This window comes from Lycium ferocissimum, chromosome 11 (genome assembly GCF_029784015.1).
Source record: "Lycium ferocissimum isolate CSIRO_LF1 chromosome 11, AGI_CSIRO_Lferr_CH_V1, whole genome shotgun sequence".
In the NCBI taxonomy this organism is placed as follows: Eukaryota; Viridiplantae; Streptophyta; class Magnoliopsida; order Solanales; family Solanaceae; genus Lycium; species Lycium ferocissimum.
In genome coordinates, this window is record NC_081352.1 from 56,078,097 (window position 1) to 56,150,185 (window position 72,089).

Consider the following 72,089-nt stretch of genomic DNA (forward strand, 5'->3'; position numbering starts at 1 on the left):
TTTTATGTTACAATAACGATAAAAAGTCTCATTTTCCGCTTACAAATAAAATTAAAGTTTTCACATAAATGAAAATAGTTGAGTGGAGTTTGAGAAATCAACTCTATATTTTTCTTTTATTATCTGATTTATATAGTGAATTGCTCACCTGTACACGTGGATGCTAATCATGATTCAGCCATTTCATCAGATAACTTAACATACCAAAAGAAAAAGAGAAGATGGTATTGTAATATTGGAGTTATAAGAACTATTACAGAAAATAACCCAGAAAAAATAACTAACTTTTCCTATTAAAATATTTTTCCTGATTTTAAGAACCCCCACATATACTACCGAACCTAAACAATTTGGGGTAACCAAATTCTTCATTTTTTTCTTGTTTCTTTAATATCTTTGATTCAAGGAGGGTGGGGTAATAAGAGAGGGAAGGCAAGGATTAGCATAATGGTGAAAGTGACTCCATATTATATGTGCACTTGATAGTTAATTATTTGTGAGTTAGACATAAACATCTGTCATTTCACTCCCCACTTTATATCTTCAGTAACATAATTATAATGATTGTACATATCTTGGCCCCTATAGTTACCAGAATCATTCATGTTTAACCTTGTTTTGCAATATTCCCCATTTCAATACCGTTTGAAATTTTTACCTGCTGCAAATCAGCAACATGCACAAAGTCAAGATTGTATGTCAAAGATTGTACAATCACAAGGAGTGGCCTGTATTTCCTAGAACTAGAATATACACTTATAAAATTCTAATAATTCAACTCAATCCTCTTAGTTCTGAAAAATGATATCCCTTTCCGCCTTTTGATTTAGAAGATGTCTCCAAAATGTGTGTTCATCTAAACCTTTTGATTGACATAAAGAGAGAAAAGGCCATAAATAGTCCCTTATCTATGAGAGTAGGTCTAAAATGGTCCCTTAATTATATACTTACCGGTTTTAGTCCTTTAACTATTCAAAAACTTATCAAATTTGATATCTATTTATTTTTTTATACAAACAGTGTACAAATTCATAAATCTTCGTGAGATTAATCGTTAAACCATTCAAAAATCGACCTAAATTTTTCTCTCCTACTTCTTTTTCCCTCAAGTTCATTCTTTAACCTCACCTTTTTCCTCAAGTTCTCTCTCTTTCGAAACCGACGGAATGGGTCGGTTTAAACCCAAATGGAAAAAAAAAAAAATTAAAAAAAACTGACAGTCTCACGTCGATTTTTTTTTTTTTTTTTTAAAATTAAAGAATGAAATGTAGGTACTTAGAGTCAAACCCAGGTATGTTCCTTGGCATTAAAGGGCTTTACCACTAGACCACTGATATTTTTTGTTCATATACTTACATTGATTTAATTTATACTGTTTTTTCGCTCTAAAAACCGATGGACTCCGTCTCCGTCGGTTTTTTTATAAAAAAATAAAAATAAAAAAACCGACAGACTCCATTGGTTTATTTTAGAAAATAATATAACAAATAATTATATTTTTTGTGCAAAAAATAATCGACGCAGTCCGTCGATTTTCTTAAAAAAAAAGATATAATTTTTTTTTGAATTCTGTCGGTCTTTCCGTCGATTTTTTCCATTGATTTTTACCAGTTTTTTAGTAGTGTTTGAGAAGAATGGTTACAGAAATTTTGTGCCTGAGTTTCTCTTTTCGAATTTTAGAGACTCGAGAGCGACACGAAAGTCTTAAAATGCTCTTTTTTTTTTTTTTTTAACAAGAGAGAACTTGAGGAAAAAGAAGCGAGGAGAGAGAAATATAGGTCCGAGGAATGGTTTAATGATTAATCTCACGAAGGTTTATGAGTTTGTGCTGTTTTTGTATAAAAAATAGACGGAGATCAAATTTGATAAGTTTTTGGATAGTTAAAGGACTAAAAGCCTAGAAGATATAGTTACGGTCATTTTAGACCTACTCCCATGATGAGGACTATTTATGGCCTTTTCTCGACATAAAGAACCCCCCCCCCTGCCCCCCAACTCCCCCACAAACACCACCACAAACTCAAGGTCAACAGCCAAAATGAGACAGTCAACGATGCAATATGTTTTTTAAGAAAAATGATATGCAATTAGTATGGGTTTGGACAATTCTTTTTTATTAAACAATTAAAAGTGCCGCAATAATATTATATGGAAATTGAAATTTCCTACTTCTCTTTTTTGTTCTCTCGTTTTGTTTTGTATAAACTTCATTTTATGCAGGGGTTCAATTTTTTTATCCTTTCCTTTGGTCACATGTATAAATTGCTCGGATGGGAACTTCACTTTAAATAGTTTAATTAGTCAATTTGTGTAAATCATTTCAAGTGATTCTTACATAACTCGTGGCCTGAGTAATAGAAAAAACATTTGCAAATTCTAATTTTAAAAAAAATTATCAGTATTAAATTTTAAATAATTTATAGGTCATATTTCTTATATTATACATATATAATAATATATAAGTCTTATTTAATAGAATTATATCAATAATAATTATTTAAAAAGAGAAAAGATGAAAAGTGGAGACCATTCAAATTAAGTGTCCTCTTATTGGTTATGCTTCTTGGGTAAGTAACGACTTTTTTCTTTCCAAATTTCAAAGGTAGCCATTTGGTGGCTTTAGAAATAAAAAGCCTCAAATTAAATCAATCTCTGGTAGCATATATATATATAGAGAGAGAGAAACTATTTTTCAGGAATATATTGATAGAATATTTAGTTAAGCTGCTTAAATCAGTCTATTTCAAGAAGTATTTTTCAAAAGTGCTTTTTGAAAAAGTGATTTGCAAGAATAGTAACTTGTGTTTGGTAAAAATTATCCAAAGAATATTTTTTTAGTAGCTTGTGTTTGGTTGATATTTTCAAATAAAAAATGCTTTTAAGTATTAAATAATGAAAAAGAAAGTTATCATTCGCTCCGTTCCAATTTATATGACACTCTTTTCTTTTTAGTCAATCCAAAAAAAAAAAACTTTTCTATATTTAGTCACAATTTAACTTTAAAATACCCATTTTACTCTTAATGAAATAATTTACAACTACACAAAAATTTATGACTCATTTAGACCACAAATTTCAAAGTCTTCCTTTTTTCTTAAACTCCGTTCCAAATTAAACACCTTTATATAAGTTGGAACGGAGGGAGTACTAATAAATTTAGTAATGTGAATCATTTTGTCCTAAAAAATCAAAAGTACTTAATTTAGGTAAAAACTACTTTCTCAGCTTATGTTTTAAAGCTAAAAAAACAACTTATAATGCTACTTAAAATATTTATTTCTTCACCAACACCTCCAATCTTTAAAATAAGAGAGGGTTTAGCTAAGCTTGTAAGCCGGTCAAACTAACTTATAATAGCTTTTTGGCGTATTTAGGCATTTGATAAATACTCAAAATGCTTATAAGTTTTTAGAAGTCAAAATCAGCCAAAAGCCGAACATCGGTCACCCCCAACTTATGACTTTTAACCTTTTAAACAATTTTAGACCAAAATGTTTATTGTTCTATCCGTAATATTTTTCTAATTCTCAAAATATCTTTTCCAAAATAAATTGTCTAACTGTCTCTTCACTTTGTATCTATTGTTCCTTCTTTTCTTTATAAAGATACTTTTAGATTTATAATTTCTTGGTAAAAGGTTTAAGGGTGTTTTAGACGTTTTAATAAAGAACAATTTATCAATACTTTTTATCAAACATATCATCGGTTTATTGTCAATTTAGACACTTTTATCCAAACATGTAATTGGTTATTAATAAAATCAATTTTAGCACTTCATATATTTTTCAACACTTGGATTTTATCAGCTAATTACAATCAGTTAAGCTCTTATTTTGATGATAAGCACTTTTACTATTACAGAAACTTGGTCAAACAAGCTATGAGATCAGTGCTTCCTTTGTAACTGTTTACCGACCTTAGTCTTACTCCGTCAATCTTTTACTTCAATTTCAACAAATTCCTTATTACTAATGGGTTGAGTTTTTATGGTGAAAGAAATTAAAGAGTACAAACTCTTTTTTTTTGAAAAATTATATTTTGGGGATATAATTTTCATTAAATCATTTGCATTGTGTGAAAAAAAAATTATTATCCTAAAAGATAATTTTCTAGAAACACCTAACATTTCCTCCATATTTTTGGTTTAAATTCTCTTGCACAATCCCTTGAATTATTTTTAATATTCTACAACACTATGAACATCATCCTAAAATATCCCCAACTTCTGAAGATATGGTTTACCAAAAGGGATTCTCTGTTTCGAAAGGATTTGCCCCAAGAAGTCAATTAACTAAAACTTACTCATACCATTTTAATTTTGTTTTTTCATTTAAAAAGAAGGTTCGATCAAAATAGTGAAGTAATTGAGAATGATTCATTACTTCCGAAAATTCCAGCGACGACAATGGGGTTTGCCATTTACCTTAAGGTTAAGGGGGTTTCTACCTTCATAATGTGAAGATCATTGCTAAAATCAAAAGGACTCTCTACCTTTTTATTCACAATATGATCTCCTTATATATAAGTAAGTCACTGTCTAAAATTATCTTATTCTAAGAGGTCATTTGATAGGCTGTACTAATCAAAATAGTCCTTGTATTAAAATTTAGTCCATCCAATACAATGTTTGGTTAGTCAATTCAATTTAATCATACCTAATACATGGATTACTTATATACCATGGGGGGCTTATCTAATACCGAGGAAATCAAGGGATTACTTATACCGGGTTTAACTATACCTAGATAAGACCTCTAAAATGACTAAATTACCCCTCAAAACCTTTTTCCAATTACATGAAATAGAAAATCCCACAAATATTCAAGGGTATAATTGTAAAGAAGATTTTGTACAGTTTTAAACCAACTACAAGCTTAGATTATACATTGTATATCTAATTTTTAATACAATGAACCAAACACTTGATAAAAAATAATCACAGCATTACAATCCTTGCATTACTTGTTTTCGTACCAAACGACCCCTAATAGTACTATAATTCCTATAACCCTAGTCTAATAAGACTACAATTTCTATATTACCATAATTACAATTTGAATACAATTACCATATATATATATATATATATATATATATCCGAACTATTAGGTCGGTTCCAGATCGGTTACATCTGGTCACAATACCTCCCCCCGTCCCCTCCCCCCCTAAAGTTAGAGCCTGAGGGTTCCGAATATCTAACTTGCCAAGTAAATGTTCATACTGCGATTTGCACAACGCCTTCATAAATACATCAACGAATTGCTTACCGTTTGGCACATAGCTTTTGGGGGGGGGGGGGGGGGGGGGGTATAAGCTCATCTCGGACATAATGAGAGTCGACCTCAATATGTTTGGTTCATTTATGAAATGTCGGATTTCAGGCAATATACAATGCCGCTTGATTGTCACAGCACACATTAACCGGATACTTCGTTCAACTCCCAAACTATGCAAGATTCCTTTTAACCATTTCAATTAACATACCATCATAGCCATTGACCAAAGTGTTCGCCTACGGAAGATCAAGAGACAATATGCTACTTCTTTGTTTTCTAAGACACGGGTGAATTCCCGAGAGTGATAAATCAGCCGGTAAGCGATCTTCTGGTGAGTGGGCATCCTATTGACACCTAAGTTTTGACCTCCCATAATTCATTTTAATTACCCGGAGTCCTTGAATATCAAACGGAGTGAAGTATGTATTTTTTACAAGTCAAAATGATTCTATAAAATTATTTAGCTAATATTTTACCATTTCATTTGGCAAAATAACTTCTATAAAATTATGAATCATTTAGAAATTAATTTACGTTTTTGAGACATTTATTTAATTGTTTAAAATTAGCAAAAAAATCAATTAGAAAGCATTTTACTCCGTTTAATTCAAGAAATCTGATTAATTAAATGAATTAATCATTTTTACCCGTCGATTCTAAATCTTGCATTGGTACAATTTATTAGAATTAGTCATAATCAATTAAGTGTTTAATTGTGGTTAAATTCCATAAATTATTTGCTACATGGCTAATAGTGGTTACAATTGAACTAATCAATTGTTAAGTGATTCTGGCCTCAATTGAAATAGCCAAATTCATTGGTCCAATTCAATTAAGGTCATTTTTTACAAAAAAAAATAACCTCTAATGGCTTAAATTAGTTTAATTTTGACCTTATTAGAAATAACCAAATTCATTGGTTCAAATTAATTAAGGTCATTATTGCAAATTAGCTTTAATTGGTTAATTGGGCCAAATGTGACCATAATTGAAATGATCAATTCATGATTAGTTTCAATGAAGGCCATAATTGCAATTTGAACATTTGACATATCCAGCCATGTCTTTTAAATTAATTAATTGGCTGATTTAGTTTATTTTGGCTACAATTTAAATGGTCAATTAATGGACCTTTCTTCAGTTTATGGCTATAAGTTCAATTTTTTATTTTTTATGTATACATATATACATGTATACAAATGTATATACGCAGGCCCATCTCATTTCCTTTTTAAAAGTCGATCGGGCCGGTCAATAAGGACCTGACCCCTTAGGGCTCCTCCTCTCAAAGAGAGGAAACCCTAGCCGCCACCATACGCTTTTTATCTCTCCTCGTCACCCACGGCAAAAAATGGCAACGTACAGTTGCACTTCGCCTTTAGCAGGCTTCGCTCAACCAATTCGGGCAAAGCATTAATTGTTTCGTAGCTGTTTCCACCAAATTCTACCAAACAAGGTATTATCTTCTCCTTTTTTATGCTTTTTCTATGAATTACAATGTTAGAAACCGAAATCTTAATTGTTTTTGTTTGCTTTCGATTTGACTGTGGGATTTCTATTGGTTCATGAGTAATCAAGTAGATCAACCCATTGTGGGTCAAATCTAACCGTTTATATTGTTCTATGGTTGAATCTCAACCCTTGAATGATGTGCGAGGCAAACAATTCTGAGAAATTGGCCTTTGTCCCACCAATTAGGGTTTGAGGATTTTTAGGGTTCCATAAATAGAACCCCCAATTCACCATTTTGAGGGACCGAATATCTGATATTCACAAAAAAAGACTCGAAATACCTAGGGTTTCAATAATCTTTGAGACCTTTAATTTTTTGAGTCAAGTTTAAGTTTTAAAAGTTTATTTCTTGTTTTTGGGTTTCATGGCTGAGTGTGGATGAGCAAGGAAACTATTCCAAGTCCATTCTCGATTAGGCTGCGCCTAAAAAAGGTAAACCATCCTCCTCTTAGTTATTATTTTTAGTTTGTTTAAATGTTTCTTGTTATTTATGTGATTTAGAATAGTTTAGTTCATGTTTATGTTGTTGTGTATGATTAGTCTTTATTTAATAATGTCTTAGTTTAATTTAGTAGTTTGTTAGCTTTGTATAAAATAAGTTTTGTGTTTTACATTGCTTTTTTTATGTAGTTTACTCTCTGAACTTTAGTAGTTAGTTAATCACAACCTAGGTGTAGTTCTGTGACCTTATTGAATTGCTAATCATGTTGTTTTAGCTAGACAAGATTATTAGTCTAGGCTTTTTAGTTTATTAATCTGTGTGTATATGCTTAACTAAGATTAGGCATCTATATCTTCCCTTGATCCTGTTGATGTGTTGAAATAGGATTAAAGTTTATGACCTCTATTGATTATGGTTAGGTGTTCATTTGTTTGAGTTTAGTTGACTCAGTTGCTTAATCCTGTCTAGCGCTTGCCTATTTGAGATTAATTGTTAATCCTGTTTGAGTTTCTTATTCACTTGTTCAAGACTAGCTAATGTGTGGTTTGTTAATTATAGAATGTTTACATGTGCTCTGGGGTCTGTTGGTCTGTACTTTTGAGTATATCTAAAAATTGTTGAAGTTTTTTCTCGTTTAGGATATGTGTTCACCATGCTTAGGCGTTTAGTTGACTATCTAGGACTATTTGGCCTATATTTACCTTATGTTAATCTGTCAAATCATAATTGGTAGTTGAGTAAGTTGATATGTGCACTTAGTTTAAACATGCTACTGGTTGAGTTTGCAACTTTGCTTTTTAAGAATGTCCTACATGTTTCATTTGATCAAATCTGCAGCTCATTAGCTATGCTTTTTATGTACTGTTCAGCTATGTCTTCCACTCTGAACATCAGTAAACATCTTGATTATATAATGTGTTGGTTCTTTTGAAACTAATCTGTCCAAAAGTAAAAAATTGATATCCTGTTGATGTTGAAGTTTTGCTGCTCTTATGTGTGGTCTGAGTCTGTTTCCTCTTACTGAAGTGAGTTTAATAAATTTGTTGTGTCAAGACTAATACATTTAATTTGTATACAAAGATCAACAATATGTTGTTGCTTGAGTAAATGGAGTAGGATTAGGCAGTCATTAATAAGAGGATTAATATACTTAGGCCATTCAAATTTGTAGTAGTCGTCTTGCAAAATCTTAAGGTTTTCATTTCAAGAGTGTATAAATCTGTGGTTAGAGACTGTGCGTTGAAATTTGTTAAGTGTTGACCTTATTGATTTCCATGAAAATCCTATTCCTTCTCTCTTATATGTTGATGATATTTGTGCTGCATGTCGGGTGTATACAAAATATACATGACTTGTATACACTATGGGCCTGTGCTAGATTTGGACTTGTTTAGTCTAAATGGTAGTTGGGCTTGGCCTCGTTTGTCTTTACCTTGGGCTTTTTAAGTGTCGAGTCTATTTGTTTGAAGTTGATTAAGGGTAATCGTGGACCATATATGTATTCATATTTGCCTTAAGTTTTTTACTTTCTTTTAATTTCAGTTTAGTCTCATAAGATAATTAGATACTCTCTAATCTTTGATTCCTTTTCCCCTTTGTGTGTTCGCATGTGAAATCTCGTGGCCATTTGGGCCCTATCTCCACATTTTAAATCTATTGGGCCTCATCATCTTTGATCGAGTCCAGAGTTAAAAGGGGAAGCAAACATGGAAAGGGAAGCTAATATTGCTTGAAATCCCAACTATGGGTAAAACAGTTAACTATTGGGCTTAGGTAGGCCCACCAACCTAGCCTTTTCCTCCTATATATATATATGTTGATTTGTATATGGTTTGTGTATATGTTGTATATGTAAACAACACATATATATATATTGGAACCCATATGGATGCTAGAACTTAGGGAAACACTTAGTACTATTAGGAAGTTGCCCAAACAATTTTCAAACTTGGTTAATCCTAACTTATGCATAAGTTTTCTCTAAGTTTAAAAACTGGTTCGGACATGTTTAAGTCCAAATGATTTCTGAAAATTAGAACTAAGTCACATTTTGGGCCTCCTGCCCTTAATAAAAATTTGGAAATGGAATAGCATGAATCAAGTTAACCTTTGGGCCTCAAGCCCACTTCAAATTCATTTTTGGATTGAAAATGATTGTCTCCTTTTTATTAGGCCGTAACAGTAAACTAGATCGAATCAATTGGGCTTAAGAACTGTTGGACTGAAAGAAATCGGTTTTCAAACTTGGGTTGATTTTTGAGATGATTAAAAACATCATAGTTTTCACCAAGTAAAAAAATGAACTCTTTTTGAAACTTGATTGGACTTAAACCAATTTTCGGAAAAAGAAGTATTTCTGGGCCAAAAGCCCAAACTTAAAAGGATAAAAACAAGATGAATTAGACTTGAACTAATTTTGGGATAAGTTGGCTTTGGCATGGAATATGTTTGACATATGAGCTTCAAAATGTGTAAAAATGGACACACACACACACACACATATATATATATATAATATTTTTCTATATATGTGTTAAAAAACTTTTAAGTACTAAACTCATTTTATTAGGACTAAAATAGTAGTGACACTACTTGGGAGAAATTCAGAGTGTGTCTTAGTCCCAAGAATCAAGTGAGTTGAACACTTATATGGATTTGTGGAACCAAAACCCCTCTTTTTGAGGGGACCTTTTGCCGAAGTTTTGAATTTTATGATTAGCATGATAAGTTTAGCAATAAGTAAACATCTTTAGCAAATAATCACAATCTATCACACATTGAAGCTCATAGGTCAACCGTATTCTACAAATCTTTAATACTAGGGTGCTTAAAACCTTCCCTAGGGGGTCACCAGAACCCTTACCTCGAACTTTAGTACTAAAAGAATTTTTCTCTTGTTTGAATAAACCCTTTTACCCGATTTTCCTAATTTTCCTTAATAAATTAGGTGACGACTCTAAAAATATTAACATCCAATTTAGAGCACTAACAACCTCTTAGTAGCTTTTATGCACCCGCGTAAACGAACCGTAACACGTCCTGCCCAATCTAAATACCATCTGTATAAACGGAGGTCACAATCTTTTCTCGTCACTATTCCTTATGCCGGATTCTTCTTCAAATATCGTATAGCCTGTAGAACCGAGTCCCAATGTGCCTCATTCAATTGTTGCATGAACTGAGATAGAACATGCACGCAATATGATAACTCCGATTGGGTGAAACACAAATATATGAGTCTCCCGACCAACCGAAGGTATGGTTCCGGATCTGTTAAATTGATTCCAACAGCCAATGTCAAATTGTGATTCTGTTCCATGAGAGTGTTGATGGGTTTAGCTCCTAATAATCCAGTTTCAGAGATTATGACCAAGACATACTTTCGTTGATATAAAAATATCCCAATAGGACCCCTGGCAACCTCAAATCCCGTAAAAATACTTCAAGAAGCCCATATCCTTCATGTGGAAACATTTGCAGAGGTAGTTTTGAACCATTTAATGACACTATGCTTGTTTTCGGAAATGTTCAAGTCATCCACATAAACTAAAACATTGAGCTGCACATCACCGTGGTGCATAGTTAAGAGAGTATAATCTAAGTACAACTGTCTGAATCCATACTTTAGCGAAGCACTTGACAGCTTTGCAAACCAACTACGTGGAGCTTGTTTGAATTTGTACAAAAATTTTCAGAGACGACAAACCTTTCCAGAATGGAAACACAGAATCCCGGTGACAATTTCATATAGACCTCCTTCTCGAGATCACCGTGCAAGAAGGCATTATGAACATCCATGTGATGCAATTCCCAATTTCGAGTAGCAGCTACTACTGAAAATGCCCGTACAGTCACCACCTTAGCAATCAGAGCAAAAGTCTCATTGTAGTTGATACCTTCCTCTTGTTTGTTTTAAAAAATGACCAAGTGAATCGTACATCGCTTGATGGTTCCATTGGATTTGTACTTGATTTTGTACACCCATTTGCAGCCGAGTGCCTTCTTATCCGGTGGCAACATCAAGTGTCCATGTCCTGTTAATGCTTGTGTCTCTTGCTGAATTTCTTTTTACTATTGTTCTTTCTTAATCGCTTCAGAGAAATTTTTCGGCTCTTTTCCTATAGTAATAGCTGCAAGAAGATTTCGGTGTCGCAAGGAAAAATTGTCATAAGTTGTATAATGAGCTAGAGGATAAGGAGTACCTGAAGGTTGCTAAGGAGAAGGTGGACAACCTGATGGACTTTGCTTCCGGACCGTTTCAGTAACATAGTCACGCAACCGAACTGATTTCTGTTTCTGACGTTTTCCCTGACACATCCGTTTCTTCGATTGGGTTTCTTTAATCTGGACATCTTCTGTATGTTCTCCATCCAACTCGGACTCTATCCGGTCTGAATCAGTCTGGACTTCAGGTCTGACATCTGAAGTCTGGACTGTGTCTATCTGGGTGTCATTCCCGGTGTCATCTATTGATTCTCCCCATTTTCTATCCTCTCTTCTTCGATGTCTTCCTAATTGATATTCAAGCCCCCCACTTCCATATAACCTCCATTGTCCGGGATAGAGCCCCCAGACTCTTTATTTTTTATCAAACCACCTAATCCTGAACCAAAAGAGAACTTAATAGAAATCTACGTCCCTTGAGATCAAATATTCCTTATTGTCTAAGTCAAACAACTTTCATCCTTTCTTTCCATAAGGGTATCCTACAAACACACACCTATGACTCCGACTTTTAAATTTATCCCGTGTTCTTCTTATTTTATGTGCGTAGCACAATGACCCTAATACTTTTAATTGTTCATACTATGGGGCCTTCCCATATAGTATCTTATAAAGGGTTTTTTCCTTCAATACTGAGGAGGGTATTCAATTAATCAGATACTCGGCAGTCTAAACACATTCTTCCTAGAACTTTATCAGCAGATGGCCTTGAAATCTCAATGCTCGTGCTACATTAAGAATATGATGGTGTTTTCTTTCGTCCCTTCCATTTTGTGGGGCGTCGCTGTACGAGATGATTGGAAAAGAATTAAATGTTCAAAGAAATAATTCTTTATACATGTGAACCCACTCCCATTGTCACTTCTAACTGTCTTCACCTGTTTACCAAACTGTCGATCCACTAAAGGGAAGAAAATTTTCAAGGTTTAGGACATATCTTTCTTATCAACCAATAGAAAGATCCACACTGCTCGAGAACAGTCATCCGCAATAGTCAAAAAATATGAGGCACCACAAGAATAGGGAGTCCTATAGAGCCCCATAAATCACAATGAATCAATTCAAAAATCTCAGTAGCTATATTATCACTTAAAGGGAATACCCTTCTTGTTTATTTTGCCCTTTAATAGACATCACATTCTTTATCTGACCTAACATAACGCTTCTTTAGACCTAATAAAAAAATTAATATAGTCACTTGCACCGAAGGGTGACCCAGTTGCTTGTGCTAAAGCTCGAACCAATTTACTGCTTCTACCTTCATAGCTCGTATCCGCGGTACGTTCCGAAAGTAGTAATGTCCACCTTGTCCTTCACCCGTTCCAATCAAATTTCTTGTGGTGGGGTTCTGTATAGCATACATAACCTTGTTAAATGTTACATCACAATCTAAAAGATCAATTAGATGTGACACAAATATTAATTTTCATGCTAAACCCGGAACATAAAGAACATCCTTCAACTATATCATATCATTCAACCTGATCATTCCTTCTTTAGTAGCCACCAAGTTACTTCCGTTCGGAAGCCCAACCGAACAGTCAAAAATGTCTCGTTGATTACATAGCTCCTTCGGGTTTCCTATCACATGGTTGATAGCCCCGGAGTCAATAATCCAGGATGAGTTTTCAGTCTTACCATTTGTCGCTTGTGTTAATCTTTTGTGAATTCAACATGTGAATTACAGTCTTCCAGTCTTCATTGCTCAATTCGAGGGGTCCTGTTCAGCCAATGGTCAGCCATCTTAGTTTCGCTGGATTTTCATTCCTGATCACCACAGCGTTTGCCGGTTGTTGCCTCTTCCTCAATCGGATCCCGAACCATCTCTTTGCTGTTGTGATTGTCCCCGTTCCCGACCACTTGTTTCCCTTAGCCTTTTTTATTACCTGGCCAACACTTCGGATAATCGATGAGTTGGAAGCATCCGTCAACATCATGATTAGATCTCTTGCAAAGCGTACAATATAATCCATCATTTCTTCCCTAACCTTGTTCTCGGTAAGAGTATTTTCCTTCACTGCAAAAGCCATAGTTTCACTCCGTTCCTCTATTTTCTGCAATACATCTTTCACATGCTCTTCAAAGATGGCAGCGGGTCCTATGCTAGTAAGTTAGACCTCACCGTTTCATACATTATCTCATCCAATCCCATGAGGAAAAGATGCACTTTTTCTTCTTCTCTTTGGGCCTCTAGTTTCCAAATTGCACATGCACTTACACACGTACAAGTTGGGAGCTGTCCATAATTTGTCAACTCTTCCCACAGCTTTGTCAGTTTTCCATAGTAATCCACTATGGTCCTCCCTTTATGTTTGCACTCCGCAGGTTTCGCCTAGTTGCATTCGAGGGCTATTGATGTTATAGCCCGTAAATTGTACGTTTGGAAATTTCCAAAGTCGTCGTGGAAAGTTAAGGGCGAGACCATTTTCAGAAATTATCTTAATGAACGAGTTGTTATAAATATTAATTATGACTATTATTAGTATGGAAATATTGTGAAAGGTTAAGGGCAAGAAGAGAAATTCGCAAAATGGGCCGTGGAAATAATGCGGAAGGTTAGGGACAAAATGGTAATATTAAGAAAAGTCGAGGGGCAAAATGGGAATTTCACCCAAGTTTCATGAAAATTCCAAAGAGGCCATATTGGCCATGTGACAAAAAATGGGAAAAAGAAATGAATGAAAAATGATGACAATTGAGTCATCTTTTAATTTCAAGAAAAAGAAAGAAAAATCTAGAGAAATTGAGAGAAGGGCATGTGCCCCTCACATGCTTGGAGGCTTATATATATATATATATATTCATCTTCTACTTCAAGACAAGAGCAAAAAAAAAAAAAAGATGAAGAAGAGCAAGAAGGAGGGGATTCGGCCACCCCTCCAAATTTTACCCCTTGGGAATTTTGTTGCAAAAATTATTTTCTTGATGTATCCCTACTAATTCAAGGGTCCTCTTCAACGTGGTATAATTATTTCGGAAGATAAGTCGTCCGTTTCGTCGTTTGGGCAAATTGGTGGAGTGAAGAAGTTGAGGGAAAAAGGTATGATTTAATCCTTTTTTATAGGTTATAAAGACTTTGTTGAGATTGTAGTACGTGGAAACGAATAGAATTCATGGAAATACGGATGTTTGCATGGTATTTATATATGCATGTATATGGCCGTGTGGGTATGTTGTTGTGTAGATAAGATGAGTTGAAGATTATGTTGTATTATAGTGTGGTCGTTATGGCAATTGTATTGGAAATGAAAGTTGAACGAAAATTGGATGAAGTTGGAAAATTGTATGTTGGCCGTGGGATGTGTGGTGATGAACTAATGATGGGTTTATTTTGTTTAACATACTAATTGTGTTGTTGTGATCTTTTCAATATAAAGGAAGGATATATGGGTTAAGTTTGCATGAAAATGGAATGTGGAAAATTATGTCACCTTAATGTGATTTTATAGCATTAAGATAATGAAGTTGTTAAGGGTGGATTATGGTTGTTAGTGATGAAATAGTAAGTAGAAAATGTGTTGGAATGGTTTTGTTTCATATATGAGAATTTTGGGTGGAATATGGAAATTGATGAAATTGTTGAATATTGGATATATAGCTTGAAATGCTCTTAGTTTATGTTTGAATGATCTCAAATTAGTGGATGAATATATAAACGTTGATGTTGGTCCGAATGTGCGCAATTGGATTGAAAGTTGACATACTATGTAGTAAGGAAGACTACTTATGTTGGAATGTGTTTTGGATCGGTTGTTTATATTGTTGATGTGCTTGTTGGTATTGTTGTTGATATTTGGGCCGAGCCATATTCTCGGGATGGTGTGTTTACAGGGGAAATGCTTTAAATTTCGGTAGACAAGTATTGGCTAAGGTTGAAGATTGAAAGTCTCATGAATAGTAAATTGGTAAATGTAACCATTTGCAAATTCTGGCGAAACGGGATTGGAGATAAAGCGAGCATAAGACGTCCGAAAAAGGTATGTGAAGCTATCCTCTCCTTCTTTGGCATGTCCTAGGTATACTAGGCTTGAATTTGAGCCTCGGGGTTATTCCTTTCATCGAAATTCGATTGAAATTAAGCACTATTCATTCAGTGCGATTGAACTAGAATACTTATATCTTGTTGGAAAAATGCTCAAACGTTCGTAACTTGCAGGAATGTAATCGAATTGTCTTGAAACTACCATAAATGGCTCCATTAAGTGATATTTTATAAACTTTTCAAAACCACTCCGAAGGGAGTGTGATATTTTATAAACTTTTCTAAAACCACTCCGAGGGGTGTGATATATTATTTTCTAAAGCTTTCTTAAAACCACTCCGATGGGGGTGATATATTATTTTCTAAGGTTTTTCTAAAACCACTCCGAAGGGGGTGCGTACAAAACCACTCCGATGGGGGTGTGAGATTTTATTATTTAAACTTTTTAAAACCACTCCGAAGGGGTGCGATATTTTATTATTATCATTATGCCCGGGGGGCTAGGATTAGTATTATGTCACGAGTGGCATGCCCGATGGGGCCGGGATAGCCGTATGTCATTATGGCATGCCCGAAGGGCTAGGATGCGGGGGCCGGCATGTCCGATTATTATGACGTATGTCGGACCGCATGCCCGGGGGGCCATCATTTTATTCGGGGCCGCATGTCCGAAGGGGCCGGGATAGATTATGTCGGAACCGCACACCCGAAGGGGATTACTATTATTATTATTACTATTATTATTATTATTATTATTATTATTATTACTATTATTATTATCATCATTATCATTATCATATGCGGAGCGGCAATGCCCGAAGGGCCATCATTATTATTGCCGGAAACTATTTCATTGGTATGTCGGAGGCGACACACGGGTTATATTGCATCCTTTGCTTAAGGAATGTGTGTTCATTTGTATTATTTACTTAAAGGTTGTTCTAGGACCCCATGTATTTACGTATATTTTCTCTTAAGCGAAGGCCGCAGGTAATGAGCTTGATTGTGATTTCTTTTCTTCCAAATTGAGCTATGGTTGTTATTTGTAATCGCTTTACATACTCGGTACATATCCCGTGCGACCCTCCTTCTTCGGGGGGGGGCCGCGTTTTCATGCCACGCAGTACACCCGGACGGAGAGAAGACTTTGCTAGGAGTTGTTTCCGCGGGATTGGCGAGCTCCATTTCGGTTCGGAGTGTTGCCGAGTCGGGCATTTATGTCATGGTATTTGTACATCCTAGAGACTTTGCGAACGGTGTCCTGCGGATAGTGTCGAGGAGCGCAAATCGATTATAGATGTTAAAGGGTGTGTATTTTCGAATGTTGGTTGATAAAACTTATGTGATTGACTAAAGGTTCGAATTTTGTTTTGAAAAGGTTTCATGTTTTTTAAAAATTTTTGCAAAATGGCAGGTTTTAGTAACGCGAACGTCAAGGGTTCGCTCGACTGCGAGAGGGTCGGGTGCCCATCACACCCTAGTGAGGTCGGGGTGTGACAAAGTGGTATCGAGCAGTCCGTCCTAGGTGTTGTCTGCAAAGTCGTGTCCGGTAGAGTCCTGTTTATGGTGTGTTGCGCGCCACATTTATAAACAGGAGGCTACGGGGCATTTAGGTTGGTTACTCTTCTTTCATATCTAAGATCGTGCGATAGAGCCCAGTCATAGGACATGAAGTCCCTTGTACTAACCTTCTATTTCAGCTAAAGGACGACGTCGACAAAAGAAAGCGACCTATGACATCAACCGTTACAAAGTACAATGGTAAACAACGGTGCGGACGAGGCATGTTGGATGAGGTAAGAACATTGAAGTATTATGGAAATGTAAGTCGGGAGAATGGAAGTGAAGGTGAACATTAAGAATCGAAAAGGGCAAAACGGTAATTGCAAGAGAAAGGACGTGTTACGAAAATGTCTCAGAATTTGTGAAACTTTGACTGGCTCCAGATTATGTAGTAAAAGGGCATATGAGAGAGTGGACGCGATTATATCAGCATTAAGGCACTAAACTCCACCAAAGATTCGAGGTTAAGCGTGCTCAGGCGGGAGCAATTTCAGGATGGGTGACCCCCTGGGAAGGAAGCAAGAAATTCCAAAGATTTAGTTGCAAAGGACAAATGAGAAACCAGAATGGCCTAAGTGAAGTCAGACTATATGAGATGATTGGAGACCACAAAAGGCTATGCGACGCGACAGGCCCGATTAAAGAAGAAATGAAAAGTATGTCACGGTTCTGAAATTTGGATAGGCTTGAATGGTGTCTGGAAGTATTCTGTGGGTTAGTTGATACTAATTATATGTACCTATGTGTATGAACATGTATGATATCCCATATATGAAGGCATCGACAGAAAGTGAAGAGAAAACTTATGGTAAGAGATTTTGCTATGTTGTGCGCAGAGTCGAAAGGAAGAAAAAGTTGGTTTATGAAGGAACCCCTCTCGAAGTGCTACAAGACCCCGTGAGGTCAATTGAACATTCGAGGACGAATGTTCTAAAGGGGGGGAGGATGTTATAGCCCGTAAATTGTACGTTTGGAAATTTCCAAAGTCGTCGTGGAAAGTTAAGGGCGAGACCATTTTCAAAAATCATCTTAATGAACGAGTTGTTATAAATATTAATTATGACTATTATTAGTATGGAAATATTGTGAAAGGTTAAGGGCAAGAAGAGAAATTCGCAAAATGGGCCGTGGAAATAATGCGGAAGGTTAGGGACAAAATGGTAATATTAAGAAAAGTCGAGGGGCAAAATGGGAATTTCACCCAAGTTTCATGAAAATTCCAAAGAGGCCATATTGGCCATGTGACAAAAAATGGGAAAAAGAAATGAATGAAAAATGATGACAATTGAGTCATCTTTTAATTTCAAGAAAAAGAAAGAAAAATCTAGAGAAATTGAGAGAAGGGCATGTGCCCCTCACATGCTTGGAGGCTTATATATATATATATATTCATCTTCTACTTCAAGACAAGAGCAAAAAAAAAAAAAAGATGAAGAAGAGCAAGAAGGAGGGGATTCGGCCACCCCTCCAAATTTTACCCCTTGGGAATTTTGTTGCAAAAATTATTTTCTTGATGTATCCCTACTAATTCAAGGGTCCTCTTCAACGTGGTATAATTATTTCGGAAGATAAGTCGTCCGTTTCGTCGTTTGGGCAAATTGGTGGAGTGAAGAAGTTGAGGGAAAAAGGTATGATTTAATCCTTTTTTATAGGTTATAAAGACTTTGTTGAGATTGTAGTACGTGGAAACGAATAGAATTCATGGAAATACGGATGTTTGCATGGTATTTATATATGCATGTATATGGCCGTGTGGGTATGTTGTTGTGTAGGTAAGATGAGTTGAAGATTATGTTGTATTATAGTGTGGTCGTTATGGCAATTGTATTGGAAATGAAAGTTGAACGAAAATTGGATGAAGTTGGAAAATTGTATGTTGGCCGTGGGATGTGTGGTGATGAACTAATGATGGGTTTATTTTGTTTAACATACTAATTGTGTTGTTGTGATCTTTTCAATATAAAGGAAGGATATATGGGTTAAGTTTGCATGAAAATGGAATGTGGAAAATTATGTCACCTTAATGTGATTTTATAGCATTAAGATAATGAAGTTGTTAAGGGTGGATTATGGTTGTTAGTGATGAAATAGTAAGTAGAAAATGTGTTGGAATGGTTTTGTTTCATATATGAGAATTTTGGGTGGAATATGGAAATTGATGAAATTGTTGAATATTGGATATATAGCTTGAAATGCTCTTAGTTTATGTTTGAATGATCTCAAATTAGTGGATGAATATATAAACGTTGATGTTGGTCCGAATGTGCGCAATTGGATTGAAAGTTGACATACTATGTAGTAAGGAAGACTACTTATGTTGGAATGTGTTTTGGATCGGTTGTTTATATTGTTGATGTGCTTGTTGGTATTGTTGTTGATATTTGGGCCGAGCCATATTCTCGGGATGGTGTGTTTACAGGGGAAATGCTGCCGAAATTTCGGTAGACAAGTATTGAAGCAAGATTGGAATTTGAAAGTCTCATGAATAGTACAATTGGTAAATGTAACCATTTGCAGATTTTAGAACTTGAAACGGGATTGGAGATAAAGCGAGCATAAGACGTCCGAAAGGTATGTGAAGCTATTCCTCTCCTTCTTTTGGCATGTCCTAGGTATACTAGGCTTGAATTTGAGCCTCGGGGGTTATTCTGTTCATCGAAATTCGATTCTGAAATTGAGCACTATTCATTCAGTGCGATTGAACTAGAATACTTATATCTTGTTGGAAAAATGCTCAAACGTTTGTAACTTGCAGGAATGTAATCGAATTGTCTTGAAACTACCATAAATGGCTCCATTAAGTGATATTTTATAAACTTTTCAAAAATGGCTCCGAAGGGAGTGTGATATTTTATAAACTTTTCTAAAACCACTCCGAAGGGGTGTGATATATTATTTTCTAAAGCTTTCTTAAAACCACTCCGAAGGGTGTGATATATTATTTTCTAAGGTTTTTCTAAAACCACTCCGGGGGGGATATGCGTACAAAACCACTCCGATGGGGGTGTGAGATTTTATTATTTAAACTTTTCAAAACCACTCCGAAGGGGGGGTGCGATATCTCGTTATTATTATCATTATGCCCGGCGGGGCTAGGATTAGTATTATGTCACGAGTGGCATGCCCGACGGGGCCGGATAGCCGTATGTCACGAGTGGCATGCCGGCGGGGCTAGGATGCCGGGGCCGCATGTCCGATGGGGCCGGGATAGACGTATGTCGGACCGGCATGCCCGAAGCGGGCCATCATTTTACGTCGGGGGCACGTCCGGGGGGGCCAGGATAGACGTATCTTTATTATTATCCTAAGCACACCCGAAGGGGATTATATTATTATTATTACTATTATTATTATTATTATTATTATTATTATTACTATTATTATTATCATCATTATTATTATCGAGCGGAAGCGGCAATGCCCGAAGCGGGCCATCATTATTATGCCGGAAGCGGCCGTCCGAAGGACTATTTTATTTAAATACACACGGTTAGGTTGCATCCTTTGCTTATGTGTGTGTGTTCATTTGTATTATTTACTTAAGGGTTGTTCTAGGACCCCATGTATACGTTTATATTTTCTCTTAAGCGAGGGTCACAGTAATGAGCTTGATTGTGATTTCTTTTCTTCTAAATTGAGCAGTGGTTGTTATTTGTAATCGCTTTACATACTCAGTACATATCCCGTACTGACCCTCCTTCTTCGGGGGGGCTGCGTTTTCATGCCACGCAGGTACACCCAGATGAAGAGAAGACTTTGCTAGGAGTTGTTTCCGCGGGATTGGCGAGCTCCATTTCAGTTCGGAGTGTTGCCGAGTCGGGCATTTATGTCATGGTATTTGTACATCCTAGAGACTTTGCGGAGCGGTGTCCTGCGGCTAGTGTGTCGAGGAGCGCAAATCGAATATAGATGTTAAAGGGTAAATTTTCGGATGTTGTTGGTTGATAAAACTTACGTGATTGACTAAAGGTTCAGTGATTTCTATTTTGAAAGGTTTCATGTTGTTTTAAAATTTTTGCAATATGACGAGGGTTTTAGTAGTGCGAACGTCAAGGGTTCGCTCGACTCTGAGGAGGGTCGGGTGCCCATCACACCCTAGTAAGGTCGGGGTGTGACAATTGATGACCGCGAAACGCTCCCGGATACTTGTCCATAATTCCTCCGCTTCCTCTCTATGCACGACACTAATAATGAGTTTATAGTCCATCAGTGTTCTAGATCTGGTGACTCTCCCTCCGGTTTCTTGATTGTTCCATCAACGAAACCGAATTTATTCCTTGCTCTCGTCCTCATGGATCTAGCCCGTTCTTCATAGTTTTCACCCTTTAATTGGACTTGCATTATCACAATTCCAGGATTGTCATTCGAGGTACTGTCATAAGGAGAGATAGTTTTTCTCTGAATTCTGTCTTCTTCATCTGCTTGCTAGTTTTTCTCTCTTCTTCACCTGCGTGCTAGTTTTTTCTCTGAATCTTATCTTCTTCACTTGCATGCCCTTTTCATTTGTCACTGGCATTTTCTTTGCCGTCACCGGCCATTATCACGTATTCTAGGGTTTTTCGTGTTCTTTCTAACGTGGTTCTGATACCATGCTAAAATCAAAATGGCGTGAAAGAGGTAAAGAGACAAAAATATTTTGGAAGAATTTTCTCTGCCTTTTCATTCACAATATGACCTCCTTATATATAAGTAAGTCACCGCCTAAAATTACCTTATTCTAATAGGAATACAATTCCTATATTACCATAATTACAATTTGACTACAATTACCGTATATATATATATATCCGAACTATTAGGTCAGTTCCGGATCGGTTACATCCGGTCACAATAATCATTGTTTTTCAAACTCAAAATATTATGGGGTTACGTTTATATCCTTTTATTTTAGAAAAGTTCATTAAAATTTAGTTAATCTTTCCTTCCAAATTTTTTATGTTATCCTATTCTCTAATTATGTTCTCCCTTCTCATCACTTCAATGGGATCTAACACTTAACAATTAACAATATGCATTCCAAATGAAAGGGTGCCGCTTTACGGGCTGGCAAAAAATGTTTTTATTATTTTGGACTATTTCCTTAATAACTTTTTATTATTTAGATATCGCAACAGAATGACTATAATTTTTACGTTAATTATATGCAGGAGGCGGTGCTAGGTTGGTGTAGTACACGATCCACATAAGCTTTAATGTATATATTTGTCATATTAAATGGGAGTTAATCCGACAAGTTTTTTATTATTAAGGATGCTAATTCCCAATGTTTAAACACTTGGTGCTGTGTCATGTAGTCCTGAAAAGTTCTACGTAAAACATATGTACATTGATACGCTGTCGGCATATATAGATGTCTCTTAAATGAAGAACATAAATTACTAAAAAAAAAAAAATAATAATAATAATTTAGCAACGAAATTCGTTTTTAATCTACCGTCAAATAACTCATAGCTAATAAAATTATTCATTGCTAATTTTTTTTTTTTTTTTTTTTGGTAGTGGAAGTATTTATGGAAGAAAGAGCAGCCTGAAACTTTTTTAACCCAAAAAATAATTTTTGGAACCAAACTAACCCTTTAAAAAAAAAGGAACCAAACTAGGCTTCACGCACAGAATCTGTGAGTGAAAGGACCAAACTGTAACTTTTTGAGTTTGGTCATTTCACGCACAGATTCTGTGCATGAAAGGGGGAACTTTTTTTTTTTCCTTTTTTTAAGCTATCAAAATCACCTTTTTTTTTCATACTTTGGGCAAAGATTAGTCATGTTTAAAAACCCCAAAACTTCAATATTTTATATAGAACTTAATATATTTTTTGCGTACAATAACATTGGCTCATTACATCAAGTATACCTAAACGTTTGGATCGTCGTTTTAGGGGTTGTAGAGTGCCCCGAAGTAAGTTTTGTTTGCTTGGAAACTTGTCATATTTGTTCTTTGGAAATCAAACTCAAAATTAAGCTTTTTTTCATACTTTGACCGAAGATTCGTCACGTTTCAAAATACCGGAATATAAATATTTTATATAGAACTTCATATTTTTTTTAGCGTAAAATAATGTCGGCTCATTACCTCAAGTATAAATATATGTTTGGATCGTCGTTTTAAGGGGTTATAAAGTGCCTCGAAGTAAGTTTGGAAACTTGTTATCTTTAGGTTTTTTTTCGTACTTTGACTGAAGATTAGTCACGTTTCAAAACGTCGGAATATAAATATTTTATATAGAACTTAATATTTTTTTTAGTGTACCATAATATCGGTTCATTACATCAAGTATACATATGCCTCTTCACTTACGTAAATAAAAAATAAGGACAGCTTAGGTAGAAAACTAGTTGTAAATTGTTGAAACTTTAAATGGTCATAACTTTGCGCTCGGATGTCCGATTTAAGCGATTTTTTTTTAACTAGGCTATTTTTTCGAGATCTACGTGGACAAATGGCCATAAGGCGGTTTGGCCAAGCCGATTTTCCAAAAAACGCCCAATATCCCATTCAATTTGAATTTTGCCCCAAATTTGTGCAAAAATTTCATTCTTCTTTAGTAAAAATCTAATGATAAAAAATCTATTTCGAGATGCTAATCCGGTGGTAATGATGTTTTGAATGTTAATTTTGAGGTTCGAAATTCAATTTATGAAAACGAGTTAGATAGCATTAGTGAACATTATAAAAAATAAAAAGTGTCTACTTTGTTGCTTTCACCAATTTGGCTTGGTGGTTTAGCTTCTCTTTTTTACTTACTTCTTTTTTATGCCAACAACATGGGATCAAACCTTGGTGGGCGCGTTGAATGAGATATATTATACCTTGATTGAACCTCTCGTATTGGATGAATTATTTTTGAATATAATATTTTTATTTCAAAACACTTATATCAAAACCCTATAAAATATGACACTTAGATCTAAAGATGACAAGTTTCCAAGCAAACAAAACTTACTTCGGGTCACTTTACAACCCCTAAAACGACAATCCAAACGTTTAGGTATACTTGATGTAATGAGCCGACATTATTGTACGCAAAAAAATATATTAAGTTCTATATAAAATATTGATATTTCGAAGTTTTGAAACATGACTAATCTTTGCCCAAAGAATGGAAAAAAAGTGATTTTGATAGCTTAAAAAAAGAAAGAAAAAAAAAAGTACCCCCTTCTGTGCGTGAAAGGCTAAACTCAAAAAGTTACAGTTTGGTCCTTTTACGCACAGATTTTGTGCGTGAAGCCTAATTTGGTTTTTTTTTTTTTTTTTTTTTTTTTTTTTTAAGGGTTAGTTTGGTTCCAAAAGTTATTTTTTGGGTTAAAAAAGTTCCGGGTCCAAGAAAGAGGAATGGGTAGCTAGAGATATAGGTGTGTTTGGTATGACGGAAAATGTTCTCCGCGGGAAATAAGTGACTTTCCTACTAATTTTCTTGTGTTTGGTGCGCAAGTTGAAGAATGTCATATTAAGAGCATTTGCATATATTAAAAGCAAAATACTATGGGGTTTTTGTATTTTGAGTGCAACTTCTGATGGGTTGGGGGCGGGGTGGGAGGTAGGATAAGGGGGTGGCATGGGGGGTAGCGGGGGTTGGAGGTAGGTGGGGGTAGCGCGGTGGAGGGATGGTAGGTGGGAGTTGGGGCGGGGGGTGGGGGTGGGTGGGGTAGGCGGGGGGGGGTGGGACGTAGGTGGCGGGAGTGGTGGGGGTGGTAGGGAACAGGTGGTTGGGGGTAGAGGTGGTAGGGAGGTACAACCAGTGGCGGAGCCATTTGTCAAGGGTGTTCGAAATTTGAAAAAAAGTGTATATATATATATATATATATATATATATGTTAAGGGTGTTTAATATGTATATATATCTATAATACATAATAATTGATATGTATACACGATATTAATTTTTTGGTGAACACCCTTGCTGGTTTGTGGCTCCGCTACTGGATACAACAAGGTGGATAGTGCGGGGATGGATTGGGAATACATCGTGTGTTTTTATTTATTTGGAAAATATTTTCCCTAAAATTTTTAAGGAAAACATTTTCTCCTATTTTAAGAAAAATATTTTCCAAGATATTTAATACAACCAAACAAGAATAATAGAAAAACATTTTCCATCATGCCAAACACACTTATAGTAATTGAAACCAGTAGAATGTTGTGCTTACGCAGTAATTGAAATCGATTTACTATTAAGAAAAGGGTTGTACATAGAAAGCTTTTTTAAGATAATAAAAGGATGAGGAATAAGTGAAGAAGCAAAAAGTAAAATGTAATAATTACAAGTTCATTCTAAATCATTTCAATGTCTTATTCTGTTAATTGCGTCAATTTCTATTGATCTTTATAAACACACAAAGTGACATAGGAATTGACATTATTCCCTATTCATCAATTTATTTCCTCTCATATCTTGAAAACCAATGTAGTACTATCATATGATGAGAAGGGGAGAGTTGAACCTTAACAGCTCCTTACTAAAGCCATATTCTACAACTCAAAAATTATAGGATTTGGCATAAAAAATCACATGAATTATATTAGATGTGAAAAGAAATAATTCTCAAGTAACCTTGCCTCCATACTTCCTAAAAAGATTGTTGTAGTAGTTGGAGTGTGTAAATATGGATGGATCTAGTGTTGTAGCCATTATTTTGCTCCATTTTTTTTATTTTGGCGTATAACCATTTCGCACCCAGCATGGCACCGATTAATCCAAATTCGCGTTTTCTAGGCCAGGCTCATATAAGTAGGAAACACGTTCCTTTACCGAGGGGTTTTATATTTCGAATTCCAATTCGAAATCTTTGATAGATGAAGGGATCTCATCCATCCGGTCACAACCTTTGGTGGTAAAAAGATATGATATAACATGATGACTCTAAACATATTATTTTTAAAGGCTGAATACATCGTCAGACCCTTAAACTTGTCAGTAAATTTCATATAGATACTCGAACTATGACCTATTTCAATTAAACCCCCGAACATATGATAAAGTGTTTATATAAGATACTTCCGCCTCAAATTTTGAAAAAAAAGAAGAATTTTGTGAGTGTTCTCAAACACCCATTATGTGGTCACATAAAATATGTCACCTCCTTTAATTATACACATTATTAACATCAATTGGAACAGGCCTGAGGTTTTACGGCTTATTGAAGCTAATGCGTATAATTAAAAGAGTCGATATATTTTAAATTGTTAACTTATCTACATAATGGGGGCTTGGAAATACACACAAAAATATTTTAGAATTTTATAAGTCGGGAGTGTCTAATAAGAATAATTTATCATGTGTTTAGATGCTTTCCATAATAGAACATAATTTGAGTGTCTAAATGAAATTTAACGATAATTTTGATAGGCTATGGATGTATCCGGCCTTTTGTGAATCCATATCTCTAATCATAAGGGTAACAAGTGAGAAAACAGGGACATGCCACCCATAATGTAAATCTTATTTTCAAAAAGGTGAACCACCCAATACTTTAAAAAAAAAAAAAAAAGAAAGGATTGAGGCAGATTGGTGGGATATTGAAAAGCAAAAGTTGGAGATCTACTTTTTAACTTTGCTTGCAAAAGTTCCAGTTTTGCATGTGCGCCATAATGCTTCATCCTGCTCTGTTTTGACTTCCAATTCCTTTTCATAACCACTATCTATTTCTCCCCGAGGCAAAACCATACTCCCTCCGGTCCACTTTATTTGTCGTTTGTACTGAAAATGAATGATCCAAAATAATTATTATTTTAGAAGATTAAAATATAATTAATTATTAATTTTCATCTTTACTCTTACTCAATAAATATGGAGCGAGATTAATGTGATGAGAAAAAGTGTAGTATTAAATTGAGATAAAAAATAAATAAGAATAGCTTAATCAACTTACACTTTTAATGAATATTTTCTTAAGGGACGTGCAAAAAATAAATATGACAAGTAAAATGAACTGGAAGGAGTAATTAATTTAATAGGCTCGATTTTAGAGCTTTAGTATTCAATTTACTGTAATTCTAAAATTATTCCTTCAAATTTAACAATTTCCTAAAATTTTAATAATTTTCACGTATTTATTTATGTTCTGTATCAAAAATATGAACCCGTATTTATATCATTTTTTCTTTAGGAGTAGACCACAGTTCTTTCTTCTTTCTCTTGTCCTTGGCCATAAACAAGACAAACCTGAACAGCTACGAATATCACCTACCTACTCTACATTTATGTGAACATAATCTATTTATTCTTGGTCTTATTACACTAGTTTTGTTGGCAATAATTGATTGACAACGTTCGCTTGGATCAGTTCAATGTAACAAAGTCTGTTGAACCTAATCTCTTAACTTAAATCGTTATCTATTTTATTATGTCAATAGATGCTTGATTATAATTAAGTTTACCCCTGTTGGTGGCTATATATGATTTCATGTCAAAGTAACACATGGCTGCAGTAACAAAATAGTACATATTATCTCATAATATTTTCTTTATAATACCAATGCCTGACATTTGTTCTCTTCAATTTTTCTTCTTTTTTTTTTTTTTGGTGGGGCGCAGGGGAGGGGATTGAGGTGTGTTTGGGTAGAATTTTTTTTTTTTCGGAAAATATGTGATTTTTCCATTTATTTTTTGGTATTTTGTAAGTAAATAGAAAAAATTATCCCAAGACATTTATATATAATTCAGGCAACACTACAAGGGTGGAGTGAGGGTTGGGTGTCAAAGGTGCGGAGGGGCGGGTGGACGGAGTGTTGGGTTGTGGGGCGAGACCATCAGCATGTAATGCCACTATATATGGAACTTGTTTTCAGAGTTTCAATACAAAGTCATTTTCCTAAGGAACTTATTTTCTTAAAAAACTCATATTTAAAATATTTTAAACATTTTAAACCAAACAAACATTAGAAAATTGGATACCAAACGCAGTCTGAATGAAGTATTCTTTTTAGTTAAGTTTTTTCCTTTTATTTTCTATTTGATCTTACATGGTGTGCGACTTTAACGACTTAATTTTCCACACCTACTCATCCCCTAAAAATTTCTAAAGACGACAGCATCATAAAATATGTCTACTTTCTTATCAAAAATCTTTACTGCCTCTTTCTTTCTTTGAAAGATGTCACTTTTGGACTTCTATTCTTTCTTGATGGAATCAAAAAGTTGGGAGGTACACTGTGAAAATGTGACAGTTTGGCATTCAAACTTTTTAAATCATTTCCAAACAGTGACATACGAACAAGGTTATGAGATGAAATTAAATATAGTATTTTGGTTAGCCTAATACAGTAATGCCCAAATGTAACATCTCAAAAAGTGAAGAAAAGAAATCATTTTTCTTCAATCTAAAGATACATATCCTTATCATCATCATTACATCTCGTGACACTCGACGCGGTAGCACTTTATTTGTAAGGAACTTATAATCATCTTCAAACGAGCTTAATTAGGACATGTTCTCTTAATCATTTGATTTAAGAGTTAATTTCCATATCAAGGTTAGTTTCCTCTGAAAGTAAGCTAACCAAATGGATAATAATGCTTAAAATCTAATGATAGGGCTAAGACTCTGTTTGGAACTACTCCTTAGAACCAAAGAGTTTCATAGACTAGCCTGCTAGACGATATTGTCGACAGAGGTGGATCGGGTGAGTTCTGCAAGTGCAAGAACTCACTCACTATTTTCAACTCAAAGCATGTAAATATATACAAAGGAATTAAAATTTGCACATATAGTAATATTATACTCATTTTAAATCAAGTCTAGATTCTGGATCTGCCTTTGATTATCAATTCTTGTACCCTCCGTTACCATTCCAATTAGCCTTTTATGTTCTTTTTAATTATTCACCTGATTTCCGGTAGTCGCTTTGGAGCCCAACTAGTACGGATTCGCGCTAAAGAATCCACTTTGAAGGTAGAGCGCTTCCTACCAATGACGACCATACCTAGAACTTGAACCCCGGATCTCTAGTAAAAACTGAAGGAGTACTTGGTACTTATCACTCCACCGCAACGTTGGATAATTAGCCTTTATGTTAGTAAAGCCATAGTTCTGATCCATTGTTGAAAAAGTAAGAAAATAAGGCAGAGTAGTGTGGAAGATGATACAAAGATGGAGAAAAACCTAGTACAAGAAGACTCATTCAATTTTTAGGTGTTTTACATTGATGATCAAATGAAATGTTACATGATCACATAACTAAACCCCTAGCAATGGCTTGATTCATTTTAAAACTAGTGGTTCCATATACAGGCAACCCATCTCTAGTTGCATGAACATGACCAATCATGCCTATATTCTCAAGTTCAAACAGATCAGAACTTGCACAACTCCTACCATCATCTTCTTCTTCTTCTTCTTCCTCTTCATCATCTTCACTTTGGTAAAATCCTCTGTAATGATGCTTGTTGATATGCTTTCCGTCAAAGTTTCTGAAGCTCCCTGCTTTTGGCACTTGCCACATTCTTGGTTCTTCATTCTTGTAGATGCTCTTTTGACCACATGGTTGACAATCTTCATCAACAATTACACTGACAGGGCAAAATCTAACTGACCTTTTCGACTTATTACCTCTTGAAGAAGGGGTTTTGTTCAAGCAAGAAGATCTTGTAGTCAATGAACATGTCACAGTACTTGAGTCATTCACTGACCTTGATTTCCTTACTGAACTCCAATCTTCCATACCTTGATGATGGTGATTTTTCTTCATGTTTCTCGAATTGAATATCGAATTCAAGAAGTTTGCGATTTTCCCACCCGGTGAAATAGGTTGTTTCACCTTCTTCAAATCACCATAAATCTTCAAGGCTCTTGATTTTGTTTTCATGAACCTTCCTCCTTCACATTTTGGAGTCGTCTCTGCAGAGAATGTAACAATCTTTTCTGACCTTCCTGGAACAAGTGTGTCATAAACTTGTCTGGTTGGTTTTGGCAATGTGTGAAAAACTGATGATTTAGGTGTGGATCTTGAAGCGGATTCGGTTTCTGAGGACGAAAACATGCTTGAGTCTGTTGATGAGCCTGAATCTGAAGTAAAGTGGCCTGAGCTTTGAGTATACTTGTAACTTTCCATCCATTTTTCAATCAAGATTGCACGTCGAAGGCTGACAATTTCTTCTTCGGCTTCCACAGCTTTGTTCCTTTTATTCGGAACCTGGTTCTCTTCTTGACGCTTTTCTTCTTCTTTTGATTCATCAATGGAATGGTAAATGGCTTCCAGCAAAGAGGAAGAAAATGATGGCGTCTTCCGCCTTTGCTGAGGTCGTATTATTGGCTTTTCCCATGAAGACATCTTTTCTTCTCAGTGATTAACTAACACAACAGACAATACCAGCTAAGAAGAGTAGCAAACCAATTGAGAAAGATGAATGAAATAAACAAGGCAAAATGGAAAATAAAGAGAGACGAGAAAGTGAAAGGGGAAGTGGGGGCTTGTGGTTGATGCTACTGACTAGGAAGTAAGATGCATTTATATAAAAAAGAGGGGAAGCTTTAGCCCGCGTGCGTGTGATTCTGCCAGAATGGCTAAGTAAGTGCTGTTCAGTTTCCTTTACTGTCACTGTCTACTTCTGTCGATAATTATTTTTATTATTATAACCACAAAAAGAGTTGATTACTCAATATACAAATACTTCTTGTCCAGAGACTCTTATTATTATTTTCAGAAGCACTTCTATCTCCAAGGTACAGGGGTGGAATATAAATGAGCATACACTTCAACTTCTACCAGCAGTATTATTACATAGCACACGTTTTGTTTTTACGAATTATTTTGATAAAGGGGATATAAGGCCAACGAAAAAAAAGGGAATTTGCTGAAAAAAGTAGTAGATATAATGCCAGAGATACGCTTGGTAGAAGGCATGTTTGACATTTTGCAATAATACACTTGATGGGAGATAAAAGCCAAAAAGGACAGATAATCAAAATTTCAACTGAACCAACCAAAAAAGAAACTAGAAAAGACTAAAGCATGGTATCTATATGGGACAAGGGTAGAGAGGTGGGCCCATGCTCACCCGAGTTGCAAACCAGTGCACCAACTACAGTTGGACCAGCTAGCGCACGGGGTATTTCTCTATTATCAAAAAGAAAGAAACTAGAAAAGAAATCTAAAACAAAATGAGCTTTTATTGCAGTTTCACACACATCACAATGGTGCATCATTCCAGGCAAAATCTAAGGGCTAGCTGTTAGACCCCGTATTTTTATACGTCGAGTTATTCGCGAAAGAATCAACGTGAGATAGAAACTTTGGATTTTAATTTCTAAACTAGAACAAATCGGTTACAAATTTTACTTAGTACAAAAATGTTATTGGAGATTAGGAATTACTTAAGTGTGGTGTTAAGTAAAAATTGGTGACAATAATGAGCCAACAAGAGCATCAACATCCAAGGTAAAAAGGATGACTCAAAGTCATCTAAAATAAGGTTAATGGAAGACATACAAATATGCAATTAAATGTTGATTCATCCACTACATTTTCAACATATTGTGGACAATTAAATTTGGAAGAAACACACAAGTTACATTCGGCCATAGGGCTGAAAATTTTGAGGAGAAAAAGTTGAAGCATACAATTGAATATTTGAGCATCCACTACTTTATGAAAAGTATACATTGTTTTAGGAGGACATAACATGGTGGAGGGATCATTTTACATTAAATATTGCTCATCCATCTTGGCATGATTACAATGGACAAAGGGTGGTGTATGAATCATTCACCACACATACAATTGTCTTGTAAACAATTGAAAAGAAAGAAGAAAGGAGAAACAAGAAGGTGAGGTTGGCCAAAAGTTGTAGAAAACAAATTAGAAAATTTAAAGTGTAAAGTTAATGGAATGAATCATGCCATAAGTGGAGCATGTGACCAACTTGTAGGCATCAAAGTTGAACCAAATAATGACCAAGAAATCACCATCACAATTCATTTCAACTACACAACACAAAGAAAGAAAACCTAAGCCTAGAGAGGAGAACCATTCGGCCAAGAGGTCAAATTTAGCTCTTTGAGTCTTGATCCAAAAATTATTTTCCAAGGTGTTTCAACCCTTTAGAAGGTCCCTAAAACGTGAAGATAGTCTTTGGAGCAACAAGAACCATTTTCCATCTCAAGTCACCAACTCTAGCCAAGTAGAGAAGTCAAGTTGTCAAGGTAAGATCTAACTTTCTTTTCAAGTATTAAGGGTGATGTAGATGTGTGAATATAAGTTGTATGCATGAAATAAGGTGTATTGATGTTGGAACATGATAGTAGTTATGGGGTTATATGTGTTGATGTTGAAGTATGGTTGTAACTTGACGAACATGAATCGCATGCATAAAATCATGAAAGTTGGCGTTGGAATGTTAGTTGGCCGTAGGGACTTTTTTGGTGGAATTAATGGACTGATTTTCTTTAATAAATATGGTTGTTACTATCATAGATCTCATGGTAAAAAGAATGAAAAGAATTGGAAGGTTAAAGGTGAAGTTAGGTTAGTATGAAAATGGTTGAATCTATGATTTTATGTGAGAGATGTTGAAGCATGGTGTAGCCGTGTGTGGATGTTTTGTGAAGAAGTTAGTGAACTGTTTTTACTTGATATTTTGATTGTTATTATCATGAATTTTATGATGGAAAGGAAGGTGTTTAATGGTTGGAGTTGAAACTAAAGTCATTTGTGAGTTGTTTTAAGGATTATAAAAATGACGATATAGCGTAGTTGCGTATGAATTGATGTTGTACTTGTCGTGTGGATAGCTGGTCATAACTTACTAAAATTATATGAAAAGAAGACATGAAATGATGTATAAAAATCGCATGTGGTTGGCTTAGTATGTTCGTAAACGTTTGCAAGAATTCCGAACATTATTATGTTGTCGGGTAGGGACCGTTTTGGACATGTTGTGGTAGTGGACATTTTGGACTTGTGTTTTCATTAAGTTGGAAAGAATAATTATAAGTTAAGAGTATACATCATATTGTATGTTGGATGGGCTGTTATAAGTTGTTACATGCAAACGTTAAGGCTACAAACTAATAAAAGTAACTTGAGAATGTCGAAGCCGTATGTGAATCGTTATTGCATGTTATGAATGTGGGGTCGTTTAGAATATTGTGTGGGCTGTCCGGATTGGTATTGAACACATAATTATTGATGTTGTATTGGTAGTATGTGGTTGGTTTAGATACAAGAGAAAACATCGCCTAAACATCTAGAAAGGAGTTACTAACGTTAGAATACGTTTGAATCTCCCCGTAGCTTAACCATAGTTGTTGGCGTCTTAATATAGGTTGAAGTATTATTGGGTAGCGTACACATATTGTGTGACGAATAAGCACTAAAGACCTTGTCCGATCGGAAGCACTTCGAAGGAAAAAGCTTTGGCATGGGAGTTCGTGACACCCGTTCGGCATTGAGGTAGGTTACGGTTTACCTTATGGTGAGACTTTGATTAGCGAAGCGTATGTTTAGATGATATTGTCGGAGAATGCATATAAACCTGCGGGTATCAAGTTGGGTTAGATATTTTCTTAGGTTGGACCTTGTTGTATGATTTGGGGGCTACACATCCCGTTGTGTTGTTGACTTATCTTGATCTATTTTTTTTTTTTGTGCTCGTTGCCACTTGAGACATTGAGTATCTGTGACTAATGATATATCATGGCTATGATATTGCGGTGTTTTACTTGATTGATATGGAGATGAGAATGGTGATTCCATTGTGGCTTTTTGTGTAGCCTTATTGCTTGATATTACTTGTATTTCATGTGCGGTACCGTTTCGGATTGAATTGGTTTTTAACATTACATTTCATCATACTCATATGCATTTCCATGATACATTGATATATGCATGGTTATGGCACTAATGATGATATGTGAGAGAGTGTAGCCTCCGAGGTCTTTGCCGGAGAGGGTAAAAGAGATGAGTGTTTGTTGCCCGAGGTTTCTTGCCGGGAACGATGGAGTGTCCGATGCCCGAGGTCTTTGCCGGGATCGTGAGAGTGTGCTCGTGATCCGAGGTTATATTCCGGAGCGAGTGGTACATGGACTTCGCGGGTCCCCCATGGGTCATGATCGCCGAGACGTGGAGTTAAGCTCCGTCCGGACATGTTGTACAAAGCTGCATATGCATTGCATTCATCCTACATACATTATTGCATTGCATTATATCTTGGTTCTGGTTGATTGTTGTGATACTACTTTGTGATGTCTTGATTCGGATTGATTATACTAAGACTTGGCACAATTGGGTTTAGATGCTATAACATAAAAGATGACTTGTTCGTGGATATGGATTCATATTGACTTGTACTTGTTGGTTTATATGTTTTTCTTGCTTGTTGCCTTTATATACGTTATCTAGTCTTAGTCGGCCTATGATACCTACGAGCCTAGTGTTGTGCTCATACTACTCTTGCTACACTCCTTCGGAGTGTAGAGTTATTTCGAGATGTTCGGAGTCTCACGACCGTTTCGAGGCATTCGTCAAAGACGTTTGGGTGAGCTATTGCAACCCGAGTCTCTCCTTAGATTTACGTTGTTCTCTATCCTTAAACGAAGTCGTATCCGGTTTCGAGTCTGTTATCTATTCAAATTGTAAACTTCTTAGAAGCTCTTGTATGAGTCTAGACCGATTTTTGGGAATTTCTTATAATAAAAGTATTTATTCCGCATGTTGTATCAAATTAAGGTAGTTATCGAAGGGTTCGCCCACCGGGGAGGGTTAGTGTGGGTGCCCGCATGATCCATGATTTGGGTCGTGACAAGTTGGTATCAGAGCTTAGGTTACCCGGTCTATAAGTACAAGAGCAATGTCTAGTAGAGTCCTACTTATGGGTGTGTTGCGCGCCACACTTATAATTGGGAGGCTATGGGACATCTAGGAAAATTCAGATTCTTTCATTATTTCGTGCTACTTCATTCAAATTGGTATCTAGTTGATCCCAATTGGTATCTGAACTTCTCTGTTTTACCTTCTCCCGGATGATGGGAACTCATCCTTAAATTCTTGCGCGAACGGTTGTTTCCGACATGTGGTACGCAGTCGAGTTGTGTTGTCCTAATTTAGATGCGTGACTAAGTTCGGTTTCTAGATATGACCTAAGGTTTCAGTTGTGTGGAGTCGTGGTTAGGCTCGTTATTGTGAGGATGGTTGAAGAGATGGGAGAAGTGATTCATAGGGTCATAGGACCTCCATATTTATAGTATTGGATTTTCTCGAAAGAGGCAAGAATGCATTTATGGCTTAATAAGAGCGATTTGTTCGATGGTATGATCGGTTTTAGGAAGCGTATAGCAAAGTAAGAGTTCTTATAGTATAGATGAAGGATTATCGGGTCTTTGCATCTAAGTTTTTGAATGAGAATTATGGGAAAGTTGTGAAATGGCTACTGAAATTCGTATTAAAAATCTGCATTCTTTCCAAAACTTGAAACCACCATATCTCATTCATTGTAAGGTCAAATTGAGTGTTTCAAAAGCCTAATTTGAGTGAAATTTCACAAGGAATCCGTTGGAAGCATCAAAAGCGAGTTTTGGGATCCGTTGGCACGAGAAACGAGACTGAACAGCTGGGCATTTTTGTTATTAATGTTGGATTGTAGTGGGATAAAAGATAAAAATAATTTGATCAATGGATTAGTGCTATGACTTTTCCTTTCTAAAGGTTGGTGGCAGTGGAACCTAATTATGAAAAGGTGAGAATAGGGTATAGAGGTAGTGGAGTGGTCATTTAACGAACGAATTATTCAAAGTATTTAATTATTTTATTTTAGGATTGTCTACCTTATAATAAGACTTCATTATTTATTTGGGTTTTATCCACCTTATAATAGGATTTAATTATAGGCTTACATAGGCTTCGGTCACATTATTAGAAATTTTAATTTTATTTTCCTTGCACATATGAACTACTTTTGACTCGATTCCTCCAACCTAGTGTCGCAAATTGCAAGATTCAGATAAAGCAAAGGGCAAAGCCAACTTAATACCGATTAAATTTGAAACTCACAAATTTCTTTGAGTACAGGAACTTTTTAGACGTGAATTTTGGAAGGGTAGAAGATCCCCAAATCATTGGCACTGCATCATTAATAATCATAGATCAAGCACCGCATTTAGGCTAGTTCGCCTTTAATTGATCATTTTAGGTTTGTTCGCCTTTAATTAAACATTTTAGGTTTATTCGCCTTTAATTGAAAAGAAAAGGAACTGCATTTCAAGAGCCTGTGATATCGACAGTCTACACAAATGGAAGTTTTAAAGAGATTGATTTCACCACTCAAATCAGCACATTTTACCATTGTCCCAACTACTTTCTTCGAGTAGCTAATAGGAACACACCAAAAAAAAAAAAAAAAAAAAAAAAAAAAAAAAAGTTCAATCATGCAAAGTTGGGCTGCTGGAGTTGAAACAGTCGGCAAGAAGAGACTTAATGACTTCATCTTCATCATCTTCCTCTCTATGGCCATAACCAATAGCAAAGATTATTGTCTGCAACACGGACCACTATCGCGGTAGGTATCAAAAGAAGCACGCAATTCGCCATACCCATAAGCTTTCTCTTCTTGTGGTTAGCCTTGAAACAAGATTGCCTTAATTTCTTTGTTTTCTCCTCAAGTTCCATGTCCGGGATTTCCTCCATCCTTTTCTTCTCTTCCTCTAATGAATCTATCACATCCTTCCACTTCGTTTCCATACCATTTCCTTCCCCCCTCTTCAATTCCTGCAAATATTCATCATCGAAACAAGGGTAACATGTCTATGTAGAGAATATCTTAACGTTCTTTTCTAAACGAAATATTAAGAGAATATAATATTGTTACATAAACTAAAAGGTGAATTTTTTTTATTTGAAACAAGAGTGTAAAGAAGATGTGTATATAGAGAGTGAACCTTAACATTCTTGATTAGGGTTTGAAGACTCATTAACTTCCTATGTGGCCACCTTCGAATTCCCAAATCCCTACATCTTATCTTCAAAAGTGTCACCCCAATATTGAGTTCCTTGGCTTGATTTATTGGCATGTAAAAACACTTGGAAATTGCTTCTCGAGATAACATTTTTTGCTTCCTTTTTCCGTTATAATTATCTTTTTCTTGATTGTTGTCACATGACAACAATTCCTGGTTCTCATCCCTCGTTTCGCTCCACATCCCTGCACCCATAACATTATAATACATTAGATAATTTATTTAGAACAAATACTATTAGTGTATACAAATAGATATTCAGAATATGACCATCACCGGGTAGGGTTATAAAAAGATGAATAAAATGGATCTTCAAGAGTGAAATCCATCATCAAAGGATTGTTAGCAACATCAAAAGCGTTATCGTGCGATGATCGATAGCGTAGTGTCCCGAATTACCTTGCATTCTTTCTTGTAATTGGATTCAAAAGGAAGGATCCTAGAAGCATATATGCAGCATTGGTGCATGAACGAAGGTCAGCTAGTGTAGTCACTTCCTGTACATCACTCTTCCCTATAAAACGCGTAATCCAAGTGGACGGCTGATCTTGAAGATGCCGTCGCTTTTTGCTTTTGGAAAGAGGACAAAATTTTCATAAAGTTGTCGGCCATCCGGGTTTTACACGAGGGTAAAAGCTTTTTTTTTTTTTAAAACAAAAAAAAAAAAAAAAAAAAAATTTGAACAGTACGCTTTTATAAAGCTTGTCGCCACAAAATCAAATGAAAAAAAAAAAAAAAAAAAAAATATATATATATATATATATATATATATATATATATATATATATATATATATATAAAAAAAAAATTAGGAATTGTGTATAGATACGTATTGTTTATTTTTAAAATACGTAATTAAGAATAGACGTATATAACCGATAAAAAAAATCTGTAATACGTCAAAACCATGATATACAAATCAAGAATCAATTAATTACGTTATATAAGTACGGTTAAGAAATCTATATTGACAAGAAATAATTTGTATTAGTATTTATACACATAAGAAATATATAAAGACAAGACTAGTACTTTAAAGTAAATTATCTACCCTAAGTCTACAATACAGTGACTTATACCTTATATTTGACTAATTTCGGTATAGTTAAGTAAGGGTCGGTTATTCATCCGTAAACATCTTTTTGAGGACTATCGAATAAGGCGTGGGTCAATGGAATTATTTACGGTGACAGAATGATGATGGTGTGACTAGCACTAATGGTGAAATACTTTTAGATATCAGTGATCACGTTAGTGAACTTATGAACTAAGGAGAAAGGGAAATTATTTCCATTAAGGATTTTTGGCAAGGGTACTTCGACGAAAGAAAATTTAAGAATGGTGAAAGAAGGGTTAGTGAAATCAGAATACTTTACCGGTTCGAGTGGGCAAGGTTTGCGTCTTATTCTAAGGTTGGTGTGGTTCTAAGGAAAATTGTGAGGCCTATCGATAACGTTCATAGGTTTGGTTATATACGATTAGAACATTTTGACAAAAGCAATGGTTATATTCGGAAAGCGAGGATGGGGGGGAAAATTTTGAATTTGGAAATATGAAAATTAGGTCTTTTATCTAAGTTAGAGGGAGTTCCGCTAGTAAGGCGAGAGAGAAATGTTTATGGCATATTCCGTAGAGGTTTCCCACGAGTGTCCTATCAAGGATTCTTTAGTTACCGTCAGCTTTCATTCTCTCTTGTCGCTCGAGGACGAGCGATTGTTTAATTGGTATCTGATGTAACGACCCATTTGGTCGTTTGGCACTTTTAGGCCTAATATCCCTAAAACACCTTATTCGTGGTCTAATTTTGGTGTCTATAGCTTGCGATAACGGGTGATTCGGTTATTTAATTGACGAGTTTTAGTCCTCATTTGACATTCGAGGACGAATGTTCTAAAGGAGGGGAGAATGTTAGACCCCGTATTTTTATACGTCGAGTTATTCGCGAAAGAATCAACGTGAGATAGAAACTTTGGATTTTAATTTCTAAACTAGAACAAATCGGTTACAAATTTTACTTAGTACAAAAATGTTATTGGAGATTAGGAATTACTTAAGTGTGGTGTTAAGTAAAAATTGGTGACAATAATGAGCCAACAAGAGCATCAACATCCAAGGTAAAAAGGATGACTCAAAGTCATCTAAAATAAGGTTAATGGAAGACATACAAATATGCAATTAAATGTTGATTCATCCACTACATTTTCAACATATTGTGGACAATTAAATTTGGAAGAAACACACAAGTTACATTCGGCCATAGGGCTGAAAATTTTGAGGAGAAAAAGTTGAAGCATACAATTGAATATTTGAGCATCCACTACTTTATGAAAGTATACATTGTTTTAGGAGGACATAACATGGTGGAGGGATCATTTTACATTAAATATTGCTCATCCATCTTGGCATGATTACAATGGACAAAGGGTGGTGTATGAATCATTCACCACACATACAATTGTCTTGTAAACAATTGAAAAGAAAGAAGAAAGGAGAAACAAGAAGGTGAGGTTGGCCAAAAGTTGTAGAAAACAAATTAGAAAATTTAAAGTGTAAAGTTAATGGAATGAATCATGCCATAAGTGGAGCATGTGACCAACTTGTAGGCATCAAAGTTGAACCAAATAATGACCAAGAAATCAGCCATCACAATTCATTTCAACTACACAACACAAAGAAAGAAAACCTAAGCCTAGAGAGGAGAACCATTCGGCCAAGAGGGCTGAAATTTAGCTCTTTGAGTCTTGATCCAAAAATTATTTTCCAAGGTGTTTCAACCCTTTAGAAGGTCCCTAAAACGTGAAGATAGTCTTTGGAGCAACAAGAACCATTTTCCATCTCAAGTCACCAACTCTAGCCAAGTAGAGAAGTCAAGTTGTCAAGGTAAGATCTAACTTTCTTTTCAAGTATTAAGGGTGATGTAGATGTGTGAATATAAGTTGTATGCATGAAATAAGGTGTATTGATGTTGGAACATGATAGTAGTTATGGGGTTATATGTGTTGATGTTGAAGTATGGTTGTAACTTGACGAACATGAATCGCATGCATAAAATCATGAAAGTTGGCGTTGGAATGTTAGTTGGCCGTAGGGACTGTTTTGGTGGAATTAATGGACTGATTTTCTTTAATAAATATGGTTGTTACTATCATAGATCTCATGGTAAAAAGAATGAAAAGAATTGGAAGGTTAAAGGTGAAGTTAGGTTAGTATGAAAATGGTTGAATCTATGATTTTATGTGAGAGATGTTGAAGCATGGTGTAGCCGTGTGTGGACTGTTTTGTGAAGAAGTTAGTGAACTGTTTTTACTTGATATTTTGATTGTTATTATCATGAATTTTATGATGGAAAGGAAGGTGTTTAATGGTTGGAGTTGAAACTAAAGTCATTTGTGAGTTGTTTTAAGGATTATAAAAATGACGATATAGCGTAGTTGCGTATGAATTGATGTTGTACTTGTCGTGTGGATAGCTGGTCATAACTTACTAAAATTATATGAAAAGAAGACATGAAATGATGTATAAAAATCGCATGTGGTTGGCTTAGTATGTTCGTAAACGTTTGCAAGAATTCCGAACATTATTATGTTGTCGGGTAGGGACTGTTTTGGACATGTTGTGGTAGTGGACTGTTTTGGACTTGTGTTTTCATTAAGTTGGAAAGAATAATTATAAGTTAAGAGTATACATCATATTGTATGTTGGATGGGCTGTTATAAGTTGTTACATGCAAACGTTAAGGCTACAAACTAATAAAAGTAACTTGAGAATGTCGAAGCCGTATGTGAATCGTTATTGCATGTTATGAATGTGGGCTGTTTAGAATATTGTGTGGGCTGTCCGGATTGGTATTGAACACATAATTATTGATGTTGTATTGGTAGTATGTGGTTGGTTTAGATACAAGAGAAAACATCGCCTAAACATCTAGAAAGGAGTTACTAACGTTAGAATACGTTTGAATCTCCCCCGTAGCTTAACCATAGTTGTTGGCGTCTTAATATAGGTTGAAGTATTATTGGGTAGCGTACACATATTGTGTGACGAATAAGCACTAAAGACCTTGTCCGATCGGAAGCACTTCGAGAAGGAAAAAGCTTTGGCATGGGAGTTCGTGACACCGTTCGGCATTGAGGTAGGTTACGGTTTACCTTATGGTGAGACTTTGATTAGCGAAGCGTATGTTTAGATGATATTGTCGGAGAATGCATATAAACTGCGGGTATCAAGTTGGGTTAGATATTTTCTTAGGTTGGACCTTGTTGTATGATTTGGGGGCTACACATCCCGTTGTGTTGTTGACTTATCTTGATCTATTTTTTTTTTTGTGCTCGTTGCCACTTGAGACATTGAGTATCTGTGACTAATGATATATCATGGCTATGATATTGCGGTGTTTTACTTGATTGATATGGAGATGAGAATGGTGATTCCATTGTGGCTTTTTGTGTAGCCTTATTGCTGATATTACTTGTATTCCATGTGCGGTACCGTTTCGGATTGAATTGGTTTTTAACATTACATTTCATCATACTCATATGCATTTCCATGATACATTGATATATGCATGGTTATGGCACTAATGATGATATGTGAGAGAGTGTAGCCTCCGAGGTCTTTGCGGAGGAGGGTAAAAGAGAGATGAGTGTTTGTTGCCCGAGGTTTCTTGCGGGAACGATGGAGTGTCCGATGCCCGAGGTCTTTGCCGGGATCGTGAGAGTGTGCTCGTGATCCGAGGTTATATTCGGGAGCGAGTGGTACATGGACTTCGCGGGTCCCCATGGGTCATGATCGCCGAGACGTGGAGTTAAGCTCCGTCCGGACATGTTGTACAAAGCTTGCATATGCATTGCATTCATCCTACATACATTATTGCATTGCATTATATCTTGGTTCCGTTTGATTGTTGTGATACTACGTGATGTCTTGATTCGGATTGATTATACTAAGACTTGGCACAATTGGGTTTAGATGCTATAACATAAAAGATGACTTGTTAATCGTGGATATGGATTCATATTGACTTGTACTTGTTGGTTTATATGTTTTTCTTGCTTGTTGCCTTTATATACGTTATCTAGTCTTAGTCGGCCTATGATACCTACGAGCCTAGTGTTGTGCTCATACTACTCTTGCTACACTCATGCAGGAGTGTAGAGTTATTTCAGTGATGTTCGGAGTCTCACGACCGTTTCGAGGCATTCGTCAAAGACGTTTGGGTGAGCTATTGCAACCCGCAGTCTCTCCTTAGATTTGTTGTTTCTTATCCTTAAAATCGTTGTTCTCTATCCTTGTAAACGTCTTGTAAGTCGTATCCGGTTTAGTAGTTATACGATCATATCTATTCAAATTGTAAACTTCTTATAATTGACCAGCTCTTAAGTATGAGCCATTCAATAGACTCTCTTATCACCGATCAATTATAGATTATTTCGTTCTGGGAATTTCTTATAATAAAAGTATTTATTCAAAAGTATTTATTCCGCATGTTGTATCAAATTAAGGTAGTTATAAGCTCTAAACATGAACAAAGATCGTGACTGTGAGAGGGTTCCAGCAAATTAACCATCAAAAAATCATTTTTGGATGAAAAATATTGACATAAAATGCAGCAAAGCAATGCACAAACAACTGAACATATACAATGTAAATACATATTCAATCTGAAAGTAATCTGGAGGTACAGAAGGAACTCACCTTCTCTGCTCAATTACTGAATAATCAATCTCTGCTATTAGTGTAGTCTCCTCATGTTCTGTTGTCACGAGCACTTCTCCAAACTGCCAAGATTGAGTTTCTTTAGTTTCCTTTTCTTTTTCCCCCTTTTTTTTTTTTTTTGGGTGGGGAAGGTTGGGGGTTTGTTTTTTTTGGCGGGGGGGGGGGGGGGGGGTTTGAGAGGGATTTGAATCAGTATAAGATATTTAGCGACAGTTAAAGCCACTTTTACAAAACATGAGTGTTTCCAATATAAAATTCTTTTTTCCACCAGTAATCTGCTCGCTAGTAAATGATTTGAGATCTTTGTTGTTTCTTCTTTAGAGAGACATGAGAAAATGTTAACTAGAGGATCTTTGTAACAAACCACGTAAGATGTCAAATACTCACGGGTCCAACAAGAGTGGAGTGTCCCCAAGCTACATAACTAGAACCACTGTCTCTGGCGGGCGAACACGTTGCTACATACAACTGATCGGAATATAGCACAACAAATAAGATCAGATCTTTGGAGTAATAAATACAATCAGCTAACCATGAGATTCAAAAGAAATTGTTCAACTCAGAAATTTTCTAGGGACAGACATAAAAGTGTTACATTTAAATTGATGCTAATAAGAAGCAGAGTCATGCTACTCCCTCCGGTCCAAAATAATTGAGGTTTTAAGTTTGGGCACATAGATTAAGGAATTCACTAACTCCTAAAAATCAAGAGGGGCTTTGACTAAAATACACTTAATCATGATTTTCTTTCTTTTTAGATTGACATAATTATTATGGGGATATGGGAATATGTTAAGGGCGAAAAGAGAACTAAATACTTTCTTGAATTTATGAAACTTCAGCTATTTTGGACCAACTTTTAGAGGTTAAAACCTCAATTATTTTGGACCGGAAGTATAATATAATTTGATTCCTACTATCAACTACAAGCTAAAATTCCCATTTAACTATACATGACAAGAAAGGGAAAAATATAAAGCATTTGGTATCAAAGAAGCACCGATTCTAACAGGGTATGTACAGTATCTTCTATTTTGGACAACTAAGTATTAGGGAAAATAACGCTCTATGACATTTTGGGTAAAGTATTTACCCGAAATGGCCATAATTTTTCTTACATTTTAAGCTTCATCCCATTTAAAAAAAAAACTTATTACCGGATAGCCACCCCCCCTTCCCCCATATCAAACTCTAAGATGCTATTTTTTCCTTCCAAATCTCTTTCTAATGTTGGTGCTTTTTTTAAGGGTAAAGTGTGTATAAAACACAAACACTATGTTACACTTTTAACATTGTATAAACACTGTATAACACTGCATAACACTGTATAAGTGTGTATAAACACCTCTTATACGTTATTATACATTTTTATATAAGGTTTATATATTGTCTACAGTAGGTGTATAAAGTTGTATATTGTTGTATAAAGTTGTACATTGTTGTATAATGCTTGTATATATTTTGCGTCATAATTTGTTGGGTCATAGGTTTGTAATTTAAAAATATGGCTACCCAAATATAATTTTGTGTGCTAAATTGTACATTACTGAAATTTCCCTAAGTATTATTGAAATCATCCATGCAATCCATAGTGGATTACATCTAAGTTGCTTGGACTCGGGTGCGGGTGTCCGATACGGGTGTGGATCTAGAGGTTGGATCCTTCATGATCTAAATTTTAAGATTCAGGGATACGGATCCAGGTATGGATACGGGTGCAGGGATTCGGCTAAAATTATTTCAAATATCTAAAAATAGAGTTGTGAATCCTTAATTATGAGATATTATGTGGAAAACCTGAGGAGAAAATATTGATCAAGAGAAAAATCCTAGAAGGAGATAAAAGAAAAAGGAGTGACATAGAAATTTCTATGTACAAGGTATTCCATTTTCTTCAATTTCACCTTGTCATTTGTTTTGATTACTGAAATCATTGAATCTGTCCGGAATTCCTCCATCGATTTTGGTCAAAGTACCCAAAATCGTTTGACCAGATTAGGTATGGATCCCACACCCATACAAACACCCATGTCGTGTCGACACGGGTGCGGCACCAAAAGTGAAGAGTCCGAGTAACTTAGGATTACATGGACAAGAATTTACAGGATCTGGCCATAACAATCAGAATAATCTTTAACACCAAATAGAGCAGTGCATGCATAAATAAATGTGGAGACGTTTCAAGAAACTTTGCAACTAACACTGTCAAAGACCAATCCTGCAAAAGCAATATGGTAAAAAAATGTGGAGCATACTGGTATCAGTGATGTACCTGGCAATCTGCAGCCCTGCAGGACAAGTAACATAGATGTTACTAGTTATTCTCTATGTGCATGTAAAGTCAAATTATTATACAGACTTCAACAAAACTTGACTGCATATGTAAACGAACGAAAAGGCAAGCAAATAAGTCTTCCTAGGATTTGAAAGATCAGAGTGTGTATTTCAATACATCTAGAAGGAAACAAAGCTTTTTAACGGATCTAGTCCTTCCGTCCTCAATTCAACAAGTTTATCTTGCTCTTATAGAGTTGATTAATTTCCAACTTGAAACCTGAGTGATTAGTTAGTACTTTAAAAGTAAAAATTAAGGAGTGACAAACTATAAAAGAAAAAGCAGACATACAGTTTTTGACATCTCAAAAGTACTGAAGAAACGAAAAAGAGAATTGGAAGAAAAATTAAAATGAAATCAATACATAAACTCATATGGACTTGTTAATCAATATACATACATCAATTTCCACAAAATAACCTATTGCAAGAATCACTATAGCATGTGCAGTAAATGTTCTCCGAAATTAAAAGTCAATATGATAAAGTAGACCACATGGTCACCAACAACCATCAGTAACAATTTGTTGAAAGGCGCAAAGTACACTCTTAATTCACAAGACACCCTTGTTTTCTTCACTGTCGGGGGAATCACGAATAAGTGGTTCATAGGCATGACTCTGTCATTTGATTCAATATCTCTGCACTAAGACATATAAACAAACAAACTATGCAGCGTGTGAAATGACAAATATCCCAGTCTGATTTCATTTGTCAAGAATAGCATCCGGGACTTAGTTATATACACATTTGATTCCTTAACAGAATGCCAGAAACTAAGATGCACCTCAATATGTCAGAGTTCCTTTTATAATTTAAGAAGGCTGAGAAGATAAAAAAGATAGCCTCGATGGTATTTTGTAACATATTATATAAAGGAAAAAAAGCACCCCTAGTAACACTGATAGCGCAGCTTCCAAGAAATCAGCCTTTATCACATGATAGAATAGACTAAAACTTAGTTACGTATGCAGTACTAAATTCATCACTACCTTGCCCGTTGCAACAACTCCCAATGCAGTGGTCCAGTGGTCATGTTAAAGGCGCCAGGATAACAAAGCAGATGAGCACCTAACATGCATGAAAAAACAGTAGGTAATAGAAATCGAGCTCATAATGGCTTGTTAAACCAGACATAAATTAGCCTCTTTACTTCCATTTTGCGAAATCTAGATGAGACACGAATACAATTTTTCTATGTCAAAACTAAATTGTGAGCAGGGTAAACTCCGTTTTATGATGTAGAGAATATGATGAGCCACATATTATGCAGAGTATTTCAACTGTCTTTAACTTGTCAAAGCTTCAATTTCCGATCACAAAAACTGACAATCTTCCAATGTCTCAGAAGTGAAGGATTTTAACTTGGAGGTCGACAAAATTTCAAAAGAAAAGGATAAGGCGGAAAGGGTAGGTCTTCGGGATGAACATTGCATAATACAAAGAATAACTGCCTTTCACAGAGAGAAGATGGGAAAGTTAAATATCTCTAGTAGACAATTAGAGAAATAGATAACTAATACCTCTTGCAGCATAGATAGCCGCTAGTTCTTGGAAGCGAATGTCATAGCATATACCAATACCAATACGGCCAACCTCTGCATATGAAATTCACTAGTTACTTATGATAGCTCTACTGAATCGTCGCAAGTACTTTGGTATAAAATCACAGAACACATTTGCATCAATTAATTTCAGGAAAAAAGAAAAACTTTGGCAATATGCTGTGCATCCTTCCAAGTGAAGAACTGCAACTAACGAGATATCTTCAAAGGCAGCCACCGCCCACCGGTACAATATAATAAAACAGCAGATGCTGGTTCCTTTTATTTTTTTTTTCCTCTTTAATTAAATGCAACAGATGTTGTTACGAGATTGAGACTCACCATCAGACTTGGGGAAAAGTTGCAAGTTTCCTCCTAGGTCAGAATGGCTCAAACTTTTTATTTGAACTAGTCAAACAAGGACATAACCAATTTGTCTCCCCAAATTTTATACAGAAGAATGAATAGGTGATCAATGTACATCTTAAATTAGTCGAAAGCTTGTCTAACCTGTGTCTACAATAGTAGGTCTCGCTCCAGCTGTTAGGGTCCTTGATTCTTTGAAAGTCATCTTCCCTGGAATGTCAATGTCAAAGAGATGTATCTGCAAAAAATTGCTTTCTGACTGAATTAGTTAAACCACTAAGGCTCAAGAATTTTGAACATGAAATTAAATAAATTTATGAGAAATAGTAGATATAGAGCCTGTTTGGATGGGCTTATGCCTATAAGCTGTTTGCAGCTTATAAGCTAAAAAAAATAAGTTGGGGTAGTCTAACTTATTTTTTTTGGCTTATAAGCTGTTTTCAGCTTATAAGCTGCTTTAGATAAGCTAAGTCAAATGGGCCTAATTATTTTTTTGAGCTTATTTTAAGCACAAAATGACTTTCAGCTGGCCAGCCAAACACTCAAAAAAGCTGAAAACAGCTTATAAGTCAACTTATAAGCCAATCCAAACGGGCTCATAATGAACATAATTGGATTGCAAACCCGTGTCATAAATCATTTTTTCTTAGAGTGTTTTTCTTATAACTCTTTCTAAATGAGAAAGAAAATGTGCAGACCTTCCTATGCTTGGCTAAAAGCTTTCCATCTGTGCCAAAGACACAACAACTGTTATATAATTTATCATCACTGCGTTCAGGTATAGAGCCACCAATAATTGTAACTTTTCGACTCCGAGAAACTTCAGATAACATCCTAGTTGAAGGAGACGCATCTCCACCAGCATCAATGTCCTCTGCATATACTGGAAAACTGTCGTTGGAATATGGACCATTCCATATTTCCTGTCATAGCAGGAAGCAATTGTGTAAATTTAGAACTCACTTTGAAACAAGAAGAGAAGAGTAAAAAAGAGATACTAATGGAGGCAAACTATTGAATGTAAACAATAGTGAGACAGAATGAGGACATAGCCATCATGAGTTAGAACAATGTCAAAGAAATATCATAGAACTCTCTCAGTGCACTCAAAATACAAACACCAAGTTGATCTAAAATAACAACCTAACAAATAACAGGACAAACAATTAAGCATGTATACGCCTTCAGCAAGCAAATTAATAATTTAGCTCAGACATGAATTATAGGCCCATTACTTAATGTAAGAAGGACAAGCAACAAGGAAATAGTTAAAGTGGAAAATTTTAATGATGGAGACAGATTCTATTTCTTATGCTTTAATATTTTTTTAATTTGAAACACGTAATACCATAATTTAGTTCACACATGAATTATAGGCCCATTATTCGTGGAATTCTGATACCAAATACTGTAAGTCTCTCATAAACAATGTGCGTCACAGTGAGGAATCTTGCTGGTAAAGAACAGATAAAATGTAGATACCCTATTGGTAAGAAATTTTGTCTCTCCACCTTTCTCGAGTCAGAGAGACGACAACATTGAGCTAGTTCAGCCACCATTTTTAGAAAATAAAAGAAACTTACAGGGAGAAGAATAAGCTGAGCACCCTTGTCTGCAGCATCTTCTATTGACTGCTGAGCATGAGCAATGTTTCTCTCCTTGTAGGTAGTTACAGATAATTGGCAAAGAGCAATCTTGAACTGATGCACAAAATAGCAAACTATGACATCGTAATGAAGCTCTAAAGCACAGAAAAGATAAACACAAAACAAGAAGCTCGTCTCCATAGGAAGTTAACCAATTTTTTCAAGATCGATATAACCTATCGGACAAGAAAGACAGCTACTTGCAGGAACCATAGCGTTATTAGAATGGTAAGGTAAAGTGAAAACGTTAATCAACCTCAAAATTGTTCACAAGCTAATGAAGCTTCTAAAAGGAAAACGAGAGAAAGCAAGTGAGAGTAATACTCAAAAGTGAAAAAGTATGTTTACATATTACACCATTACTCTTTTGGATATAGGCATCACCTTTCTGAACAACGCCTTATCGCTTAAGGTGAAATGGCAGTTCATAAATAGGAAAAATATCACATTTCTTTATGAGTCCTTAAATATCTCCTCCTTTGACTATATAGATATAAGTAAATTTCACATAAAAAATTTCTGATATTTCAACAAAATAAAAAAGTAGTATTTGAAAAAAAGTTGAAAAATTGGAGTTGTTTTTGGACATGAACACAGCTTGGAAAAATATTGAATTTTTGTGAGTGATTTGGAGTGCAAAATGTGAAAACAGGTATTTGGAGTTTTTCGAATTCCGCCTGGAATATTGTAACAATTCTATGTCCAAACATGAAAATTCTGGAAAACAGTGAATTATCCATGGCCAAACGGGCCCTAAATCAGTAATGATCATTTTGTAATACTAAACCAATTCAAACACATAGGTAACACACACTACGAAGACAATAAAATTGGACCAAATTCGTATATAACTTACCAAAACTCACAAATTTTGCAACATGATAAGAATAAAAGAGAAAATTGAATAAATTAATATACACAAATGGTAAGGAAAAATGAGGAAGGGTTACCTTGGTTACAGGTGAAGTAGGCAAAGGAAGTGCTGCAGGAACCCTAGCTTCCTCAGCCTTCAAGACGGAACCACTTTCCATAGTTGCAGAATGCAAAGACTTGGCCAAATTTCTCTTATTGTCCAAATTGCTTGAATTTGAGAGAAATTTGAAAGAGAGAGTGGAGTTGGTACTGTGAAGAAAGCACGTTGAAGAAGAAGAAGGTGGTGGTCTTGTGATCACTATGGCCTTCATTTTTCAGAATCTCCTTAGTTTGCTTGGATGTTAATTATATTTATTTCATTACTCTTTTGGCATTTTAATTAATTTTCCTCCTTGGATTGTTAAACTTGGTTAAATAAATCATATCTCAGTCATTAACAACTGCAATAGTGTAGTTAATTGTCGATAAAACCCCTCCACCCCAATTTAATTTCTATTCTTCAAGAGTATCTTTCCGGTAGTTGAAAGAAAATAGAGCGGAGCAGAAAGAGAGAGACGAGAAGAAGAAGAGAGATAAAGGTATCCGTAAAAGATTATGCCCCAAAGCAAAAGCCATAGCTTACTTTAATGATTTTAGAGAGAATGCCATCCTTGGTTGAAACTTGAAAACCCCAGATCTTCTTCTTCTATCGGAGAAAACACAACACAAATAGCTATCCTTATATTCAACTATTAGCTTCATTTTATGCCAATCTCTTGTAAGGAAGAACGAGTTGAGAGAATCTGAATCGAGCAAGGCATGAAAATGGTGCTTCTTTTAGATTTAGGTACGTAGTCATGTTAGGATAATTCTATTTCGGACCTGCTCTTCATGCCATTGGGCATGACAATTCCATCGGTGTCTTATTCGTTGCTACAGGATCGGATACGGTGCCGTAAACGTCTCTTTGAATAGTAGCTTTCTCTCATTAATCAGGAGCAGAGAGCTTTACAAATATCAGTGACAAAATGGTGATTGAGCATTAGGTTTATTTCTCCTTCTATATGCTTGAATGGGATCTTTTGAACCTAGTCGTCGCCGTTGGATGCATCTGCCAACTATGAATGCCGGTGAATGCTTTGTGTTCTCTAACAATGAGTCTTTGGCAATTGGCACGGAACTGCTTGTGTTAGGAAAAGAGATCTTTTTGCCTGTCATTTAGCATTACAGTTTATTGACAAACACATGGTCATCCGGAATGCGGATGTATACACTAAGATTTTTATTTGGCTGCCAACCTTGGGGAGGTTGCCATTCTAGCTGGTGGTTGTGATTCACTAGGAAATATACTCAACTTAGCTAAACTTTATAATTCAGTGGCAGGAACATGGAAGAGTTTACCGGGCATGAACAAGCCACGTAAGATGAATTCTAGGGTATTCATGGATGGGAAGTTTTATGTGATCGTAGGTATTGGAGGAGCTGAATCAAAGTGATTGACTTCTAGGGAGGAGTATGATATGAAAACAAGAACATGGACCGAAATCCCAAACATGTCTCCTGTGCGAGCTAATGCAGATAAGAATAATGCACATGCTATATCTGGAGTACCTCCCTTGGTGACTGTTGTGAATAATGAATTGTATATAATTATTACACCACAATCAGCAACATGTAATTCATTATTTACAACAGCCACCAAGGGAGGTACTCCATAAATAGCATGTGCATTATTCCTATCTGCATTAGTTCGCACAGGAGACATGTTTGGGATTTCAGTCCATGTTCTTGTTTTCATATCATACTCCTCCCACAAGTCAACCACTTTGATTGACTCCTCCAATACTACGATCACATAAAACTTCCCATCCACGAATACTAGAATACATCTTACGTGGCTTGTTCATGCCTCAGTAAACTCTTCCATGTTCTGCATCGAATTATAAAGTTTAGGCTGAGTTGGTATATTTCCTGCTGAATCACAATCACCAAATTTTGTAATGGCAAACCTCCCCATACATTTGTAAAAATAAAAATCTTAGTGTATACATCCGCATTCCGGATGACCATGTGTTTGTCAATAAACTGTAATGCTAAATGACAGACAAAAAGATCTCTTTTCCTAACACAAGCAGTTTCGTGTCAACTGCCAAAGACTCACTGTTAGAGAACACAAAGCATTCACCGACATTCATAGTTGGCAGATGCATCCAACAACGACGACTAGGGTCAAAAGTATCCCATTCAAACATATGGAAGGAGAAATAAACCAATGCTCAATCACCATTTTGTCGCTAATATCTGTAAAGCTCTCCGCTCCTGATTAATAAGCGAAAGTTACGATTCAAAGATGCTATGGCACCGTAATCCGACCTAGAGCAATGAATAAGACGACTGTTGGAATTGTCTTGCCCAATGGCATGAATAAGAGGGTCTAAAATAGAATTATCCCCGGCATGACGCAGATCCAAACCCAAAAGAAGCACCATTCCTGCGGCCTTGCTCTGATCTGGATTCTCAGCCCTGCTCTTCCTCACAAGAGGATTACATAAAATGAAGAGATAAGCTGATTAGAATATAAGGGTAGTAATTTATGTTGTGTTTTCTTCGGTAGAAGAAGAAGATCCGGGGTTTTCAAGTTTCAACCAAGGATGACATTCTCTAAAATCATCAAAGTAAGCTATGGCTTCTGCTTTGGGGCATAATATTTTAGGGATACCTTTATCTCTCTTCTTCTTCTTCTTCTTCTTCTTCTTCTTCTTCTTCTTCTTCTTCTTATCTCTCTCTTTTTGTTCCACTCTATTTTCTTTCATCTACTTGACAGATACTCTTGAAGAATAGAAATTAAATTAGGGTGAAGGGGTTTTATCGACAATCAACTACACTATTACAGCTGTTAATGACTGAGATATGATTTTATTTAACCAAGTTTAACAATCCAAGGAGGAAAGTTAATTAAATGCAAAAAGAGTAATGAATGTAATATAATTAACATCCAAGTAATCTAGGCGATCTGACAATGTCTCAGTTCACACTTTGTACTCTCTCTACTTTTTCGGATGGCTTAAGTCATCCACAACCCCTTAAACTTGTTTACGGAGTTCACTTAGATGCCTCAATCCAGCCTTACCTATTGAACACCTTAACTGTTCCTATTAGGCACTTTTTTGACAATTTGCTAAAACTATGAAATGTTTGTAGTGCACTCGGTACTGACATGGCATGGTGACAAATTAAAAAAGGAAACGAAGCATTTAATCCAAATAACAAATAAAAAAATAATTGTAAGGGAATTAAAAAAAATTAAGCCCAAAGAAAAAAATATTTTTGAAACCCCACCTACCCTACCGCCCCCTCCTTTCTTCTCGCCCAACAAATCCTAACCATGCCAGCCACCGGCCGCCGTCCTCCAAATTCCTCCTTTTTTCTCTTTTTTTTTTTTCAATTTTTTTAGATCTGATTATGTTTTTTGGTTTCCGATGGTAGATTTTCTTCCCCAACAGACATATCAGCCACCGATTGCCGCCGCTGTCATCGTGCCCCACCACCACTACCGACATCCTCTAAATCTTAATCTTTAGATTTTTTTTTCAGATCTATATTTTGTGGCATAGATCTGCATTTTTCTGGCAGAAGAGGGGGAGGGGAGAAAGAAAGTTGTGTCATTTTTTAATTTTTCTGTGAGCAAGATAGCAATAGTGGTGAATGTTAGATTTAATGAAAAGGAGAAGAAAATGATGGTGGTGATTCAGATATTAAAATGATGAAGAAAATGGATATGGTAGAGGTGATGGCGACGACGGCGGCAGTGAGTTGGTGGTGTATGATTGAGGAAGGGGTGACAACGAAAAATAAAGAATAAAGAGCATTTTATAAGAGAAATTGGCCAAATAAATGCCTCTCACACGCGTGTTATAAGTGTATTGCACACATAATGCCATGTCATCAAAAAAAAAAAATCTAATAGGAGCGATTTTAAACAAAAGAGAGGTGTTAAATATGTATAAGGCTAGGTTGAGGTGTCTAAGTGGATTCTGTGGACAACTTTAAGGGGCCGTGGATGACTTAAGACTTTTCGGATACATACTCATTTACCCTTGATTTTGACCTTGGTCAAACTTTCTCATTTTCTTAATTTAAGAACTTCCAATTTCTTTAAAACTGATCTGAAACTCACGATTGCCTCACCCATGCCAAGATGAAACTACGTAATGGGTATTTTGGGAAAGACCAGTCCAAAAGCTCAAAACGACCAAAAGGATCATTACATAAAAAGATTTTCGATTACACTGTATAATGATGCAAGTAGAGAAATAAAGTGAGGAATGGCGCTGATTTTTTGAGCAAACTGGTTAATGTTGGGCTACAGTGAATGAAATTCCTTTTTGGGTCACGACTGGTGAACACTATTTTGTCAGACAAAGACAATTGTGTAAGAAGCCCAAAGAAAAATATAGATTCAACTCCTTCATAAATGGGCTAGAGCCCAAATCCAAAACATTAAGTTCGAATTTAAAGTGATCTTTTTTCTTATATTAGTGCTATGCCCTTAGGGGTTGTTTAGTAAGGTGTATTAGGTAGAATAATACTGGTACTAAAATTGTAGTGTAATGTTTGATTGCAAATTTAAGTCAGGTAGACAAAATAATACAGACAAAATAATACAGTCAAAGCTCTCTATAGTCGTTTGTCCGATATATTTTGAAATAATATCTCAGATGGTCACTCAACTGTGGGTGTTTTACTCAGAAAGTCACTCAACTTTGTTTTCTAACGAAAAAATCACGCAACTATAATATTTCGCTTAGAAAGTCACTCAACTTTGTTTTCTAACCACAAAGTCACTCAAGTATTGGTGTTTCACCTACAAAGTCACTCAACCTATTTAAGTGATTTTTTAATTACATTTTGTTGATGTTTGTTTAAAGCCAAAATTGTAAGAAATAAACAAGTACCCATTTTAACCATTTTATTGATCCGCTCACTTGACTCGACCCAAAGCCTATACCTTAACAGTTTGCTTTACTATGCACCATGCATTGCTATATTGTACTTTTTAAGATGAGTTTCAGTTTTTATTATGTTGTTGATTTAAAAAAAAAATATATTAAATTTAAAATCTTTATAAAATTGGTTACACTTTGGGTCACAAAATAGTCTAGCATATGTTATCTTATAAATGTAGCATATGCAAATTTAATTCTACAACAACAAGTAAGATCATAGATTAAAAACTGATTGAAAGTTAAGTGTTACAAACTTCAAGTGACAACCTCAAATTAGCAAAATAGTAGATGTTCCCTTTCTATGTCACTTTGAGTAAGTCTAGCATCTGTTATTTTATAAATGTAGCATATGAAAATATAATTCTACAACAATAAGTAAAATCGTAGATTAAAAATTGAGTGAAAGTTAAGTGTTACAAACTTCAAGTGACAACCTCAAATTAGCAAAATAGTAGATGTTCCATTTCGACGTCACTTGAGTAATTGATTTCAGTATCTTCGTTTTTGTGGGTCAGATTAAGAGGGGGTGGGGGGTCAATAAAATGGTTAAAATGGGTACTTGTTTATACCTTATAATTTTGTCTTTAAACAAAAATTAGCAAAATGTAAACAAAAAATTACTTAAACAGTGGAGTGACTTTGTGGTTAGAAAAAGTGGAGACAAGGTTTTGTTGTTTTTCAAATTCCAAACACAACATCAAATTGTTTTTGAAATTTTTATGGCCAAACACTAGTTATTGAAAAAAGTGAAAAAAATTTCCGAAAAAAGTGAACAATTCTCCTAGCCAAACGGGTAAATTAATCAGAATATATGTTGGCTTTTAAAGTGATTTTTCCTTCCCTCTCTACCTACTTTTTCTATAATCACCCGAGTCCACCTAAACCATAACTCACGTGTTGAGATTTATTTTTGGCCAATGCATTGAATATAGGGGAAAGAACGTCGCTGCTCCTTGAAAGCAAAATAATTACCCGCACATACGCCTCTCACTTTCATGCCCCTAAAATTATTTACTCGAAATGCCCCCAAAATTATAATACCAACATGGTATGTAAATATAGAGAAGATACATCATTTCCCCCCTAATCTTGGCCGCACAACTCACTTTAGCAACTAAACTTAACCTGTAATTATATACCCCCTAAAGAACATAAGTTTCAATTATTTTCAACCTCAAGTTGCCCAGACCTATGCGCGTATGAAACAATCACTGATGAGGGCATTAACTGATTTTTTTAACGATTAATTTTTTTAATAGAAAAACAATTTTTAAATGGGGGTAATGATTATATTACCGTTCCCCGTTAAATCCCCACCCGACCCATCTCTTTTAAGAACCCTAAATTCATTATTCTTCCTCACACCTTCAATCAGCCCCAATTTTTCCTCCATTCATGAAATTTCTTCTTCCTCACACCTCCGATCAACCCAAATTGCTCCTTCATATATGTATTCTTCCTTGTCTTCTCCATTGAAGCCGTCTCTTTCTCCACCAAATTTCTGTCCATAACTCCACTCTCTTCAAATTCGATAATTTTGTGGGTTCATAAATGTCTCAAGGAAGCTGTTCATCTCATGTAAAATGTAATTATGGCACCATTTCTAAACACCTCACTTCATCGACTCACAATAATCCTAGACGAAAATTCTACAAATGTTCGAGGCCTAAGGTTAGATTTTGTGTTTCACAATTTTCATTCAAAGTTTATTGTTACTTACATTTACACTATTAGCATTGTAATGTTACAAGAGCTTGCATATTTTTTCGATAGGGCAATTCATGTGGAATTTAGGAATGGGAAGATGAATTGTTCCCTGAAACTCATTGGAATAATATTCAAAATTTAATGTCGTCGTTAGATGCGGTCAAGATCGAAAGGGACAAATTGAATGAAGAGATAATTGTCATTGAGGCAAGACATCTACTTGAAGTGAACAAAATGAAGGATGATTTAATCACCTTGGAGAGTAAATACCAATTTGAAGTTAAAAAAGTTGTAAACTTGGAGGAGAAACTTGCAAATACAAGGATGTTGCTTTTGATTTCATGAGGAATATTTATTGGCTTTCTGGTTGTGTCCTTAATCAACTGAATTTATGTTGTTGTATGTTGTAATCGTGTAGTAGGTAAATTAAGAACTTTATGCTCTTCTTGTAATCTAAGTATCATGGAAGTTGAGTAGTTGAAGTATTTTGTTGTTATGGTGTAATCTAGACATCATTGATGATGGTTATATGAACTTTGTTATGGTGTAATATAAGTGTCACTGTGTTTGTTATTCTGTATTTTGATATGGTGTAGTGTGTTTTGATGAATGTTTTTGCACCACAAACTAGCAAAGTTTGACTGCATTTTATGTGTCTTAGATCAGTGTATTTTGCACCACAAATTGTAAAGGTAACATTGGTTAGAAAGTGCAAAAAAGTTTTCTACACCACAAGACTGCATTGTCACAAAACGAGAAAATATACAACAAATCAGTGCTGTCACAGCTGCTTAATATTGCAAAATTTAATTTTCAATACAAGGCAAAATTATAGTCACAGCTGCAGAATTGATATAGACTAAAATAAGCAGACACAGTTGCATAATTGTTTCACAAAAATGTACATCATCTAGTAGACACAGCTGCATAATTGTTCCACAAAAACAACATCAAATTTTGCAGTCACTGCTGCATAACATTCAGTATCAAATACATATACATAAACAACTAAACTATTTCAACTTCATTTTTTCATTTTATTTCTGGGCAGCTGATGAACTTGTTTGGCTTAAATGATTTAACTCAGCAGCTTTGGCCTTTGTTCTCATTCTCTTTTGTCCTCTCATCTCTTGAAGACCTTGTTGTGTTATAGCTGGACTTCTTTTCCATTTCGAAATTCCCTCCTGTCTTGGTTTGTGATGGCCAAGACTACCGACTACTCGGTAAATTCATAGGCATGGTTGAAGACTGATTTGGCATTCCAGGTTGCATTAAAAAAATAGAACTCCCTTAGGCTTGATTGTTTGCATTAAAAATCAGAAAATGGTTAAAGAGGATGCAAACTTACATTGATAATTTTGAAACCACTTTGGGTTTGAAGCACTCCCATTCCAATAACTCTTGGCCTCTTAAAGGGTGCCCCTCTTCTAGTAACTGATGCACTTGCATCAGAAGCCTAAGTCACATTTAAGTTGTCAACACTTAAAATTGTAAAATTGATTAAGAGGTAATTTAACAAGCTAAGTAATACCCGTGATGTAGAACATTTTCCTCTTGCCCTTCCAGTTTCAAATGTTCTAGCAGCCATAGCCTAATTCAAATTTAAATAGTTAGTCCCAATGTAAGACTCTAAAATTTAATCAAGTAGTAAATAACAAGGAAAGTTATTACCTGTTTGTAGAACCTCTTGATCTTCCCCTTCCTCTACTTGGTTGAGAATCACTTGGTACTGTAGAAGAACCAACACTTGACCTTGTTGAACTGGTAGTTGTCCCTCCCCCCCTTCCCCTTCCTTTGGCTCTCACAGATTGTGGATTCATAGGACAACCCTTCTTATTGTGACCCTTTGCATGGCACAAGTTGCAGGTCATCTCAACACCTCTTTTTTACAGCTTCCCTGTCTTGTTTTCTGTTTGCTCCTTTCTTCTACACTTCATTAGTCTACCTGGCAGCTTTTTAATCTTAGGTGGGAGGATAGGAGGGTTGGTTGACTTTGGCCACATTTCCATATTAATAACAAGTTGAATGAATGAGTTGTAGGTTTTGAAGTAAGTCTCCTTAGTGTACCAATGTGCAGCATAGTGAATAGGTTCCAATTTTCTGAAATGAAGTGCAGTTATGACATGACAACAGGGAATACCTTTCAACATCTAAGATCTACAAGTGCAAGTCTTGGTGTTCAGATTTACTATGAATGTATTACCCCAGTTGTCCTTGACCTCAAAACCATATTCACCATTCCATTCAAGAGTACAATTCATTGACTTTGATGTGTTGTCTTGCAATACCTTCAAAGCCATTGGGCTGATATCTGTTATCCAAGTCTCAGAAAACTCCCTTAGTTGTCCTATCCTTCTCATCATTTTGACTCTAATTTCCTCAAGCATTGTGATAATGGTCTCGTGCCTTGGCCTCAAAATCCAGGAATTGAAACTTTCAGCCATGTTGTTGTCAACACTGTCACAACAGCCGAAGTATTTAAAGTAGACCTTGAACTACCTATCTATGTTGTAATATAACAAATCTCCATTTATTCCATCACGTAACTTCTCCATATGATCTACATTTTTTTGCAACTCTTGCTCATATGTGGACTTAGCACATCTCCAGAAGCAGTTTCTAATCTCTATGCCTTTCTATGTCTTGGAAAAATTTGCAAGCACATCTCTTGCACACATTCTTTGTTCTGCATTTGGCAACAGATCCTTAATGGCTACGTCCAGACCCTACAACAACATGTAAAACATATTAGGTGACTGTAGGGCAACATAAGTTAAAGAGAATGAAAAAATTTAGAAATGAATAACAAAGAATACATTATCTTTTGCATATCTGAAAGAGTTGTCAAACCAGTCCCGTCTCCAAGCTCAAGATCATGCCTTATAATGTTAAAAAACCATCTCCAAGTAAAAGTATTCTCAACTTCAACCACTACCCAGGCTAGTGGTAGCATCTGGTTGTTCCCATCCTTACAAACAACCACAAGTAATTGGCCTTTACTAACACCTTTTAAAAAACAGCCATCCAACCCAATTGCTCTCCTTCAACTAGCCTTGAATGCCTTCTTCATGGCACAAAAACATATATAAAAGAAGTGAAACATTTTAATTCCACCTTCAAAAGTTTCTTCGCTCAGCCTAACCATACATGTCCTACCTAGATTAGTCCTTAAAAGCTCATTCCTATAATCCAAAATTCTTTTGAACTCCTCCACATGGTCACCCATGATGTTGCAAAACAATGCTTCTAGCTTTCCTTGCCACAATACTACCAATATACACCTCCAAATTCTTTTCTACCAAATTTTGGAGCTCAAAAATTCTAATGCCAGGTTCAGAAATAATTCTATCCTTGTACCTTTCTGAAATATAGTTGAAATTTACCAATTTATTCTTTGTTGTGCCATTGCTCTTGTGAGTAGGATTACAATTCTTCACAACAAAATCCTTTGTTCTAGAGTCATAACTGCCAAACAATAACCATGGACAACCAGTAGTGCACTTTGCCCTCACCCTAGTTGGTTCATTGACATAATTATCCAACACTACATGTTCTTGAACTGCATACCTAGTAATTGCCTTCCTAAACTGTTTAACACTTTCAAATGCAAGGCCAGTCTCCCAAACTATTTCTTTACAATTAGGATAAAAAATAACTCTATTTCTATTTCATTTTGCTCTCCTTATCTTTTTGGTAGGCTTTTCATCATCAGCTTCATCTTCATCATCAGCTTCATCTTCAGTCTCTATTTCAAAGCTAATAGGTTCATCTGTGTCATAAAATAGCTCATCCTCACCTAATTTTCCTTCAAAGGTACTTTTACTCCTAGATAAATACTCATCATGTTCCATATCTACACTCTTTGGCCCTAAATCTATCCCTTCGGATCTCTTAGCCTTTTCTTTCTTCTTCTTTAATTTTGCAGCCACCTTTTTTTCCTTAGATTCCTATCCTCCTTATGAACATCACTATAAAAGTCTTCTTCTTCTTCTTCACCTTCCTCTACCACTACATTGTCAGACTTCTCAGATTCACTCTCAGTTTCCCAATCCGAATCATCATCATTATTAGCTGCTAAAGTAGTAGTAGCTGCAGCAGCAGCTGAAGTCCCACCCAAGTGTTCCTCAACACCAGCAGCCTTCATTACGCCCAAATGTTTGACTACCCTCACCTACCCCAACCCCCTCATTTAAACCTTTACATGTGGGGTTATAATTGTTACGGTTCGCATTTCGCGGGTGTGGTTAGTACCTGGAAAGCTACTACGAGTTTGTTGGCGCTCTTTTGGACTTTATTTTGAAAAAGAGTCGCCACCTAATTTTTAGGAAATTAGGAAAAATAGTGGTGAAGGGTTTATTCAAATACAGTGAAAAATATCCAGAGTTCTAGGTAAGGGTTCTGATGATCTCCTGGGGAAGGGGTTATGCACCCTAGTATTAAGGATCTGTACTAGACGGTTGACCTTCGAATTTCGGTATGTGATTATCTGTTTAAATTGCTTATTTAGTGTTTATTTTCCGCCTTATAAAATATAGTAATTGGGTTGCATATCACTTAATTAAAAAAAGATTTGAATATATTCCCTTTATATATAGGGTAGTTTAGGTTGGATTTATAATATCCGGGTAAGAATAGGTTCCTTTATATAAGGATAAGATATTTAGTTTATAAAAGAAGTAAAAAAGTTTTGGTTTAAAAATGTAAGTGTATTTATTATCCCTTTAAATCACACACCTTGTCTAAGGTGCATCCGTATAGTACGTTAGAACGTCTTGTCCTAAATTCTCATATTTACGAACGTATTTCATTTATTTAAATGAGTCTTATTTTATAAAAATGGCTTGCTTTTATTATCACCAGAATGGTTTTGGCCTCAAATGGGCTTGAGCCCAAAACATCTCATACTTTGCAAAGAATGTGTTTTTGTGGGCTTCTGGCCCAAAACCCTTTGTTTTTCCCTTTGTTGGGCTTGGCCCCAAAAGCCATTTTTGTTTCTCTTTGTTTTACAACCGGACAGGGCTTTCAGTCCAATACCTTTTTTTATTTTTTCAGTTCAAAATTAAGTGGGCTTTAGGCCCAAAAAAAAAAAAATCCTTTTTGATTTTCTGATGGGTTTCAACCCCAATATCTTTTGTCGTTGGGGCTTGGCCCAAAATTACTTGATTTTAACTTAATTCTTTGTCCAAAACTTGTTTTCAGTTTTGTAAAAAACGTGGTCTATTGTTTTCGATCCTTGAAAACCTTTTAATATTGCTTATTAACTTGTGTCACAAATCATTTTATTTTTTATTTTTTCGAACCTTGAAAACGTTATACTTAAATTGGGTTTTTGAAATTCGTTTGGGGACCTAAAGTCAACTAAACGGCATAAGTACCGTTGTCCTAAGATGTCTAGTTCAGACAATAAGGATTCCAATAAATAAGTATTCTTTTTTACAAGTATATGAATACAACAGTAAAAAATGAAACAATACGAGTAAAGATGAGGAGCAGTATAGGGGTGTACCAAACATCTAGTTGGCCATTTTCACCCATGGCTGGGCCTTCAATGTATTCCTTCGTCACAGCTCCTATTTCCCTTGGCCCAGACACTTGTATTATTGAAAGAAGTGGTCGGCCCAACAGACTTGGCTTGACTCGGCCTAAGTGGCCATGCTGTGGAAAGGAGAAAACAAAAGGGGAAACCGGTTAGAAATTATACTACTGAACTTATCACTATTATATACACATAATTTACAAACAACATAAATAGGAAAACATATATATATATGGGCACAACTTATAATTATTGGGCCTGAAAAGCCCAAGGTTGAACTTAAAGGAGGCCTGCCCGAGCCCCATTTGATTCTCATATTTTTAGACTATGTATGACTTGTGGGTTGCTTCTATGCTAGACCGAAATGGGTCAGGCCCAGACTCTGCCAATTCTAAGTTTCAACCAAATGTTCAAGCCTATGGGCCTTCTAGTCCTCAAAATAATTGATACACACCCCATACATATATGTCCAAACACCTGATATATGCCCATGATATACCAATGATATACACATATACACATATGATGTGTATATCAAGTGTATATCTTATGCATATCCCTTCTTTCTTATCATATCCTTATGTATATTTTATGTATACCTAGCTTTTAAACTTAAAACTTGAGCCTATGATTCAACTAACCACCTAACTATCTTTCCAATTTCAAAGCAGTGTTTAACTTAGACTAAGGCCAGTACTTGAGCTCAAATTGTACAAACACACACTGGCCAAACTGGTTCAAAACGACTTCATACATGATTTCAACCAATTAGCAGTTCTCATGGCAGTTGATCAAGACCAAACAATACATCTGTGGCTCATGAAATTTAAGCAATACCAGAACATACTAAGGTTTATAAGAAGAAAAGGGTCAAGCATTTTTCAACTATGGTCACAGGGAAATTTTGAAAAAGAAAAAAAAACCAAAGAACCAAACATCATATAGCATAACCTCTTCCTATTTTGAGCGGACAGAGGTGAGTGAGAAGAAGTAGGACTTGAACAAACTCAAATAGACAGCAACAGCACAAAGGGAAACATTTGCACCTCAAGTTTTTCAACCAAGATAGGCAATGAAACATATAAACAAAGACATAGTGTCTTGCCATACATAGTTTAAGAAAAGTAAAACTAGCATTCTGTTGTCAAGTGCAATAGAAGAAAAGCCAAAGTGGAACTCTGAACAAGCTCTTCTAGTTCCAAATTTTTTAGAACTCCATGAGAAGACTATATCTTTCTGTCTAAACAGCCTATCAGATTGGCAACCAGTTCCCTTTCTATTTTTAAAGAAGAGTTAACAACTACACATAGACAGACTTACCTTCCAACTTTTAAACCTGCTTAAGCAAGACAATTATGGTTTTACCTTTTATCCCTTAGTCTAATGATAGGATTGTAAGGACAAATGCATTTACATGGACAACACACACCCAATAGACTTATGGAGTATGACATGACACCTTTTATTTGGAGAAAGGTACTATGAACTAAGTTGGACTTGTTTCTTCCCAGTCCTCTCGCCAAATTGCCTTTAAAAGGCTCTTTCATTGTCAAGTGGTTTTTGGTTTACCTATGAATACTTGTGACTATGCAAATACTATCATTGAACAAGCCCCCTGTTTAAGACTTAACTAACAGTGCCACTGGTTAATATTCAAGTTATTTCAGCCTAGAGTTGTCACGACCCAACCCGTCATGACTGGAACCCAACTAAATCCTAGTGGGCCAACCAATACACAAGATCTCTATTCATTCAAGTCTGGTTTTATATTAAACAGGTCAACAATTATACTCATTCACGCATCAAATAAACTGAATACTAAAACAAGTGCGGAAGTCTAACTATTACAAATTCCCCAAAATCCGAAATTCATCGTACATGACTCTAAGCCAAAACATGTCTAAGAACTGAAATCTGCCTAATAAATATCCATAATGTCCAGAATAAGAAAAGACATCATAAGTAGAGGATCATCGGGCAACCTGGCATGAGAAGAAGCTCACCCCTAAATCTGTCAGCAATTATCCTCCACGCTAGATGTGAGGATGAGTAGCGGTCTCTATATCAAAATCTGCACTCAAAGAATGTAGCAAGGTAGTATCAGTACAAACACTATGTACCGGTAAGCATCATAGGCCGACTAAGATTAGTATCATGCATATCGTATGAAACCAATAAAATAAACAAGGCAGTCAATCATACACGAATATCAATACATCACAACAAGTCAACCACGGGCTATCACAACAAATCGCCAAATTGCCAAGAATCACAGACGCGTCAAACACAACGGAGAATAATTTACCACTATAACCCCACTCGCTGTACACATATGCTATCTGATGTCATAGCTCAGTAGTCATGACCTGCAGGGGACCCATGGTGTCCATGTACCACTCGTTTCGAAACACTCCTCGGACCCGAGCACAACCTCCGCTCCGGAACTAACCTCGGATGCGGGATATAACAGTAAAGCTTTCGTTTCCAGAACTAACCTCGGACCACGAGCCCATAAGCTAGGCCACATATGTGCCTTGTCATACCTTTTACAGAACAGTGTTTCTTACCTTCTCAATAACCATATTCACCTCATCATTTCATGTCACAATACCCTCGAGAAGACTATATTAACTTCTCCTCACAATACAACCACTGGGGATTAAATCACACAGGAATAATGGCATGAAGCCTCACAAAATTCAATCACAACACATAGGAGCTCAACCATACAATATCTTGTAATGAATACTAGACATGCTTTCTCCTAATGAAATCACAAACATACATTCAACTAACCAAAGTCTAACTCAAGTAAGCCGTAACCTACCTCAAAGCAGAGTTGGAACAATGCAAGTCACTCTGCTATTAGCCTTTCCTTTCCTCAACGCCTCAGAACGCTCACAGTCTAGAAATAGAAGGCTTAATGAGTCATAATACTCAATCACAAGTTCCAACGCCAGAATACCCTTCCTTTACCCCATCCCAAAGGGTGGATGATTTTCTAGGTGATAAACAACCTATCTAGACCCTTAGTAATCATTACTCATCACTTTATAACAACATTCTATCAATATTTCCATTACTAGCAGTTTTCTATGGCAAGACACCATTTTTATAGAATCCTAGGTCTCCAATCACTTAGTTTATGTCTCTAAATGTTCAATTTATGATCAAGAACAACTAGCCAATGCATTTAGATGATAACTAAGTGATAATAATCATAACCTATCAGGTTTAGAAGTTTCATTAATATTCTAGGGTTTCTAATTCAATTTCACCATTAAAGAACCATGAGGATGATTATAATGATAAAGGGGAAAGGAATGATAGAATGAAAGCAATGGAACTTACCTCACAAGATTGTCTTGCCCTAGCTTGAAAAATCTCTCTAAGTGTTTGTTGGGAAGTGTGTTGGGGTATTATGAATGAGAAAATAAAACTAAGGCATTTAAAACCCGAATTCTGCCTCCCGTCGACCGCTGCGGCGGTCACTACGTCGCTGCAGTGGTCCCGCTATAGCGGTCCCCAACTTTCTCGTTTGATCGCTATGGCGATCAGTTCACCGCTATAGCGGTACCGCCATAGCGGTCCACCTTCCGCCACAGCGGCCACCAAAGAAATGGTTGGCAGCTGGAAGCGATCGAGGCAGCGCTATAGCGGTACCGCCGCAGCGGTCCAATTTGGGCAGTGAGGTCGGTTCTGTCCAATTTTTTCCCCTATCACCCCACATTTCATCTAAGGCCTTAAAACACAATACGAAACATGCATACATACAAAAAGACGCCCCAAGAATCCACCCTGCTTCGGAATTCCCAATGGAGTCCTAAATTTTCATAACGACTGGAAGGGTCGTGATAAGAGTTCTAATTATGATATGACTTTTAATCCTTTTTTGCTAATGACAAAGTTCCAAAACAAACCTGTACATCTCATTCTGGGCCTGATTTGACACAACAGAATAAAACAAGACCAGATACATCATATTTAAACTTCAAAGAAAGCCAAACAATCCTGTTTTTATGCCTATTTCTAGTCATAATGACTTGTTTGTCTAAAACTATAGTCATGACATTCCAAAGATATGATATAAAGCAAGTTGTGTAAAAGAAAGACATAAACAATTTCAAACTAACTTTCCCTCCTCTCTTACCCTTTTTATCTTTTTTAGAACTAGTAAATTAGCTTTAGGGGAGCAATGAAGACCATATGGCAAATTCCATATCAAACTGACAAAACACCTCTGTTTGAAATTACCAAACTACATACTTGATAGGGAGTGGTATTGTTAATTCATTTTTTCTAGTTTATAAGTTAGCAAGACTATTTGACACACAAATAGCAATTATAGCCATCTCACCATTTCCAGTTTTTAAAGCTTATACTAAATCTTTAATAGCTTCAAATTCCCGTCATTTGAGCTGGTCAATCACAAGGACTAGCGTAACAAATCTTTACTTGGCTTACACGTGGAGATTCAGACGCAATACAAAAATGGACAAGCACACCAGTGATCCAAATGATTAACCGACAAACCAAGCATCATCAAACACGTCTTTAGCTGTGGTCACTATATTTTTTAATATTAGACATGACTTTGAAAAAATGATACAAAGACAGCCTATATGTGGCAGGGTTCAGACATGTTCATATCAAGCTTCAACTGGCTCAGTTGACATTTTTAATTAAAGGATTTGCACCTCCACAATGCTAAGAAGAATCAAAACAGTTTCATATTAAAACTATCAACTAACCTAATTACAAAGTTGTCAAGAAGCCATGGTGGTTTAACTACTTATCAAGTAACGCAATATTAGTCTCATTCTTATAATCCCAGATTGACCCATCAACAACCAGTAGATTCATTTCTATCAGTTAACAATTAAAGAACAACTCAAATTTTCCATTTTTTTATTCCTAGCTTAAGCTTAAGGCCTTTAGATTAACATGCTCTAACCAGTTAAGCTAATCAGTCTTTAAGATTGAACCTAACACATCATTACAGACCCATACTAATCAAAATAACAAAACTCAAAATCATATGCTCAACATATTAGATATCTGAGTAACTAAACAGTGATCAAAGCAATATTAAGAGATATTCAAACCAAAATGCTTGCATATGAGTGTCACGACTCGATTTAACTAAGTCATGAGGGCACCTACCATTCCTACCTCAGTAGGCGAACCCTTAATCCAACATTTCATAATCACATACATAGATAATAAACAAACGGAAGGAAACAGGATAATTGAAGTCTCACGATAATAATATATTAAAGCGGAAACAATAGGAATACACCCCAGTATCTGATCTGGTCATGCAAGATCATCTAACTAAGTACTACATGTCTTAATAATAAGTATACATCAATAGTCTCAAAAATATGTCTTAGGACGGAAATAAAAATATAGTGGATAGAGGAGTCTTCTGGCAGCGAACGTCCACATGCTCACCCTGTAAGACTCGAATAAGCAAATCCTCGAAATAGTCAACCCCGAGGAGTAGAAGTCGATCTCTCCTGATACTCTGCATTCATAAAAGAATGCAGCAAGTGCAGGTCAGTACAAGCAACAAGTACTGGTAGGTATCATAGGTCAACTAAGACTAGCTAACGCATATAAAGACAACAGAGCAGGATAAACACATAGACCAACAAGTACAAGTATAATACAACCTCAACAATACCTAACAAGTCCTCAAGTGTTAACAATTAACATCAGTATTCAAACCATCAGCTATCAACAAGGTTCCATAACCGATCAAGTCTATAGTGAAGCATCTAAACCCGAGTGTTCGCAGTCTCATCATATCTGATCAAACCTATTGTTAAAGAATCTAATCTCAAGTGTTCCAAGTACTCAATAAAATCAGTAAAATATTCAACCAAGTCTCTGATCAAGTATCCACAACACAATAATAACCAAACACAATGATGATAACAAGTTCAATGCAATGCAATGCAATGATATGGATGACATGAATGCAATGGCCATATATCAAAGCTGTGTACACACATGCCTCGAGCGGAACATCACGTCTCGACGGTCATGACCTATGAGGGACCGGCGTAGTCCATGTACCTCACGGTTCCGGCAACAACCTCGACAACCGTTACCTCACGATTTCGACAACGACCTCGGCAATCGCTACACTCTCATGATCCTGGCAAAGATCTCGGGTATCAGACACTCTCATGATCCCGGTAAAGACCTCGGGTATCGAGCACTCTCTCTCTTTTACACTCCCCCGTAGAAACCTCGGATGCTACAATCTCTCACATATCATCATCAGTACCAGAACCATGCATATGCCAATGTATCATGGAAATGCGTATGAATATGATGAAATGTGATATCAACAACCAATTCTGTCCGAAATAGTACTATACATGGCACCCGAGTAATATTAATAGTAAGGCTACTCAATAAGCCACAATGGAATCACAATTCTCAACGGTACCTCTCATGCACACAAGTAATATTAATAATAAGGAGATACCATAAGCCACAATAGAATCACAACTCTCAGTAGTACCTCTAGGGTTCACAGGTAATAGCAATGATAAGACTGCATAATAAGCCACAATGGAATCACAATTACCATTTTCCACGGTATCAATATGTCAACAATGCCATTGATCAGATAAGTCAACAACACAATGGGGTGGCTAGCCCTCAAATCACATAACAAGGCCCAACCTAAGATAATATCCATCCCAACTTCGTACTCGAAGACTTACATGCATTCTCCGACAATATCATCATAACATACGCTTCGCTAATCAAAGTCTCACTATAAGGTAAACCGCAATCTACCTGGAAAGCCTAATAACAAAGTATCCAACAATCACACCTTATCCTTTCCTTGAGCCTCGAGATCAAGAAAGTCTAAGCATATTCGAATCATGAAATTAGAAACAAGAAGAACATCAATCAAACTCTACTTTTATTCAGGAACCAAATCCCCAATCTATGGAATGAGTTTTATGAACTAGAATGGTGAAATTAGGAATCTAAAGATTCCAACATGAAATTAAAGCTCTAGATGATCAATTCCCATCAATAGCAAGCTAGAATAACCAACAATTTACTCAAATTCGGGTTCTAGGCAAAACCCCCAAATGTAGGTATAAACCCTAACCTCCAATCCCCTAATTTAGTCACTAATTAGGAAGAAATCATGCAATTATAGGTATCAATTCCATGCTTAATAGAGCTAACCCAACCAACAAATCATGATTTAGAAGCCTAGAAAGAGAAACTCATGAAACCCTCTTTTAAATCTTCAAACACTTAATGAACTATTAATATAAAGGGATTCTAAGGTGATTAAGGACAATGGAATAGTAAAGGAATTAGAATAACTTACCACCAAGAATTTCCCCCAAGAATATCCTTGAAAAGCTTCCAAGAACTCTAAAGTCGAAATAATAAAGAATAGGGAACTTAGGGCTTTTAATGATCAGTTAATGAAATAATCCCTGCCCCTCCCCCCTTCCCCCCGAAGGACACTCAGACTGCTGTGGCAGCCATCCTACCACTATAGCGGTGCCGCTGATGCGCTACTGGTGCCGCTATAGCGGGCACCAGAACCAGATTTCCCCAAAATAATCATAACTCAATCCCGAAATCCAGACTATCACCCATGACCATCTGCTCACTTACCACCTACACAGACATACATAAAAACACGCCACAAATGCACTCGTGGCACGAAATTCTCAACGGAGGTCTCGTTGACCGAGTCAATCCTTGATACCTGAACATTAACTTTCCAACCCAAGTCTCAAAATGCACCCGAGTGCATTGGGAATCGAACTGAATATTCACACAATTACTAAATGACTATCCGAACCTTTCGGAACCGACGGATATCCAAAAAAGGTCCGTTTACCCAAAAGTCAACTTTAAGTTAACCCTTTTTTCCTTTAAGCCCAAATTTTCAAAAGGTCACCTAAATCATATCCGATGATCTCGGGAAGCATGCCAACGGTCCTTTTGGGTCAAATGTGAGCTAATAAAGCTCGAAAAAGGATCAAAAGCATCAACAAAGCGGTAACGATAAAATGGGTCGTTACATCAGATACCAATTAAACAATCACTCGTCCTTGAGCGACAAGACAGAGGACGGGGAAGATACCTGAGCACACGCAACAACTGGAATATCTCAAACACATATCGGCCTCCTTCTACAAGAAAGGATTCTTATCACTTAGAACTGAATCCCAATGAATGATACAGGAACCATTAGAATGGTACTTCTTCAACAGAGAAACATGGAAGACCGGATGAACACCCGACAGGCCTGGTGAAAACTAACTCATAAAACACAGGATCAACATAACGGATAATCTCAAATAGGTCACTACACCTCGGTCTCACCTTCCCTCCTGCCCACAAACACTTTCCCAATCACGCAATCCTTCAAAATATGCCACAAACCATAGCCGATTAGGCGAACCGATCAAATACTGTGATTCTGCTAACTCTTTCTCCCACATCTTCTAAAGCCATTACTCGCACCACGATTACTTAGAAACATATGAACACATACCACAAGCCCAAAACCATTACTTACTCTCGCCAGAAAGAATCCTTGATTCATTTGAGATCTCTACCCAATTCCATCAAAACTGATATTACTGACATTCAACTTGGATAGTTCTAAGTCTTCTTAAACTTTCAAATCGCTATGTAGAACATACCATCAAGTACCTCTCCGAGAAAAGTCTGTCGGAACTCAATTGACCACTACGAAGATTTATCGCATCCAAAGTATCTCCTTGAATCATTACCAATAGTCATTCGATCTGACTCCGAATTTCCGAAACCAATCACAGTCCTATCGCACCTCTGTGGCGGTCAATTCTGATCCTTTCCTCATGCATAACAAATCATGTCTATCACTTTCGACTCCACAAGTTGAGTCCTCTCCAAGTTATCAACTTAGTACCGAAGAGCTATACCTTACGACTTCAATCTTCATGTTTCTCAACCTTTATCGGATACGCAAATCTGATACAACCCAAATACTTTTCGACTCAAAACCTGAAGCCTCATATAATAATTATTTAACCATCGAACCTCTCATTGCATCATCTCGATATGCCATAATTTTTTCAAAAGTATCCGATCTTACAACCGTCGCTCTAAATCTCACGTAATGACTCCCAAGTCTTTAATAACCAAAAGCGCTTGCCCAAGCTGTCCAGTTGATATTACTTGCCACCCAATATATTACCACGACTGGGGTCTCACCTCAAAATTATAACTCTAGTCCTCACATGATAGGGATTCCACAAATCTTGTCTCTTAAAGCATGCTAGCTCATCCACTATAGAATGTTATGCAACTTACCGACGGTGTACCACCAAGCCACTTCTTATAAACCTCAACATGTCAGTTCGCTGAAATATGCTCCTCACTAGTCTCTGATCACGAACCTCACGGAACCCTGTCATATCACATAGTCCATTCCTATAGATTTCCTTCTTAAGCTCACATAACAATCACATCTCAACTAGAATTTGCAAGAAAACGACACTACAAACCATATTAACCCAAGAATTCCCCTAGATGTACCTTCTCTTATCTACTCTCGATCAACTATACCTTTTATCAACTCGTTAATTTCCTAATTCGTAATCGATTTTCGATCATTGATACCGTAATCAATCCTCGAATCCACTCAATCGAATACCACATAATCGTAAGTTTTGCAAGCTAGCTGACTCAACCCGGGAGATAGGATCGTACCACACAGTCTACACATTAGAGTTTTCTTAACGCTTACAAGTCAAAATTGAACACTTTTTATATCCAGTGTATCACATAACAATATTACTAATATCCTCATGTATCTTACTGAAGCGTTCTTGCCCGAATTGCCTTACTCACTTTTCGAATTGTTATTCCGAACTTAACTTAGTTAACCCTTCATTGAACTACCATTTCAAGTACCCATGTTTATGAATCCCTTACTCAAATCCTTATTATTACTAGTCCTCAAAGAATCACCTCTTACCTCCATTATCGAATTTGGACACCTCTAACCACTCGCACACCAATCCTTTTTATTCAATCACACAAGCCTAGTAATAACACCATTAGTAGTGGGATCTAGCCAAATTTACACAATGAAAATAAGGTTCCCAACCTTAGTCCACCACTGACATCTCTTAGTCTATGACATAACCGAACATGCAACACATCCATACACTCTCAAGCCTACTCTACATTGTCCAATCGCAGCCAAGCTCTCATATCACTAACTCTTGCTTCAACGATTTCCTTTCTGTCCTTAACCTCGAAGACACCAATCAACCTCATCGGTCACACCCTTTACTGCACGTCATGATATAACGTCCCCGCAGTCCAAACATGACTCAAGTACCCATTGGTCATTTCAAATCACGTTTATCACTATAAACCCATAGCC

General features: G+C 36.0%; 2 protein-coding genes and 1 pseudogene across 6 annotated transcripts; all 3 read right to left on the reverse strand.

The window, feature by feature from the left end:
* Positions 1-29,089: 29,089 nt before the first annotated feature.
* On the reverse strand, positions 29,090-31,162 carry LOC132037494 (protein BIG GRAIN 1-like A). The gene has a single exon (XM_059428030.1). It carries the CDS (start codon positions 30,266-30,268, stop codon positions 29,168-29,170), a length of 1,101 nt encoding a protein of 366 aa, XP_059284013.1. The 5' UTR covers positions 30,269-31,162; the 3' UTR covers positions 29,090-29,167.
* An 11,416-nt stretch (positions 31,163-42,578) lies between these two features.
* Positions 42,579-50,126, reverse strand: LOC132037496 (omega-amidase, chloroplastic-like). 5 transcript variants are annotated; one of them, XM_059428031.1, is made up of 9 exons: positions 49,501-50,125; positions 48,488-48,604; positions 47,603-47,827; positions 47,049-47,142; positions 46,518-46,592; positions 45,987-46,065; positions 44,933-44,948; positions 43,048-43,128; positions 42,579-42,722 (listed from the first exon to the last, which is right to left on the reverse strand). In XM_059428031.1, exons 1-9 carry the CDS (start codon positions 49,732-49,734, stop codon positions 42,636-42,638), a joined length of 1,008 nt encoding a protein of 335 aa, XP_059284014.1. In that variant the 5' UTR covers positions 49,735-50,125; the 3' UTR covers positions 42,579-42,635. The 5 variants fall into 5 exon arrangements, 2 of the variants coding, with proteins under 2 accessions (XP_059284014.1, XP_059284015.1); XM_059428032.1 differs by having other exon boundaries at positions 42,649-42,722; positions 43,025-43,128; positions 49,501-50,126; XR_009409903.1 differs by having other exon boundaries at positions 42,663-42,722; positions 44,862-44,948; positions 49,501-50,126.
* Positions 50,127-50,372: 246 nt separating this feature from the next.
* LOC132036426 (F-box/kelch-repeat protein SKIP11-like) lies at positions 50,373-53,247 on the reverse strand (annotated as a pseudogene).
* Between the last annotated feature and the right edge of the window lie 18,842 nt (positions 53,248-72,089).

Bases quoted from the DNA above. Each gene is read 5' to 3' on its own strand.
- LOC132037494 (XM_059428030.1), bottom strand. From the start codon at position 30,268: ATGTCTTCATGGGAAAAGCCAATAATACGACCTCAGCAAAGGCGGAAG.
- LOC132037496 (XM_059428031.1), bottom strand. From the start codon at position 49,734: ATGAAGGCCATAGTGATCACAAGACCACCACCTTCTTCTTCTTCAACG. The intron at 48,605-49,500 runs GTAACCCTTCCT...TTTGTGCATCAG, and splicing joins CTACTTCACCTGTAACCAAG to TTCAAGATTGCTCTTTGCCA. The intron at 47,143-47,602 runs GTCTGCACATTT...AATTTTTTGCAG, and splicing joins TTTTAGCCAAGCATAGGAAG to ATACATCTCTTTGACATTGA.